This window comes from Nelumbo lutea, chromosome 8, assembly GCF_056320005.1.
Source record: "Nelumbo lutea isolate HS-2025 chromosome 8, American lotus-T2T, whole genome shotgun sequence".
Classification (NCBI taxonomy): Eukaryota; Viridiplantae; Streptophyta; class Magnoliopsida; order Proteales; family Nelumbonaceae; genus Nelumbo; species Nelumbo lutea.
The window spans coordinates 43,931,381-44,003,469 of record NC_142691.1 but is presented as its reverse complement, the minus strand read 5'-3'; the positions used below and the strand labels follow the sequence as shown (position 1 = coordinate 44,003,469).

Below are 72,089 nucleotides of genomic sequence, written 5' to 3'. Positions count from 1 at the left end.
TTGGAGTTTTCCATGTTGTACCTTTTGACAATTTTGTCAATGTAAGCAGCCTGGGATAATCCAATTATATGCTTTGATCTATCTCTATAGAGTCGAACACCTAGTATGTAAGAAGCATCTCAAAGATCTTTCATGGAGAACTGTTGTGACAACCATACCTTGACCGAAGTCAACATTCCTATATCATTCTCAATGAGTATGATATCGTCCACGTACAATACCGAAAAGGTAATCTTATCCCCACTGGAATTCCTGTAAACACAGGGCTCATCTGGATTTTGCTCAAAGTCAAATATTTTGATGGTAGAATCAAAACGGATGTTCCAACTCCTAGAAGCTTGTTTAAGTCCATATATGGATCTATTGAGTTTACATACAATGTGTTCCTAACCAGTAGCAATGAAGCCTTGCGGCTGCTGCATGTAGATATCTTCACTAAGATCTCCATTCAGGAATGTGGTTTTGACATCCATTTGCCAAATCTCATAGTAATGGAATGCTACTACAGCTAGCAGGATCCTAATGGATTTAGGCATGGCCACGGGCAAAAAAGTTTCCTTATAATCGATGCCTTCTTTCTAAGTATACCCTTAAGCAAGTTTTATAGGTCTCAATCCTCCTATCGGGACCCTTCTTCCTCTTGTAAATCCATTTGCAACAAATTGCTTTTACCCTGGAGGGCAGATCTACTAGAGTCTAGACTCCATTGGTCTCCATCGAGTCCATCTCAGCTCTCATGTCCTCCACCCACTTCTGGGAATCTATGTCTAACATAGCTTCTGCGTAAGTCACGGGATCCTCTTCACTAGTCAAGGCTTCCACCAGGTAGCTATCCTGGTCATAACCATATCAGACTGGTGGTCTAGATACCTGGGTGGACCTTCTAGGTTGGTCACTACCTGGACTTGTGGGACATCTCCCACTGCTCCCGAGCTCTCCTCATCAAGAACTATTTCCTGACGGTGAGTGTCCAGGATGTATTCGGATTCTAAGATTTGGGTGTTTCAACTGCAGAACACTTTCTGCTCACTTGGGTCATAGAATAGATAACCCACTGCATCCTTTGGGTAGCCTATAAATAGGCAATGACTGGTTTTGGATTCCAACTTGTACGTACTTGTTCTTTTAATGTGTGCAGGACAACCCCAAATTTTCATGTGTCTTACACTTGGCTTCCTTCCGGTCCATAGTTCATATGGAGTTTTCGGAACTGATTTGGTTGGAACCTGATTCAGCACGTAGATACCAGTCTCTAATGCATATCCCCAAAAGAATGTGGGTAATTCTGAGCATATGAGAAGTGACCGGACCATGTCCAACAAGGTCCTATTCCTCCTCTCTGAAACACCGTTGAGTTGAGGTGTAGCAAGAGAAGCTAGTTGTGACACTATCCCATTGTCCTTTAAGTAGTCTCTGAATTTGTTAAAGAGATACTCGCCACCTCGATCCGATCGAAGGGCCTTAACTTCTCTCCCTAACTATTTCTTGACTTCCTGTCTGAACTCTTTGAACTTTTCAAAGGATTCAGACTTAAGTCTCATTAGGTACACGTAACCGTATCGTGAAAAATCATCTGTAAATGTGATGAAATACACGTGTTGATTCCGTGTCCTAATACTCAAGGGACCACATACATCAGTATGTATTAGGTCAAGTGTGCCTCTAGATCTTTCAGGCTTACCGTCAAATGGCCGCTTAGTCATCTTACCTTGAAGGCAAGGCTCACAAGTGGGAAGATTTTCTACAGTTAGAAAATCCAAAGGACCATCCTTTACCAACCTTGTGATTCGGTCAACACCGATATGGCCAAGTCGGTAATGCCAGAGGCAAGTAGGATTTATTGTATCACGATTCCTTTTCTTGGAATTTTTGACCAACGTAGTTTCAGTTAGGTTAGTTTCCAGAGAAGGATGTAGAACATAGAGACCGTTCTCCAATTCCCCGCATGCAATGAAATTGCTATTCCGTTTAACAGTAATCATATTACTAAAATAAACAGTATATCCATCAGCACATAGTTTAGAAATAGAAATTAAATTTCTTCTCAAGTTCTGTACATAAAGACAATCTTTAAGTACAAGGACTCCTTCTCTAAAAACTAATTCTACGGTTCCTATTGCCGCAACTGCAACGTCATTCCCAAAAATAGTGTCACTTCGCCTTCACTCAATCTTCTGCTAATTTTGAACCCCTGCAGTGAGTTACACGCATGAGTTGAAGCCCTGGAGTCAACACACCAGGACACAGAAGTGACTAACATATTAGTTTATATGACATAAGTTTTGATGTTATCTTTCATAGATTCTAGGTAGGTAGGACAGTTCCTCTTCCAGTGGCTGGTCTGTTTGCAGAAGTGACAGACATACGATGCCTTATTCTTCTTTTGCTTCTTGGGTTTAGCAGCTTTCTTCTGAGGCTTCTTTGCCTTTCTCTTTTTCTTGCCCGATTTGTTAGATTCAGCAAGCATAACCACAGGCTCATCCTTCTTGAGAAGATCCTCGGCCCTCTGCAACATATTGTTGAGTTCCAGGATGCTGACATTCAGCTTATTCATATTGTGGTTCATTGTGAACGCATTGAAGGAAGAGGGCAAAGAATTCAGGATGGCATCCACTTGCGTGCCAAGATCTAGCCCGGATCCAAGAGCTTCGAGTTTGTTAATGTATCCCATCATCCAAAGACAATGGTCATGAACTTTCTGCCCTTTGGTTATCTGTGCGGTCATGAACAATTTCAGGACCTTCTGTCAAGTAGAACGGTTTTTCTCTTCATACGTTATTCTTAGACTATCCAATATGTCCTTGGCTAGTTCGGTCTGATCGAACTGCCTCTGTATTGAGTTGTCTAATGAGGCAATGACAAAGCAGCGGGCTAGGGAGTTCTTATCCTCCCAATCTTGGTAGTTCCTCCTATAGGCCTCAGAAGCCCTATCACCCGGACATTCTGGGGCAGGATTTTTCACCACCTTGTCTAACTTTTCAGAAGTTAGGACCAGCATAAGATTTCTGTACCAGTCGGCATAGTTTGGGCCCTTAAGCTTTTTATCGTCTAGAAGCTTTGCAAATTGACCGTTTGCCATTTTTTGATAAAACAACAAAGACGTTAGTCAATAACCTTAGTTTGATTCATGTTACCTACATAGATATGGTTTTTAATCTATGTTCCATTCCCATTTGTTCATCTCTGAGATTTCCCTACTTTCTTAGTGACAAAGACGACGAAATATCTCTGGAAATGTGGGAAATCACATAGGGTGCGTGAAGCCAACTGTTTCAGCTGCAAAACCCCACCACCTTTCTGTGACGGATCATATCCACTCATCAAATGAGTATCCCTTTGGCCTCTGTTAGACAAGATTCAGAGCCGTTTTCAAGTAAACATTTCTGTCCAGTGAGTGCACACCTATCATATTCAGGTTACGCTAAGGTACCATAAGAGAGTTCCCATTTTCTGGTGAAGCCCCTCCCACATCGGTCTATGACGCCCCTATCATCTTATGAAACACTCTAATAGATCCAACAACAAATGGATAGCCCAATTTTATGGTGTGTTTCCTCATTACTGATGGACCCATCATTGTGCTAATGACAGAAGGCCTTTAGAGATTTCATCATATGGATCTCCCTATCACATGCATTCATATTTGCTAGAGGGAACAAAATTACGCCCTAGTTCTAATTTAGGTCAAACTAAAGTGGCTCCCATTGACTTTCATAAAGTCAGATTTCTGGTGGTCCTTAATCGGCTAGGGGTTCCGTATGCATCCCTTTTCAGGGTTGTGGGGCCCACCAAGCAAAGAGGGGGTCATCCAATGACCATAAGGAACACCATGGAAATGATGTGCATTCAGCCATGGTGTGCGCAAGAGCCACTAACGAGTCAACATGGGCCAAGTGCTTATGGCCCATGGTCGCAGCACATCAAACATCCAAACATCACATGTATAGGAGGAATTGATCCAATCAATTAACTACTGTAAAGCCCATCAAATAGCCCATTTAAAAACCCCAAAGCATTAACAATTAATGTCTACTAGGTGTATGGACTGGATTGCAGTTAGCAGTTCGGCCCATACAGCTTTTCTCACAATAATGGGCTTTTGCAGTTTTAACCCTTTAAAACTGGGCTTTACAGGTGGGCCGAATTAATCCCTGTAATTGAACATCAGATTTGGAACAACAAGTGTGAGAAATATGGACTGAAAAGCAGCCCCTTTCGAACCCCAAATTTGGTCCAAACAGTTTTGGTCCAATCTAGTCCGAAATGGTCCAAAACTGATTTTCAATTCAAGAATTAATTCATGAAAGATCTGAAATTAATAATCTTGATTTTAAACAAACACAAATCAACTATGGACTGTTCGCACCACCTGCAAAACAAAGGTTAATCACAAATGTTACAATTTCATAAACTGTAAATCGCAGGAAGCGATTTCTCCATCTGCAAATCTCTAGTGCCGCCATCTTCTTCCTTCTTCTTTAATCAAGAAAATAAATAACAGAAATCCTATTTCTATTAATTAAATACATTCTTGATCAAATCCTATACATTCAGTCTAGAAAAAAAAAATATTTACAGACCGAATTGAATCAAATAAATGAAAAAGGGTGCGCAGACCATCTACGCCAAAACTACACTGCGATCTCCAGGTTCGAACAGTCCATTAAATCAAAAATAAATAAAGAACAATTCTAAATAAATTTTGGATTTAACAAAAATTAATTTCAGATCAATCGCCCTTAACAAGAAACCATTTCTTGAAAAAAAAAAAGAAAGCAATCTGCGCAGATCTTGGCAGAACATCTTCTGTCCATCTGTGCAGGGTCAAATCTGATTTTCTTTTGGTTCAAGATTTGAACCTGGCGCTCTGATACCACTGAAAGAATGGTAGGATTCACTTCATGGACGCCATGAAGGGTGCGGAATGGGTGGGCGAATTTCAAAAAACAAATCCTACATTCTTCCAACTGGGAATCATATTCCCTAAATTTAGAATACAATATTCAAGGATTCTACTTGAACCATAATCAAACTAGATCTAAACCAAAAGGAAACAGGAAGGATTATACCTAATTCGGAGAAACAATATCTCCCAAAGTTGGTGTTCACGCCCAAAGAAGAAACCAAGGTCCGCTCCTGTTGAAGATGACACAGCTGTGGATGGAACGGAACCAGTAGGATGCGTCCTACACACTGAATTTTTCGCAAGAATCCTCTGGAAACATTGAACACCGAACCTTTTTGGTCTTTCTTGCAAGACTATTGTCAAGAACTGATTTCTTGACTTCCAAATGCTGCAAAGATCCAATTTTGCAACAGGGAATGGCAGCTGCTGGAGGAGGAGAAATCCAGGGACGAAGAGGGCTGAACTGTGTCTCTTCTCTCTGGAGTCTGTGAGAGATCAAAATCTCAATTCGCAGGAGGTATCTCTTGCATACAAACCCTAGTTCGAAATCTGATATTTCTGTTAGGGTTTTCTCCTCTTTCTTCTTGATTAAAAAACCTCCCAATTTTTTGGAAGTTATCCCAATCCAAATCAGTATTTGGATAGGGGATAATCTTAATCCTATCTGCAGATTAAGTTAGATGACTCCTGATCTTATCAAGAGGTTACCAGATTCAAATCTAATTTGAATTTGGTCTCTTAGAGTGGATAAGGTTAAAGACCCAATCCTTTTACTAACATTAATCTCAGATTTGCCCCATGAATAGGTGATCATATCAGCCCAGTTCGAAATGGGCTTTTGGCCCATTAAGTGTTTAGTGTCTAACTAGTTTCCAATTTGTTGCCCAGTTGGGCTTCTTTGTATGGCGTGGGACCTAAGCATTGATCTACACACCAGCCACATGGGTTTAGCCCAGCTTTTATTACAAGGCCCAGCCGAATTCACTGAAAGACTCAGTGACCCCCTTGAGCCCATCACATGGACCCTATGGGCCCAACACTTACATTAAGTGGTCCTTGGGCCAAGCCATCTTATAAAAACCTAGGGACTGTGGGTAGGTGCAAAATTAGCCCATCATGTATTATCCTAAATGGTCTTACACTTAACCTCTCAGCCCTTAATGATCAAGCACTGCCCGACAAGAGAGGACCTCTCCCTCGGCTGTAAGGAGTAGTGCCGCACTCTTTACTCACATGGATCCCGGGAATTAAAACCTTTTGCACATCTTTTGAAACCGTACATATACATATATATATTAATTTTGCAAAAACAAAATTCCAACGATTGAAATCAGCTGCCGGCAGTTTGGTTTCCATCAGAGAGAGTGCATTCCCGATCATTACCATTGTCCGACAAAGGGGCTGATACCGTCACTATGATCACTCACTTAGATGAATTCTCATACTGCCCCAACATGTTCAGGTTTTGACCCCCACTAAGGATCTCACTGATTGACACATGAAAGACAGCCCGATTCGACACCTAGTGATGTGTCATAATCGAGTCTAGGTGTTAGGTGTAACTTTCCAGTTTTGCCCATCCGTCTCCAAGGTCTAGGGCAATACTGGAAATCTGGTCCGGTTTAAGGGTTCAAGCAATCCCATACTGCATGTGCCTTGGGTCTTACCCTGATGGCCGAAACAAGCCATCCCAACACTTGGTGGCACATCAGTATTAGCCTTGGCAGGATAAATCTCCCCAAACTTATCCAATGGCTGTGAACATTTAAAACTAACACAAGTTTCTATAAGTGTCCAGTTTTAGGGTCTTACACAGAATTATACCAAACAACATGAATCAAACATGTACTTTATTTATTTACACTAAATGTCAAAAGTACATCAAAATGGATTGAAGCTAAGGGCATACAAAATTGTCTAACAGCCTGTCCTGAACTAGACTAAACCGATTGACAACCATAATTGGTGATGAAGGGGTAATATTTAATTGATAATTTATTATAAAAATAGACCTATTTACTTCTCCTAATAGGTTTATTTTCCATTCAGTAATCTACTGCTAATGTAGTTAGGTGTTCAACCCGATTAATACTTGTTCGCTTAGACCCCACTATTTGATATTGGATCTACTAGATAGAGGTCCAATTGAACCAAGCCAAGCTGAACTTTCAGCATGGTTTGGCTTAGTTCAACTAAATATTTGATAAGTTCGAGTTTGATTCGAAGCTTGAAATCACAAAGTTTTCAAGCCAAACTTACAAGTATATGTTTGGCATTGATGCTACAGATATGGTGTTGTTGATGTATGGGTTTGAAGAATCATTTTTTAAGAAAATGATGTCTTTTTTTTTTTGTTTGGAAACGTTGCTGCCAGGTAGGAGTTTCCTGAAGCAACAACAATGTTTTCTGTTTGGTACCAATGCTCCAGGAAACGTTTTCAGCACTGGTACCTATTATCCAATGCCACGTCATGTCCTTATTGGCAGTAATGAGTTGCAGCTCTAGGAAACGCCAAATTCAACATTTCTCCAAGCTATGCCTTCTCAATTTCCAAGACGTGGCTTTGAGCACTGGTTTTTATAGAAAAACGGTTCCAAACAAACATACGTTTCCTAAAGTACCATTTTTTTCGATGTGGCGCTGATGTGTCACCGTTTTCTGGAACAACGACATCAATGCCAAATAGATGCTAATTCAATTTTGAATTTGAATAATTAAACCAATTTATTGAGATTTAAAAATGTTTTATACATATATAAAAAAATTTATTTATTTTTTACAATTACTACACTCAAATAAAATAACAAGCCTCAAATAAAATTTGACTTCTTAAACGAGGGTTATTTTTCATGGTTATAAAAGGCTTAGGAGGTAAGGATATTATATTCCAATGTATTGTTCTGCTCCTGGGAACCCTGCCCACGATGCACCATCCCCTATGAATTGGGAACATCTCCCTTGCATATACTATGCAGAGGATGAGATGTTATCCATGTGTGGCTGCAATACACGTGGACAAGGTTCTCCTGGGCAGGAGATCCAGGCAACGCCGTCAATCACTTGTCATTTAAACCAATCACGAGAGAGCACGTAGATAGTCCCAAATATACAAAACATAGACAGGCGTGTTTACTCGTGATTGGTTAGGTAGCACGTTGTACACAGCCTACGTGCAGCAGATTCCGACTCTTATTATTCAGGGTCTGTCGGTCGGGTAGTTCGGACATCCGGTGGACCGTTTGTCATTTTCTCTCAAGCTGGTAAATCGGAAAAATCTGTGGACTGTAAAACCCCGCTAATCTCGGTGCTTTCTCAAACAAACTGCCATACACAGCTCGATTAAGTCAAAAACCAGAAACCCTAATTAAAGCTTGATTAGACAAATATAAAGTTCAGAAGTCTTGTTCTAAAATAGTATTTAGGAAAAACTCGCAGTAATTATTAAATTAGTGCACTTCAGATTTCAGACTTCACAATTACAATTTACAAGTTGCCTTGGCCCCAGTCTCCTTCATTCTCCATCATTGATCACTCGAAAAAAAATAGAGATTGAAGAAAAAAAAAATCAAATGTTTATTTGAAAAAAAAACTTGTTTAATTTTTTAATCTGGATTTAATTATATTACAATTTCGGGCAGTCTATCGTTTTCTCCTTTTAGTGTCGTATATTGCTGAACAAACCGAAGAAAGAGGCGTCGAAAATCTACTATAACCTGTTAATTCGCCATTTAAACTCTCTCAATTCTGGGTTTCTTGTTCTCTACCTGGTGAGCTGTCTAGGTTGTCTTGATATGAACAAAGTTTTTGGTTTTTCTTCAAATCTTGGTTAGTTGGGCTGGATTATTAGAGTGTCGGCAGAGGTTGGAAATGAAGATGTTTAGGGCAGAGATCTGAGAGTGATAGTGGAAGTGACAGTGTTAAGGTTTTTGAGTTTGGTCTCTTTTGGTTTAGATCTGAAAATGGCAGTGGATCCTAAGCAGATTCTTAGTGCTTTCCTTACTCTGACTATGTTTGGCCTGATTGTCAACATGATAAAGAGAGATCATTTTGATCCTGTTGAAGTAAGTAACAACTGATAGTGGAATTTAAGTCGAATTCTTCTTCTACTTGAATTACTGCTTAGATTCCTTTTGTTTTTGGAATAAGTATCTGTTTCTCCTTGAAGATGAATTTCTGTTCATTTCGGTTGATCTGTTGCTATCTCTAATGGGTGATTCTCTGTAACACTAATGGGATAAGGAATCCTCACCAAATTTTACTTATATTGTTGTTCTCCATTTTTCATTGACTATTTAATATCTTATGTCTCCAATTGTTCTTTGTTGAATGCAAGTTCAATTTCATTTAGATAATTGGGTTGATTGGACATGTTTCTGTTAAGATTCGTTGTTGCTGCTGTTGCAATAAGTTGTTTCGGCAATCGATGTTGGCTTTATTAGTGATATTATCATTTTGTTTGCTTATCCATAACGGATCTTAGAAGCTCTCTGTACTCTGCAACTGCATTCTCTCCCTTTCCCTCTAGTTTATTTTAGCAGAATGAATTTGTCTTCTGAAGTTACAGAGTATTATTACCTATATATGCAAGCCCAGATTTCTTCAGTTTGCTTTTCATTTGTGCATACATGTATTTGTGTTCAGATTTAAATCTTTTCTTTTGTATCTATATGTACATCTTTTCCTCTTTCCCCTCTCCTTTAACAACACAAGGGAAGGCTGTGCATTATGAAGCGTTTGTCTTTACACTTGTTCTTTATTTATTAAGTTACGGTTTACTCAGTTCACCTGCAATGAGATAGATGTGTTTATACAAGTCTTAATTAAGAGCATATGAAGCTAATGAATTTACTCTTTTTCTTTTTTGAAGTTTGATGAAGTGAAATCATTGATGAATGTTTACCTATGGTATAAATTTTTTGCAGAAGGTAATCCTTCCTGGGACATCAGGTGACCAGTTTGATAGGGTTGCTGACCAAAGTCATGTATCACTTGCTAAGGTTGGGAATGGGCCTTGGAAGGAGGACAGTCCAGAGCTAAAACCTTGTTGGAGTAAACCAGAACCAAGTAAGTTCTTTTTCATTTGATGTTTAACAAAAGCCGTAGTGTCTTCTTAAACTTATCTATGTTGTGTCTCTGTTTTTGCATTTCTTTATCTTTTCCTTTGTGGGGTGGAGAAGAGGACGAGCGGTCTAAAGGTTTTATCACATTCTCATTGACCAATGGTCCTGAATACCATATATCACAGGTATGCAATGTGCTTCTACTTGATTGTTGTGTTTGAGTCATGATTTCTACTTGAAATTTATGTTTATGAAGTGCAAGAAAAACAACCATAGTCATTTTCTATGCTTAAGCCCACATTCAAGGAAGCAAGGAGGTTAGAACACCATTGCATGGTTTCACTGGATAATAATGTTTCTCAGGGTCAACCTCAGATTATCATAACTATTTAATCCATTTGTTGAAGCTATGGCAAAGAGTCCAAAAATTAAAATTAATGGCTTATAAGGTTGATATTATTGATCGTTCAATTGGATGAGTTTATCCTTTTTTCTCCTGAGAAGCTAAAGTAATGGTTGTATTAAATTTGGTTCAAAAGTAGTTACGTGAGGTCCTTTTTACAATGATAATCTGTAGAAATTAGAAGCAAGGCTTAATACAATTCAGTTGAACCATTTGCGCTGGTACTGTTCTGTAAACTGATAACTTATCATGTACTTTGGATTTATCCCATTAGGCAGTTTATTTAGTTGGACATTAAATCATGTTATTCTTGATAATTCATTCATGCAATGACTTGTTTGATCATGATTAGTTCTGTGTTTTTCTAATTTCATTAGGAGGATGGTGTAGTTTCTGACTTATTAGCTAGTACTTTTGTGCTCTGTAATCTTTTCATCATCTTCCCCTTCACCATGCAATCTAGCTGGTCTAAGTTGAATGTTACAGCATTCAACCATGCAGTCTAACTGCATGGTTGGATTAATACACGGTATGAGAAGTGTAACTTGTATGAGAAGTCTTTGCTCATGAGTTGGATTAATACATGGTATCTATTTACTCAGCATGCCTTCCATATCCATTATGGTTATCAACTTTCCTTCAAAATTTATATGTTTCTCTAACTGCTGTCTTTATTTGATCAGATTGTTGATGCAGTGGTTGTTGCAAGATATCTTGGAGCTACATTAGTGCTCCCAGACATCAGGGGAACTAAGTTGGGTGAGAAGAGGTTTGTATAAGAAATAACTGTAAAATTGCCACATTTGAATCTTCTAAGTTGCAAGTGTTCATTAGATAAAATCTTCTAAATTGCCACATTCAAATCCATTTCTCCATTCTTATGTGCATCTAGATGTGATTGGATCTATTCCAGATTCAACCCAATGCATTTCTTTTATGCTGAACCTTTCTTCATGAATGGAGACGTTGACAAGAAGAACATGCGGCCCCTTATAACCCTGAAAGCATCATGTTACATGGAAGATTCTTGGGCGTATTACCCTGAATTAACCTGACTAGCAAATATGCTTCCTATTTTTTCCCCTCTACTTCCTTGTTAATTTTCCTTCTACAGAATCTTTAATGGCGTACATGGAACAATTAGATGCTAAGTCCTGAAATTGCAATATTTGAATCACTTACAGGAACTTCCAAGAAATATATGATGTGGAGAAGTTTGTAAAAAGCTTGGATGGAGTGATTGAAATATCAAAGGACCAGCCTGCTCAAATATCTAAGGGAAAACTTGCTGTTGTGAAGGTCCCAAATTGGGTAACTGAGGACTTTATAGAGGAACAGATTGAACCAATATTCAGAACAACGGGCACTTTGAGGCTTGTCACTTACTTTCCATCCGTAAACATGAAAAAGACAGAAGAGAAGAAGGATTCAGATTCAATTGCATGCCTGGCAATGTTTCATACTCTGAAATTGCAACCTGAGGTTCATGAAGTAGTGGACTCAATGGTTGGGAGGCTAAGAACCTTGAGTCGGAAGTCAGATGGTCAATTCATTGCAGTGGATTTGAGAGTGGAGATGCTAGAGTCAAAGGGTTGCCAAGGAAGTGGAAAGAAAAGTTGTTATAACGCACAGGAGATTGGCGAGTTTTTGAGAAAAATTGGTTTTAGCAGGGGCACTACAATTTATTTGACTCAGTCTTGGTGGCACAGCAGTTTTGATGCTCTGAAGGAAATCTTTCCAAATGTATATACAAAGGTAAGAAATTCTCTGCATCCTAACCATTAACCTACATTTTCTATTGCAATGGCATTTAAAATCATCTTATAAATACTTTTCCATATAGTATGACAAAAAATGAGTGGTATCCATGTGCAGTAGATGATATAGATATCTGATTAAGAAGCTTATACTTAAAGAATGGAAGAGAGAAAAATCTGAGGCTTCTTTTAACTGGTGTTTTAATCATTTTAATCATGATGGTTGCCCATGCCACATACAATATGTCATGTAGTGCATGTATACAAGGCACTGGTTTCTCCTGCATTATTAAGGCTTTATAGGTTTATGGTAGCCATCTTAACCATAGAATTATATGAAAACCTTTCTTACTGTTAGCCATCTTTTGTATTTAATTTTCTACTACTAGTAGTATTCTATGGAGTATGGAGTACCCTTGTTAGGCTGAAATGACATTACATGTTTCTCTCATTTAAAGTTGCTAGTTATACAATCTTTAACTTAATAGCAACCTGTGGATTTTGAAATTGTTGCAGGAAAATATAATGCCAGCAGAAAAGAAGTACAAGTTCCTTAACTCGGGAAGTTTAGAGAGTGCAATTGACTTCTATATCTGTTCTCAGAGTGATGTCTTTGTGCCTGCCATCTCTGGCCTCTTCTATGCAAATGTTGCTGGAAAGAGAATCACCTCTGGCAAGACTCAAATACTCATTCCAGCTCAAGTATCTAATTCTTCTGCTTCTGCCAGTGATTTCATCTCATCATATGTTTCTAAGAGGAACCATTTTGTGTATTCCTGTTTCTGCTGACATTCCATTAAGAGAATCTGAGAAAAAGTTTCTTATGCAGCCTTTATTTTTTTCTCATGTAGTTCTTGAAAATAAAGATTTGTTAAAGTTTTTAGCTGCTTTTCTGCATCATATCTTCCTTTCATGTCAGGTCTAAGTACCCAGACCCAGTATTTGATATTTATGCGCCAAATGAATGTAAGTTTGTTCTGTATTGCATTAATTATATTAGATACTTCATAGGTTTTAAGTTATATCTGTTTCTTTGTACGGAACTGATTACTTGTATGATTCGACCAAAAATTTATGATCAATAGTTGTTTTTACTTCTTTCCTACTGTTCTTGCCTAAGCTTCTTCTTAGCTCTTATGATTAAATCTGCAGTATTGATTTGTTAGATGCTACCTATGAATATCTTAATCTTAACCCTCTTGCTTCTCGATTGTTAGAACCAGAACAGTCATGGACCACATAAGAAACAAGAGAGGACTTGATCAGGCAGTTTGTTGGTGGGATTGACCTAGGTGGTGTTCAGTTCGTGGTTGTAAAAAATGATGGTATAGTTTCAGAACCATAACAATCTTTGTTTGAAAATGAAAATGCCATTAAAAAAAGTTATTCTGTTCATGGTTCAAAAATATTCTTTTCTTGGTAAAACATGGTTCATAAAATACGCGAGTATTGTTTGTGTGACGAACCAGCAACAGCAGCAGCTACAAAACCATGGTTCCATTGTAGCATGTTCATCAACTAGACAAACCACTAATACAACCATGAGCCCAACAGGCGAACAACCCCTAGTCTAATGTTAAGTGTGCCCATTTGGGAGGGTTTTCATGCAGTGGCTAATGGCATTATATAAGCTGAGAAACCTAGAACACTATGAAACCATCTTTAGTAAAAATCTGAAAAGCTGAATTGTACAAGTCGTAAAATTGGCTTTCCAGTGAAGCTATCTAAGGCTCAAAACATCAATACAGGCCGATACGCCGGTAGGTTTTTTTATGTTGTTTTTTGAAACTGGTTCAAAGGGGCCGGTTTAAGGCCAGTTTACCCCTGAACCACTCACCAACCCGAAACACCCCCTGTAGAAGTTTACTGGAAAGGCTCCGATATGATATATATTGGCGGATATGTGATGAAATTTTTATCCCTGCTTTAAAGCGGCTCAACCAATGCAGAAGCCCTCTCAATCGGGCTCTAAGTCAGATCTGGATGAAAATTTTGGAGAAATTTGCTGAAGTTAGGCCATAGGCTCATCATCACTCAGCCTGGCCTAACTTCCTACTCAAGATAGCTCATCTCATGGCACAATCTGCTCTACAGCTACAAACCAATTGGATTTAATTTGATTTGAGTTTGAATTAGATTTATTTAGGGTTCAACTATGGTACTGGAAAGACATGATACCAGAAAATTTATAGCCAATCAATTGCAATTGATGTCATAAAAGAGGGGACAAATCAAAAGGTATTCATCAAATTCATTGGATGGCTTGATTGATCAAACCTCTTTCAGTACCATGTCTTTCTCATATCATAGATTTTTCCATTTGTTCAAGTCAGGTTTGGACATATGTTTAACTAGAATCGGAAAAGTACAGACAGACCCAATGTAGATTTCTGAATTCCACTGCAAACCTATAAACACTCAAAATGTCAAAAACCTTCACTCTATACACCAATTCCCACTTGTGAATTGGCATCAAGTCCGAGCTGGCACTTTCCCCAACTGTACTTTGGGCCTAAAAATTCTGACCTTGGGCTCAACCGTCATTCTCCCAACTATAATTGGATAACCGGATTGAGTTATAAAATGTGGTCAATTTATTGGTTTAATATTGCACAGAAAATAATGAAAAGTACAAGCATTATATAATATAGACAAGGCACAAAGGATGGGAAACAGAAAGAGTATTGGAAAGAGAATTTAAGAGGCATGTTAAGATACACCTAGATATGTTAGAAAAATGCAAATAAATTCCAAAAAATCAAAAACACTAATCTAGGTTTTAATTGACTATAAATAAGGAATATACATAGAAAATGAATATTTTAAAAGTTTATGTGAAGTATGAACTATTGGGACACACATAGAACTAAGCACCAGTAGCATGTATATCTTATTTCTTGAAAAACCAACATGATTATTGTTAGTACTTATAAATATATATATTCATTTTAATAATCAAATACTTTAAAAAATGCTAATAAGCACAAATTAAGAAGAGGAAATGTAAATTAAAATCTAGAAATCACACAATGATGATGAGTAATTGAAGTATGATTTGGCGGTAGAGTTGTTGCTCCCAACTTACACACTCAGGTTTGAACATCCTTGCTTTGCAGCTTTTTGTAAAAGGCAATTAATGTCAAGTTACAAATTGGTGGTGGCTCAGATGGTATATTTTCTAGCTAGTTGTAGCAAAGACTTGAGACCAAATCTCGTTACCACCAGGGTTGGGGTTATGGATACGGGGGACAGCTAGCCCCCATTGTTTAGTTCCAAGAAGCGAAAAAAAATAAATAGCATGTTAATGAGAAGAGAGAGAGTGTGAAAGAGAATTAAATATGGGATTTAATGAGAGAGAATAGGAGTAATATAAGAGAGAGTGAGTGACATGATTAATGGAAATTAATAGCATGAATAGAAGAGATAGTTAATGGTGTGTTAATGAAAAGAGAGGGTTAAATATGGGAGTTAATGAGAGAGAATGGGAATTAATATGAGAGAGAAAAGGAGAGTTAATGGTGTATTGGTAGAAAATTAATGACATCAATAGGAGGGAGAGTTAATAGCAACAAAAAATCATTCAACCTAAAAGTTTAAGAATTAGGTGAGTTAATGAGAGAGGTATTTATTTTCTAACACACCCCTCATCATGCAAAGCCCATAAGCTGCAAGAAATGACAAGCACAAACCCACCCATACCTTGTGCTAAAATTTAATTAATCATAATGTGGGCAATAAGGATGGAACACCAAACCACTTGGTCAAATAGGCTTTGAAATCATCTCAAAGAATCATTGAACCTAAAAGCTTAAGTTGTTAGGTAAGGACCCTGAATAGGTTTCATTTTATAACTTGCCCTATCGCGTAAAGGCTCATTGAGCTTTAAGCATGTTAGGCCCACCCATACCTAATGTTGAAATTTAATTAATTATAATAGAGATGACGAGAATCGAACACTTGACCACTTGATAAAAAAGGGTCCCAGTATCATCTCAAAGAACAATTCAATTTAAAAGCTTAAGATGTAACGGTGAGTTATCTAATAGCCCATTTGGGAGGGCTTATGTTTGAGGGGCATTGTATTAATTGAACTGCGGTGGTTGAACACTAGTTTGGGTGTTGTTGGCTTTCTTGATTTTTACCAAATACAACTTTTAGCATTATGATGTGGAGCCCAAGTCAAAACGCCAGAAAGCCCTTTCCAAACGGGCATTAAATAGGTATTTAATTATTCTCTAACAATGACTATATCAATTGATATGATTGGCATGAGTGGAACAGAATAGTGCATCAGCCATTCCACCTCTGTTGCTTGCCATAACAAGCTCCAAAATCAATACATATCAACTGATACGAATTAATACTTTAAACATGACATAAGTTTGTGTTGGAAATATGGGGTATATGTCCAAAAAAACCACCATAATAAACATGCCAAAATATATATATAGATAGATATAAATACATATGATTTTCACCCAAATTTCCTATAAAATCAAAATCCGGAAAGAATTCCAATCATTATAATTACTTCTCAAACCAGATGCATCCATTACACAATAGAGGAACGAGTAAGAAAATAAGGATGAACCATGGAGGGGCTATTGCACACGTGCAACCCAACATAGTGTGGGTGTAATTGGCACGTGTGTTTGGTAGCCCAAGACAAATACCAACCCTACATCCTAATATATTAGTTGTGAGAAGGTGAGTTTCCTAAACAACATAGGATTTGAGGTTTTTCTTTTATTCATACAAGAGACACCAGACCAAGTGGGGCAAAGGTGTAAACTTTTCAAAAAAAAAAAACATAACAAAAAGGAGAGAGGAATCTTTCCCATATAACAAAAAGAATAATGATAAATAATGCTTCTTTATACTAAATAAAGAAAAAGTCACAAACGAATTGATTAAATATTTGAATATAATGAAATTAAATAAACCACTTAAATTTCTTAACAACCTCCCCCTAAATTCAAAAAATTAATAAATTCCTTTAAGACAATGAAAAATTAAAGTTCTTTGGTGTTGAACTGTTGAAGTTTTTAGACTTAAACGAACATTTAAAAAACAAAATAATATATACAAAAATCCAATGAAACAAACTTCTTAAAATAGAGTCCTTAGTTGTAAACTAGCTACAAGTGTCCACCATACCCAATTTTTCATTAGAGCTCTAAAATGCCTAGTATAAGCCTTCATAGGAAATGACCCCAACCCCCCACCCCCCCATTCAGCTTAGGTGAATCCATTAATGCTTGTTTCTTTGGAAGCTATTTACCCATGTTGATGAGGGGTAATCCCTTTCCTGTTGGGATCGATGTGCGCCAATTCAACGAATTGGTGCAGTATGTCAGTGGAATGAACTTGAAAATAAGGAGATGCGAAGAGCAATTTGCTGCCCTGATAGGGATGCAGCAACAACAGTAGAACCAGAACACCAACCAGAATTGACTGAATCAGAATTAGCAAACTTCCAACCAGAACCAAGTTCCTAACCTACTTTGCGTGTAGCCGGTGTCCCACACATTGCCACTGGCTATCAAGATCTTCATGGCCCCACAGCCTAAAGACTTTAAGGCCTCTAGTTTGGAATCTTACGACGGAACAACTGACCCTGTCGACCACCTTGACAGTTTTCAGGCCCTAATGTAGCTACACGAGGAAAATGACGCAAGCTTTTGCATGGCTTTTCCAACCACCTTCTAGGGCACAACTTGGATGTGCTACTCTGGATTGGATGTGGGCTCGATAAGAAGTTGGAACTAGTTTTCCGACCTATCCACCACGCACTTTGCGATGAATAAGAGGTGCCCAAAGTCGGCAACTTGTCTACTGAATGTTGTTCGGCAACCAGATGAAAAGCTCTAGGAGAACATCAAAAGATTTAACCTAGAGCGGTTACAAATTCCTAACCTCGACCCAACCATCCAGCTCACCGCAACGATCAATGGCATTCGGCATCCAGACTTACGTTGGGAGGTTGAGTTGAACCCTCTGGCCTCAATGAAGGAGTTCCTTAACCAAGCGGCCAAGTTTACAAGAGCTGAAGAGATGCTAGAATCCCTGTTAGATCTGAATGGCAAGCAGGAAGAGGACAAAAGATGAGTTGGGAAGCAGTAATTAATGCCAGAAAAGCAAGTCACCAAGGCGCAGTGGGTCCCCCTGAAACCGATGCATTAGGTCACCGCAAAGAAGCAGGTCTCCACACAGAAGCGGCCAGTCTTCCAAACGACATTTGCGCGCTCCCCTCGTCTAGAACAGGAACTACACTGCACTAAATGCAAACAGGAGTGAGATATTGATGCAGATCAAAACGGTCAAGTATGTCCGATGGCCACACCGGATGAGTGGAGACCCTTCTAATAGAAATCCAATAAGTATTGTCACTTTCATTGAGACATCGGCCATGATACAAAGAACTACTGCAACTCAAGGGTATCTGAATCAATTTATCAAGAGGGAAAACAGAAGCCAACCTTGAAGGTTAAGAGCTACTTCAAGAAATTAAATAGCTTTGTTGTAGGGCAGAAATTATATGGAAGATCTTCCACTACAAGTACCTCTTTTTCTTTTGTATAATGAAAACGTTTCCACCACAAGTACCTTTTCTTTATACTGTTTAATGGAAACACTTCCACCATAAGAACTTCTAGGAGCATCAATGTAAGTTCAGGCATGCAACCAAAAAGGAATCCTCCATACAATCAAACATATCTTTTACGAACATGGAAATCACTAGCAGGTTAACTTTAACCCACAAATACATTAAATAGTACAGAAACCAAAAGCTGATTGGAAGTATCTAGAAGTTAACTTTGAATTGGCAAGAAAAATGGAAAAGTATAACTTTGAATTGCCAAATAAATCAATGCATATGCATGTATGCACCATCCACTTTTCATTAAAAATGATGGTCTGCCTTTTCTTATGTCGTATTTCTAAATTTTACAGAACCCACTTTCCAAAATGCTACCATGAGCTCCATTCTTCCACCAATTGCCTTTAAGTTGTAAAGTAACTCAAGACTATCTGCTAAGGAGTTTCCAGGTCCCTTCCAAAAACATGCCAAATAAATCTCCTTTCAAACAGCTGCTGTATATAATTCTACCAATATAAGTAGCATCACTGAATTGTCCCCAACAGTGGCAAATTAGTCAATATATTTTATATCTAAGCTGGTCTGGTATTCAAATAACCATGCCGTAAGCCACATAACTTGAAAATTTTCACTTATGTGAGAGCTTTCACCAATATGGAACTAAGTCACCTGCATGAACCTTCTTATTTCAACCATCGTGTATTAGAGCAGTTCAACTGAATTCAACCTCAATCCCAACTATTTGGACAGGCTACATGAATCTTGTCCCATAGTCCCACCACTGTACTCAATTAAGAGTGTATTAGAGCAGTTTGACAGTTTCCATTTCAAAATTATTATATTAAAAATGCCTCTCTGGTAGAGATTTCCAAAGAGGTTCCTACATAAGCTAGGAATTTAAGTCCCTGAGAGTCGTCACTGAAAATAAAACATTATTTTCCTTGCCATTTTCATCAAAGCAGTTTAGAAAAGGTGGAAAACAAAGTTTTTGTTCTAAGGGGTGGAAATAATAGCTGAATTATTTCAATCCAAAAAAAATTGTCCAATTTATGAAAAAAAAAATGTTGCTTTAGCAGGAAAAAATAAAGGAGAATTAGAGGACATAATAACTCTGCCAATGTGAGCTTGTTTTATACTATTGGTCCCATCTTTAATATTTGATTGGTTTATCATATAGTAAGAATGTAATTGAAGAAAAGGGGGATGTGCCATTTATTATTTCAAATTGATTCTGAAATAAACATTCATTTAATTAGGAAATCATTTCAAATATGTCATTGATAAAATTCTCACTACTAAAATAATACAAAGAAGACTAGCTAGAACCCAACTAATCTTTATTAATAAATGTGACAATACTTATCAAGGACCAATTTGATTACAGTACTGATGAGGGGCATTTTGGTCACCCCGCACAACTATCGACATGTGGACGTTGTTGGCAACACAACATTCAACTCAACAAGATAGCTTGACAAACCAACACATGACAACCAACATCAGGTGTGCGGCCGAGATGGGGCGAGATCGGCCCGCCAACAACACAAGCTCGACTAAAATTGTTCCGTGTGCCACACCCTCGTGAGCACCGTTACAATGACCATAGGAATAGCTCGCCGAACCGTACACAACAAGACCCACGGGTGACCTGTAACTACTATGCAAATCTAGCAATTGACAATCCAGCACACCCCAAATTGTGGAAATAGCTCCGCAGAAGACTCAAAGACATTGCATGATGGCACCTGAACCTTAGATAGCTAATAAAAGACTCCAAAACCACTCTAAAAGGTATGTGCATAGAAGCTCTCAGACTCTATCATACATTCTCATAATATCCTCATTCTGACTTAAGCATCCGAGTGTTCTCCTGGGTAAAACCTACCCAGGCACTCTAACCTTTCTCTCTTCACAACCCTTTCCAGCTCAGACATATAGATTCTAGCTCGGTAGCACAACTTGACACTACCAGATCAGATCCAAGTTCGAGTTTAGTCACTTGACACGAGGGAGTGAATAGATCGTGTATCACCAATTGGTGCCATTTGTGGGAAACGCAACAAAAAGCTTGTGTTTCTTTCTTTCATTCTCTCTTGAAATTCTCTTAATGCCATCTTCAAACAATCCTATTGCCAATAACAACATGAATGGTCAGATTCCTACTATTGTGATAGGCCAAATTGATGTCCCTCTACCTCCAACTGAGGTCCAAGGCAACATGAACGTGCCTCCCCTGCCTGTTAACCTAGCAGTTGATGTCCAACAATTCAATGATTTAGTTCGATGTGTACATACCATGACTGAGCAACTCAATTCCTAAGAGAATAGGTTTGCTTTCATTACTGGGAAACAACAACAATAACAGCAATATCAGCAGTAGTGACACCCTCAAGTACCTAATCATCAAGCGCCACAGAATAGCCAACAAATGCCACAGAATGACCAGCAAGTACTATACCATAGTCGATAGTAGCCACCTAACAGCTAGAGAGTGTCGGCCAATGATCAGCAGATAATAATACATAACAACCAGGAAGTACCCAGGAACAGTCAGCAACTGCCTCCTTAAAACAATGGTTTGAACTGTGAAGACCCACCTCGCCCATGAGTACGAAGCCAGATTTAAATCCCAAATAGGGTTGATGACCGAAACCATGCCAATGACATAGCTTGAAATGATCAGATCCCGACAGAGTGCTAAGTTGAGGTTCTTGTTAAGATCGATGTCGCTAGCTCGACCGAATGCACAAAGAAAAAGCACAAAAAGCACACACACCTGTTAGACAGTGTTTGCCCTTAGCTCCAATCAGCATGATATACATTATGTCATTTATTGTAAATGAATAAAGTGCATATTTGATTCATGTTATTGTGGTGTTTTTTTGTGTAATACCCTCAAACTAGACTATCTCTAGAGATAGTCTAGAGATACAAGATCGAAGAGGATAATGAGTGGGTGATCATAGTGACAGGATCAGCCCCTTTGTCAGACAAAGGTAATGATTGGGGATGCACTCTCTCTGATGGAAATCAAAACGGCATCCAATTTCAATCATTGAAATTTGTTTTGCAAAATATATTTATATACGGATGTATATATATATATATTACAGTTTCTAAACATTTGCAAAAAGGTTTTAATTCCTGGGATCCATGTGAGTACAGAGTGCAACATTGTTCCTTGCAGCCGATGGAGAGGTCCTCTCTTGTCGGGCAGTGTTTGATCATTATGAGCTAAGAGGTTAAGTGTAAGGCCATTGAGGGTTATACCTGATGGGCTAATCTTGCATCTACCCACAGTCCCTAGGTTTTTATAAGGTGGCTTGGCCCAAGGACCACTTAGTGTAAGTGTTGGGCCCATTAGGAGCCCATATGATAGGCTTCAAGGGGTTCATTGCCTTTTCAGTGAATTCGGCCAGGCCTTGTAACAGATGATGGGCTGAACCCATGTGGCTGATGTGTAGATCAATGTTTGGGTCCCACGCCATACAAAGAAGCCCAACTGGGCAGCAGTTTGGATGCTTAATGAGAACACAGACTTATTGGGCTTAAGGCCCATTTCGAATTGGTTTAGTTGGACTAGTTAAAGAGAGGGGCGGATCTGGGATTGGATCAGCAGATAGGATAGGGTCTTACCCTATCCACTCATAGAGTCTAGATCTGAATACAGATTTGGATCTAGAAACCTCCTAATGAGATTAGGAGAGAGTTGATCTAATCTGCAGATAATATAAGGTCTTATCCTTATCTTTTAAATAAATCTCCTTTTCCAAATACAAATTTGGATTAGGAAACTCCTAATGAGATTAGGAGCTCTCTTTAAGGCTATAAAAGGAGGAGGGGGCGAACCATTCAGCCCATTCCAGCATCAAGAGATCAGATCTCAGATCACTTAGAGAGAAGACAGCAATAGTGTGACTATGCCATCTTCTCCCTGCGTTCTCCTCCAGTTGCCGCCCTAGCAAGTTCGATCTCCATTGATATAAGAGCAATCAAGAAGTGTTCTTGATATCAGTTTTTGGTGAAAAACTGATAGGGAGTCGTGCTCACCTACCCTCCAGCGAATTCTTGGTGAAGGATTTGGTTCTTTGGAAGAACACTACTGATTTTGCTCCATCCTACACTGTGTCATCTTCAGTGGGAGCAGTCTTTGGATCTTTCCTTGGGCGTGAATACCTCCATTAGAAGATATTATTTCTTCGTATTAGGTATATCCCTCTCCTATTGTTTTAGTTCAGATCTAGTTCGGTTCTTGGTTCAAGATTGATCCTTGAAAAATGCAGTTTTTCTAAAATAGGGAATGTGATTCCCACATGAGAAAGAGAGAAATTTTTGAAAATTTGCCTACCTTCCTGAAGTGTTCGGCCATCCATATGATGGATCTCCCATCCCTTCACCAGGATAGTTACTTGGTGCAAGCCATGACTAGTGAGGAGGATTCTGTGACTTATGCGGAAGCTATGTTGGACATAGATTCCTTGAAGTGGATAAATGCCATGAGAATTGAGATGGACTCAATGGAGACCAATGGAGTCTAGACTCTGGTAGATCCGCCCCCCAGGGTAAAAGCAATTGGTTGCAAATGGATCTATAAGAGGAAGAAGGGCCCCAATGGTAAGGTTGAGACCAACAAATCTCGTCTAGTGGCAAAAGGGTATATTCAGAAAGAGGGCATTGATTATGAGGAAATATTTTCATCCATGGCCATGCTTAAATCTATTCAGATCCTGCTAGCTGTAGCAGCATACCATGACTATGAGATTTGGCAAATGAATGTCAAAACTGCGTTCTTAAATGGAGATCTTACTGGATATCTATATGCAACAACCGCAAGGTTTCGTAGCTGCGGGTCAGGAACACATGGTATGTAAATTAAATAGATCCATATATGGACTTAAGCAAGCTTCTAGGAGTTGGAACATCCGGTTTGACTCTACTATCAAAAAGTTCGACTTTGAATAAAATTCGGATGAGCCCTGTGTTTACAGGAAGTCTAGTGGGGATAATGTTACATTCTTGGTTCTATATGTAGACGATATTCTACTCATTGGGAATGATGTAGGAATGTTGACTATGGTGAAAGTATGGCTTTCACAGCAATTCTCCATGAAAAATCTTGGAGAAGCATCCTATATACTGGGTCTTCTACTCTATAGAGATAGATCGAAGCGGACAATAGGATTATCCCTATCTGCTTACATTGACAAAATTGTCAAGAGATACAGCATGGAGAACTCCAAGAAGGAAAATGTTCCTTTCAGACACGGAGTCACTTTCTCCAAGAAGATGTCTCCCAAGACTTCTGAGGAGATTGAGGGCATGAAAACGTTCCCTATGCCTCAACCGTAGGGAACATCAACTATGCCATGCTGTGCACTCATCTTGACATTTCTCAAGCAGTGAGTGTGGTAAGCAGATTCCAGGCCAACCCAGGGCAGGAGCATTGGATTGTTGTGAAAAATATGCTTAAGTACCTTCGAAGGACAAAAGATTTTTGTCTGGTATTCGATGGTAGCTCACTATAGATCCAAGGGTATACTGATGCTAATTTCCAATTGAATCTAGATGATAGAAAGTATACATCTGGGTATGTTTTCACAATAGGATCATGTGTTGTTTGCTGGAAAAGCAGCAAACAGGGGTCTACGGCAGATTCCACAACCGAAGCCGAATACATTGCCACAAGTGAAACTGTCAAAGAAGCTGTGTGGATGAAAAAGTTCATTCACGAATTGGGAGTAGTTCCATCCAGTACATCACCTATCCCGCTATTGTGTGACAACAATGGAGCTATCACTCAAGCTAAGGAGCCACGAGCCCACTCAAAGTCAAAGCACATCGAGAGGAAGTACCACATACCATGGGAGATTGTTGGTAGAGGGGACGTCCTAATTCAGAAGGTAGCGTCAGCGGAGAATGTAGCAGACACATTGACTAAGCCACTCACACAGAAAGTGTTTGAGAAACACGTGGAAAGACTGGAACTCTGACTTATACCAGATTGGACCTAAGTGCAAGTGGGAGCTGTTAGATAGTGTATTACCTTAGCTCCAATCACATTGATGTACATTATGACATTTATTGTAAATGAATAAAGTACATATTTGAATCGTGTTATAGTGGTGTGTTTCTATGTAATATTCTTAAACTGGACACTTATGAGACTCGTGTTAGTTTAGAATGTTCACAGCCGTTGGATAAGTCTTGAGAGATTTATCCTGCTAAGGCTGACACTGATGTGCCACCAAGTGTTGGGGTGGCCTGTCTCAGCTGTTAGGGTGAGACCCGAGGTACATGCAGTGTAGGTTTACTTGAAACCCTGAACTGGACTAGATTTCCAGTATTGCCATGGACCTTGGTGATTAGTGGGAAAAACTGGAAAGTTACACCTGACCCCTATACTCGATTATGATATTGCACTAGGTATCGGATTGGGCTGTCTTTGATATAACAATCAGTGAGATCCTTAGCGGGGGTCAAAACCTGGGTATGTTGGGACAGTCTGAGAATTCATCTAAGTGGGTGATCATAGTGACAGAATCTGCCCCTTTGTCGGACAAGGGTAATGATCAGGGATGCACTCTCTCTGATGAAAACCAAGACTGTCAGCAGCCGATTTCAATCGTTGAAATTTGTTTTGCAAAATATATTTATATACATATATACACACACACACACACACACACACACACACACACACACACACACACACACACACACACATATATATATATCATTTGAGTGGGTGATCATAGTGATAGGATCAGCCCCTTTGTCGGACAAAGGTAATGATCGGGGATGCACTCTCTCTGATGGAAGCCAAGACTGTCGGCAGCCCCTTTGTCGAACCCACAGGGAAGGAAGAATAAAAATTATTATTTTTTTGTTCCAAACAAATAAAAGGAAAGTGGATCTAGGATTTGCAGAAAATAAGAAAATAAAATTTACTAATGCTGAAATTAAAGGTTTGGAATTAAACAAGACAATAATCAATGTTCAAAAATTAAAGAACACTGAAATCAACAAAAGAAACAAATAAAAGTGATCCAAAATTCGAATCCAATGGCGGTAGCTGTCCGGAAAGATGAAATACAAGCCTTCTCCCTCTGTTCAGCCCTTGAACCCCTCGAGACACCTTAGCCTTGAACTGGACGAATTCAGATCTACAAAACACATAAACGAACAAAAATTATATCTAAAAGATTGCTTGAATAAAAATAACATAAAAGATAATGAAGAAAATGAAAAGGATTGTTGAAGTTAGGCAGCACCCTAGGATTAGAATGCTAAAGAGAGGGCGCCCTAGAATGCAGGGTGGAGATTAAAAGGAATGGAAGGTGAGGATTTAGCAGTTAGGGGCGGCTAGGGTTTGTTAAAGGTGAAAAGAATGAGTGGGGATGCACCCTAGGGTTTGCTAAGGAGAAGGGAGTATGCTAATACAGTAGGAGGGGCGCCATTCTGGGTTTTGCAGATCGGAGGCGCCCTCCTGTGCTTAGTTTTTCATAGAAACACCCCCTCTCTCAGCTGAAATTCACACCAGCTTCCCAAAAACTGTATTTCAGCCCTGAAACTTCTCTAGTTTTCCTAGGATTTGCACAAGGACCCTCAAAGGTCACAATATTGAATTTAACTAGGAAATGGGCACATTTAGTCAATCTAAGGTCTAAAATACCCCTAAAATAATGCCCTTAAGGCATCAAACTACAGAGTTATCAATGCTCCCATCTTCACACCCTCCTTCTCTGGGGACTGAAGAGCAAAGAAGAATGTATGCTCCCATCTTCGTGCCCTCCTTCTCCGGTTCTTGTACAGGTGTCTAAATTTTACTTGTACGAGAATGGGTGTCTACTTTCGTTCTTGACACAAGAACGATGCTCCCGCTTTTGCACCATCTTCTTGCAGTACAACTCATTCTTCGGTTATCTTCCATCGGACGGATAGAGTTCTCAATGTAGCTCAGATCTGGTTTCATCCTCTTTTCTTCAACCTTCGACGATGCAAACCTACACTTGGACCCACTGTTAGGCTCCTTGGGCTCCCACTTAAGTAAAGATAACTAACGTGAGACAATTCCAATTGGCAAAGAACACACAATATGCTCTCACTTTCTGGTCATTTCACCATCGTACTCATCATCGGTGTCGTCGTCACCTCTATTTAATATGTTGATAATTTTCATCTCTTGCTCTTGCTTTCTTCAAAAGATGAATCTCAACCGTTGATGAGACCTCCTGCACTACTCTTCAGACAGGAAAGAATAGAAAACTTGAATGAATTTAAAAGAAAGAAAAAAAAAGAAAAAAAAATCACATTGGGGAAGAATTCAAACTCACAAGAATGATGCCAACACGCCTGTCCTAATATTTTAATATTCACACTCATAAAGGGTAAAGTAGTAAATTAGCAATGCCTATTAATCAAGTTACCGTTATCACATTGACATGGTGAGTTTTTGACATTTTGAAAAGTTATGGTGAGTTTAAGAGAATTCATAAAAAGTGATGGTGAGTTTAGGAGAACTCATAAAAAGTGATGGTGAGTTTTGGATAATTACTCTTTGTTTTTGTATTTTTTTTGGTGGGATTAGATGTATAAATCAGCTATGCTGCTTGCATCCCAGCACAATTTTGAGTTGGCCCAGCCTAGCACGATGATTCACAGGCCATGCTAGGAACGACATGATTGTATGGGTCATGTCGGGCTTGGGGTTTTAGGTCCACGGGCCGAGCTGATGACACGACATTGCTGGCCATGCCGCTTGTAGCTTGTAGGCTAGAACAACCCATAGGCCCTAGCGGGCTGAGCGTGGCTCGCCCAAAGAACTAGCCGTTAGAGACCCCTCCAATGACTAGTTTCAACTTTTTGGGGAGTGTTTTTTACAGAAATACCCCCAAATAGTTATAAACAACTATATAGAGGGTGTTTATGTATTTTGGCTTTAAAGGGAGATAAAATGGCAATAATGTCCCCCCAACAACTATATAACAACTAGTTTAGGGGGTATTTAGGTAAAGTGATTAATGACTTATAATGACCAAAATACTCCTCCCAATAACTAAAATATAGCTACTTTTTAGGGTATTTTGGGGAATTAAATTATTTTCAATTCCTATAAATAGACATATCCTCCACCATTCTCATCACACTAATTCTTATACTCCCTCAAATCATAATCTCTCATTGTTGGATAGTTTTGTATGCCCTTAGCTTCAATCAGAATGATGTACATTATGAGTTTATTGTAAATGAATAAAAGTGCATATTCGATTCATGTTCCTTTGGTATGTTTCTGTGTAATACCCTTAAACTGGACATTTAATGAGACTCGTGTTATTTTAGAATGTTCACAGCCAGTGGGTCGGTCTAGGGAGACCTATCTTGATAAGGTTGGCACTGTTGTGCCACCAAGTCGGTTGGGGTGGCCTGTCTCAGCTGCCAGGGTGAGACCCTAGGCACATACAGTGTAGGATTAATTGAATTTTTGAACTAGACTAGATTTCTAGTATTGCCCTGGACCTTGGAGATTAATAGGCAAAACTGGAAAGTTACACCCAACTCCTAGACTCGATTATGATACTACACTAGGTGTCGGATTGAACTGTTTTTGATGTACCAATCAGTGAAATCCTTAGCGAAGGTCAAAACCTGGGTATGTTTGGACAGTCTGAGAATTCATCTGAGTGGGTGATCATAATGAAGGATCAGCCCCTTTGTCGGACAAAGGTAATGATCGGGGGTGCACTCTCACTGATGGAAACCAAGACTACCGGCAACCGATTTCAAACGTTGTGATTTGTTTTGCAAAATATATTTTATATGAGATATAAAAATATATATATGGTTTCTGAAATGTTTGCAAAAGGTTTTAATTCCCGGGATCCATATAAGTAGAGAGTGCAACACTGTTCCTTGGAGCTGAGGGAGAGGTCATCTCTTGTTGGGTAGTGTTTGATCATTATGGGCTGTGAGGTTAAGTGTAAGACCATTGAGGGTAATACCTGATGGGCTAATCTTGCATCTGCCCATAGTCCCTTGGTGTAACAAGGTGGCTTGGCCCAGGGACCACTTAGGGTAAGTGTTGGGCCCATAGAGCCCATTTGATGAGTTTCAGGGGGTGCACTATCCATAGTAGAGTATTCGGCCAGGCCTTGTGACAAAGGCTGGGTTGAACCCATGTGGCTAATGTGTAGATCAATGCTTGGGTCCCAAGCCATACAAGAATACAGATCCAATCTACAGATAAGATAAGGGTTTATCATTATCACCTAAAGAAATCCAAATAAGATTTGGATCAGCAACTCCTAATTAGATTAGGAGTTGATCCTTTGGGGTTACAAATAAGGAAGGGGGCGACAGCCTTTAGAGAAGATATACTCACATCTTCTTCAGAGCTGAAATCACAAAAGAAAGATTTATGCAATCCCTGCAAAGATCTTTCTTACTGCCTCTATCCTGCAGCCGCCAGACATCCAGTTCAATCTCCAGTGGTGGGAGAAGTCAAGATTCGATCTTGACATCAGTTCTTTGAGAAAGAATTGATAGGAAGTTGTGCTCACATGCCATCCTGTTGTTTCTTGTGAAGGGCAGAATTCTTGGAGAAGAATACTACTGATTCTGCTCCATCCTGCACTGCGCCATCTTCAGTGGGAGCAATCTTTGGATCCTTCATTGGGCGTGAACACCTTCATTGGAGATATTGTTTCTCCGTATTAGGTATAACCATCTCCTACTCCTTTTGGTTCAGATCTGGTTTAGTTTATGGTTCAAGATTGATCCTTGAAAATATGATTTTCTAAATAGGGAATGTGATTCCCAATTGAAGGGAGAGAAAATTTTTTGAAATTTGCCCCTTTATTCCGCAAGATTTGGGCGTCCATAGGATGGATCTCTCACCCCTTCACTCATACATCATACTCTCACATATACTCTCATACTCTTTCTACTCTCCAATTCGGAACTTAATTCAAGTTTCAACAAGAAGAATGCTTGCTTGGGTATCTCATGCTAGCAATTATGGAAACTTAGAGGCTTCAACCATTAAAATCAAGTTGAGATTCCAAACAGACAATCTGGGTAAGTGCAATTAAATTAATTTTTAATTTTTTATAATTAAAAATATAATTGGCTCCTCCTCTCACTCTCGACACCAATTCCTAATGTGGTCAATGTCGATGATGTCAATGTTCAGTCGCAATATGATAGTGTTAGCGCCAATATGGATGCTGCTGATATTACCAACATTCACACCACTAGTATTGCTATTAAAGGTTGGGGAAGTAAAAAGGAGAACATAGTATTGCTACTAGAGGTAGGGGAAAGAAAAACGAGAACACTAGGTTGATTAGCCTAGTTTGGACATTATTTAAAATAGAGGAGGTTGAGGGGAAGGGAAAGAGAATGTTTGTCAAAAATGCAGAAGTGACTTTAGATGCAGTAGTAGTGGTGGTATTGGCCACTTAAGTAGACGTTTGAGACGCCATATGATGAAGGAAGAAGAAGGAAAAGAAACATCACAAGCACAAATAGGAAATAAAATTTTTGGTAATTTCAAATATTCCCAAGAAAGAATGAGGCAAAAGTTAGCAAAATATATTGTGCATGTTGGACATCCATTTTTATTAACTGAAGATACTAAACTTGAAAAGTTATTATTACATAGATCTCTAAATCCACAATTTAAAAAAGTTTCTAGAACTACTATTAGAACAATTGATTTAAAACTTTTAATTCATATAAACAAAATTTAATTTCTATGTTATCAAATCTTAATTCTAAAGTTGCAATTACTTTTGATATTTGGACATCTAGATTTAATATAAGTTATATTTGTGTTACTAGTCATTTTATTGATGGAAAATGATTTTTACATAAAAGAATTTTAAGTTTTACTAGGCTTTAATGGCCACATGCTGGCCCAATTATTGCTGCAAGTATTTTAATTAATACTTTACATATTTATGGAATTGAAAATAAATATTTTTCTTTTAGTTTTGATAATGCTAGTAATAATGATTCAATAATAAATATTTTAAAATCTCAATTAAAACAATGTTTAATAAATTATTATGCATGTCACATCTTAAATTTATGTATTGAAGATGTTTTAAATATTATTTCTCATCATATTTCTAAAAGTAGAAATTGTATAATATATATTAAAAGTTCTAAAGCAAGAAAACAAGAATTTAAATATTTATGTTAAAATTATGGTTTAAAATATAAACATTTCATACTAAACGTTCATGTTAGACAGTTTTGTATGCCCTTAGCTTCAATCCGATTTGATGTACTTTTGACATTTAGTGTAAATAAATAAAGTGCATGTTTGATTCATGTTGTTTGGTATAATTCTGTGTAAGACCCTAAAACTAGACACTTATAGAGACTCGTGTTAGTTTTAAATGTTCACAGCCATTGGATAAGTTTGGCAAGATTTATCCTACCAAAGCTGATACTGGTGTGCCACCAAGTGTTGGGATGGCCTGTCTTGGCCACAAGAGTAAAACCCAAGGCACATGCAGTATGGGATTATTTGAATCCTTGAACCGGACCAGATTTCCAGTATTACCCTGGACCTTGGAGACAGATGAGCAAAACTGAAACTTCACTAGGTGTCAGATCGGACTGTCTTTGATATACCAATCAGTGAGATCCTTAGCGGGGGTCAAAACCTGGGCATATTGGGGCAGTCTGAGAATTCATCTGAGTGGGTGATCATAGTGATAGGATCAATCCCTTTGTCGGACAAAGGTAATTATCGGGAATGCACTCTCTCTAATGAAAACCAAACTACCGGCAGTTGATTTCAATCGTTGGAATTTTGTTTTTCAAATTATATATATATATATATATATATATATATATATATATATATATATATATATATATGTACGGTTTCAAAGTATTTGCAAAAGGTTTTAATTCCCGGGATCCATGTGGGTAGAGAGTGCAACATTGTTCCTTGCAGCCGAGGGAGAAATCCTCTCTTGTCGGGTAGTGCTTGATCCTTAAGGGCTAAGAGGATAAGTGTAAGACCATTTAGGATAGTACCTGATGGGCTAATCTTGTAGTTGCCCATAGTCCCTGGGTTTTTATAAGATGGCTTGGCCCAAGGACCACCTAATGTAAGTGTTGGGCCCATAGGGTCCATGTGATGGGCTCAGGGGTTCACTGAACTCTTTTAGTGAATTCAGCTAGGCCTTGTAATAAAGGCTGGGCCGAACCCATGTGGCTGGTGTGTAGATCAATGCTTGGGTCCCACGCCATACAAAGAAGCCCAACTGGGCAGCAGATTGGAGACTAGTTAAGCATTGAATACTTAATGGGCCAAAAGCCCATTTCGAGCTAGGCTGATATGATCACCCATCTATGGGGCGAATCTAGGATTAAAGTTAGCAAAAGGATTGGGCCTTTAACCTTATCCACTCTAGGAGACCAAATTCAAATCAGATTTGAATCTGGTAACCTCCTAATAAGATCAGGAATAAGCTAGCTTAATCTGCAAATAGGATTAAGATCATCTCCTATCCAAATACTAATTTGGATTAGGATAACTTCTAATTAGGAGGTTTCTTAATCAAGAAGAAAGGAGGAGAAACCCTAAGTGATAGAAAGAGATTTCGAACCTAAGGGTTTTTGGAAGAATACATCCTACGAATTGAGATTGGATCTCATACACACTCCAGAGAGAAGAGAAGCAATTTAGCCATCTTCATCTCAGGAGATCTCCTCCAGCCGCTCCACTCTTTCTGATAAGATTCGATCTTTGAAAAAGAAAGAAATCAAGAAATCAGTTCTTGACATCAGTTTTGCAGAAAAGACTGAAAAAGATTTAGTGCTCAGAGTTTCTAGAGGATTCTTGCGAATGATCCAGTATGTAGGACACACTCTTGGTGACATACAGTTGTGTCATCTTCAGTAGGAGAGGATCTTGGTGTCATCTTTGGGCGTGAACACCAACTTTGGGAGATACTAATTCTCTTGATTAGGTATAATTCCTCCATTTTGTTTTGGTTCAGATCTGGTTCGATTATGGTTCAAGTATGACCCTTGATATTATATTCTACTTTAGGGAATATGATTCCTAGTTGGAAGAAGGTAGGAGAATTTTTGAAATTCGCCCACCCATTCCGCAACCTTTTTGGCATCTATTAGATGGATCCTACCATTCTTTCAGTTCAACAAGATGGAATTCTACCTATTCTATGTTAGAAAGTTGTATTTCTTATAAACGAATTATTAATGATTTTTATAATGCAAAAATGCCAATTATAGTTGAGGAAGACTAGGAATGGCAATTTGTATAAAAGAATTTCTACATTTTTTTATGATGCAATTAATGAATTTTTGGGTGTTTATATATTACTCAACTAGCTATCTTTTAGTTAATCAATTATTTATGACTTTTTAATATTTTGCAAAATATAAAAAAATCCACAATGTTAAAATATTATTAAAATAATGAAAAATAAATTAAAAAAATATTATGTGAATATTTCTCCCTTTTATTGCTTAGCTACATTATTAGATCCTAGGATTAGGAAAGATGGTTTAGAAGTTTTACTTGAATCATATTGTGAAAATATGAATATTGAAATTGGAAATAAAAAATAAGTTAATAGTTTATTATTTGAAATGTATAGTTTATATGAATCTCAAGTGGTAGGGCATAGGAAATCTAGTACAAGTGCAAGTTCCACTTTTGAAATAGCTAATTCCAATAGTGGAAAAGACATAATTTGGTCTCTAATTAGTAAGAGGTAGAAATCTACTACCACTTCATTAACAAGTTCATATATTGAACTTAATTTTTATTTAAAAATAAGTTTTCTACTTTAGTTGATTCCTTCAATTTGGAGGAACGTGATAATTTTGATATTTTAGCCTTATAGAGAGGACATGAAAAAAATATCCAATCCTTGCCTCCATGGAACATGACTACTAACCCCTCTATTGTCTATAGTTCCATCAAAATCTTGTTTTGGTGCAGATACCAGGGTGTTGGACAACTAGAGAAGCAACATTAATGATGAAAGTTTGGAGATGTGCATCTGCCTTAAAGATTGGTTGGATGTTGAGGATAAATTACAAGACAAAAGAGGGCATGGAATTACACTTAATGTTTCACCTGAAGCTGATGATAAAAATCAAGGAGTTGAAGATGTAGAGGGAACTTGAAGGAAAATGAAGTCAATATTTTTTATTCTTTTGTATACTCAATATTTCAATTATTGTAAATTTTTTAATTTTAAAATTATTGTCATTTTTCAAATTAATTTAAATTAGTTGATTTTTTCAACAACATAATTTTTTATTTTTAATTTATAATTATATTATATTTGTTTGTATTTTATTCCATTGTTTATATTTAATTTATTCATTGACCATTGTATTGTTCAAATTCAAGAAATAAAATTCCTATTTTTTCTAATTTGTTGTCCATTTTGTATTTTGTTAAGTACTTAAGTTTTTTTTTTCATTTCTTTGTTCGATTTTTTTTTTCTAATTTGATCCCAAAGCTCAAAGGAAAGTGAAGTATTTTAGTTTTAGTGTTTACTTATATAAAAAAAAAAGTTTGGCCTGGTTTGGCCCATGCCCAAGGCTTGGCCCATAGCCCAGCCTAACATGGGCCAAGCCCACAACATGGCCTGCAGCCCGTCTGGCCTACGCTCGTGGCTCAGGCCAACACGGGCTCAGGTTGTGGGGCGTGTCGTGCCGACCCCCTAAGTATCCTAGCGGAGGGAAGCACGGCCTGACTCAGCCCGTGGGCTGGCACGACACAGGTCGCATGCGGGCCTGTCATGCTGGCCCAACACAACCCGATTTACACCTTTAGGTGGGATGTAGGAAGAGGGCTTTATTGAAAAGGCCATAAGGTTGACAAGGCCCAAATGGTACAACCATAAGGAGGAAAGAGTGCTTCTTAGTTAGTCTCAAAAAGAGGATGCACAACACTTCTTAGGCTTAGGGGTGGAAATTGGGCGGGATGGGTCCGATTTTAGCACAACCCAAGCCCAACCTTAGGAATTGCACTTAAAGTCCAAGCATAGCCTGGGCTTTAGGTCAAGCTTGAGACATCCAACTTAAGCCTAACCTACACTAAAATTTGATGCACTTGGGTTGGGGTTGGGCTTGGGCTTGGGCGGGCTCAAGCTAGTCTATTAGCCCACATTAGAAATTGATATACATACAATATATATATATATATATATATATATACATACATGTATTTAATTAGTCTAAACTCAAATTAGAATAAAGTCGAGTAGGCTCAAATTAGATCCTGGCTACCTAAGGGTTAAGACTCGAATCTAGCCTAAAATATTAAAAAAACCATTTTTTTTGCTACACTGAAAATTAATTGAAGCCTAGTCCATGCAAAATTGTGGGTTGGGTTGGTTGGGACCAAGTTGCACCCCTACTTAGCATCTATGAGAAATCTAGGGATGAATTGAATTACTCAAAAGATATATCCTGGAAACCAGGGCTCATATTATCAATGTCTTGGATGATAAGCATTCAAAGGAGATATCTTGCTTAGCATTCATCTAAAATCTGAATAATCACCTTATCTAACCTTTGAAGGATGGCGACCTTGATTCCCAACAAGAGAAATTGATTTTAGGTCATTTACTAAAACATCCCTATATTTTGTAATCAATTTATTTAATCAACCTACCATTAGATTACAGTGAAAAAATGACAGTTTTGACCGTAAATTCCATTTGAATAAATTGTTGGTGGGTGTCAAATCCAACCAAAGATAAAAGTCCTCATCGAATTAAATATTTTTGTAGATTGTGATGAGCAAGGTCGTCTCCTCAGGGATTGGGTTTGATTTATTTCCAAGAAAATAAAGTAGAGGGTTGTTGTAAAGATAAGGAAAATAAAATGAAATAAAATAAAGATTAAATTGATGGGAGGCAACTTCTGGTTGAAGAGATAAGTTCATCTTTGATTCTTACCATTGATCATCGATGCAAGGGTGAATTCATCTGCTTATGAATAAATTGATTATAGCCATTAACAAGCTCTAACAGTCAATCTCTACTCGAATTTTCGGCAACCAAAACAAGCTCTTTGATTGTTTCTCTTATTAATAGACAGTCCTAAACAAACTCTTAGAATTTAATCTATTAATAGCATTAAGAGGGGAGAGACCCAATTCTGGTCAGCGAACACACAAGCTCGGATCGTTTAAACTAGATCATATATCCTCTTAACATAAATCGAAAACTTGTCCATAATCAATTTATGTTATTTGCCACAATGATTAAACTGAACAATCGTATACGAAATTGATGGTTTAATCGGACATAGATTATTTTCATTGACTGAGCAATGGATCATTCTTGCTTAATCAACAAAATAATCTTCACAGGAAATTGCAGAAAACATATGAATACATATAAACAATGAACTAAAATAAAAATCAATTAGATCTCACAATGTTTATAGAATCAAGCTTCTCTAACCTTCAACCAGAAAACAAAAGCTTACACACACTTCATGGGGAAATCGCAGCTTCCAGATGAGGAGGGCGTATTCTGCTTTCTTCCTCCCTTGCTTGCTAAACTCTTGTCTCCAAGATTGAGTGCCTTGAGTGCTAGTCGAACCCCCTTTATATAGCCTTAGGGGGAGGGGCTGTTTCCAACACCTCTTAGGAGTTCCTTCTCAAAAATAGAAAGTCTTATCTCCTAATGGGATAAGGCTTAACTTAGATCTAATCTTATCTTTCTAATTAGAAATCCTAATTAAGATAGACTTTGACTCTCTTTCTTTTTAGGAGTACAACAAGAAATATAAACTCTTATCAAGAACTCTTGGTGACTCACGCCTCCACCTCATCCGAACCCTACTAGGATTGATGGGACACACTTCTTGCATGCTGAAATCGTACTACTAGGGTTGATGGGGCCCACTTCTTGTATGCTGAATTTGGATTGGTCTTCTTCCACGTGTTGAGGCTATGTTGTAGGCTCCTTTAAGCTCTCTTCCCAAATTGTGATTTTCTAATTAAACACAACAAAATTCATTAATTAACTTACTAATTAAATAAGAAAAAATACAAATAATATGGAAATTATGCACACTATCAATTGTTTAATCAAAAGAAGATAAAAATGAAAATGCCATTTTTTCCCTAATATGACATTTGAAACCAAGGCCCTATTTGGTCAATTTTTCACTCAGCTAGGTGATCATGTTATTTTTTTTAGAGATGCCACAAACACTTGGAAAGGTCGACAATAGGTTACAAACTATAGGGGTATTTTGGTAAAATAAAAACTATAAAGTAGATTTAAGTAAATCCATTAAACTATAGGGGGTATTCTAATAAATAACCCATTGATTTTCTCACCTTTAAGGGTTTAACTAGTCATGATTGGTGCAATGCATGGGCTTTATTTATAAGAAAAATTGAAGATGAAGCTCATGACATTTTCAATTAAATGGTGTCCATCTAAGTTCAATTCAAGTATTATTTTTTGGGGGTTATGTCTAGTTTATCCAATCACAATCTAAGTTGCACTTTAGTGAGAGTGGTCAATTTCCTATCTCTAGATAAATTTGTATTATCTTTGTTGTATCTTAATGCTAATTCTTATTGTTTTTTGAAAAAAAAATAATATTTTATTAGTTTTTATTGGTTTATTATTAATTTTGTCTTATTCTTAGGTAAAATTATGAAAAACACATCCTCTTATAACAATTCTATAAAACACCTTTATGTTTTGACCCTAACAATGACCTCCCCTATAGTTTTGAGAAAAGAAGTGCAATACCTCATTTCCCTTGGCTTTCTAGTAACAAAGATATTAAAGATACCAAAATACCCTTATAATTGTTAAGGCATTATCATACATAATTTAAAGTTTCAACTTTACCATCTACTGATTTATTTTGCTAGACAATTGTCAAAGAACAATTCTCTTTACTCTTGGTCAAAGTAAGGTAAAAAGGCTGAAGTGAAGTAAAATTAATGCATTACATCAACATTTTTTTTGGAATGTTAACTAAAGGGAGGTATTTGTACCATTCCTCAAAACAATAGGGGAGGTTTTTTGTTAAGGTCAAAACACTTGGGAGTTTCATAGGATTGTTAGAAAACCCAAGGAGCTTTTTATAATTTTCTTTATTTTAAATGGAATTTAAACTGATTTTAAAATAACTAAAAGATATTTAAAATTAATGCAAACCAGTCTAATATATAAAATCACTATCTCTATATTAAAATGGAATGTGCCAAGTTGGCACTTTCGTGGTTTCTAGTTTCTTTTCAAAATTTAATTTTTTTTTATTTTTTCTCTCAAAAGCATTTACCTTTTTTCTTTTTTGAATTTTATAACTTTAAAATTGAACAATAACCAATCACCTTTAAGCTTCTTAACACTCCTCATTACTCAACATTAACTCTATCTTTCTCCGTATTAACTCTTTTAATAATCTCTCATCATTAATTATGCCATTAACTCTCTCCTCAATAACTAATACCATTAATTCTCTCTCATCTCCATTACTCCATTAAATTTCACAAAATTCATTAACTTTATCTATATCTATATCTTTTTCAATTTAACTAGAATAATATATATTAGATATATTTACATTAAACTGTAATTATTAGTAAAGATTAATTATATTGAAATTGATATATTCAATGATATATTATTATGCTAAATAATCTACTATCATTTAAAATTATAATCCATGTATATTCCATTTGAAAATAATAAAATTTAATTAACCATAATAAAAATAATTCAGTAAGATACTTAAATAAAATAAAAATAATTATTAATTATTGTTATTGATAAAAATATTTTTATTAATATAATAAAATGATAAATTAAAAATTAATATAAAACTAATACATAAATATCTAACAATTATTAGTTTTGTAATTAACTTTTACTAATTTAAAACCAACTTAAGTTCCGCTAGAAAATAAAAGCTTAATATTATTAATTAAATTTGGTAAGGAATTTAAATTTAATAAAAACTTAATATACTTAATTAAATTTAATTTTTACTAATTTCGAAAATTAATATAAAATATTGATGTTAAATATAGTTTAATCATTTTAAATTAATTTAAATTCCATTTAAAAATAAGGAAATTTATAAAAAAACCTCATTGGGTTTTCTAACAATCCTATGAAACTTCCGATGTCTTGATCTTAACAAAAACCTCCCTTATTATTTTGAAAAAAGTTGAAAATACCTTCCTTTCATCATCATTCCAAATAAAATATGTTGATGTAATGCATTAATTTTACTTCACTTCAGCCTTTTTGACTTGCTTTGTTTAAGAAGAGTAAGGAGAATTATTCTTTGAAAATTGTCTAACAAAATAAATTAGTGAAGAGTAAAGTTGAAACTTTAAATTGTATATGATAATACATTAACAATGATAAGGCTATTTTGGTAATTACAATCTCTTTGTTGCCAAAAAGTCAAGGGAAAGGTGATTTTGGTACTTTTTTTTTTCAAAACTATAGGGGAGGCGATTGTCAAGGTCAAAACACATAGGTGGTTTATAAAATTGTTATTGGATGTTTTTTTATAATTTTACCTAATAATAAAAGTAATAATAAACCAATAAAAACTAATAAAAAATATATTAAAAAAATTAATTAAAAATATCATTAAAATAAAAAATAATAAAAATTTATCTGAAAAATAGGAAATTGGCCACTCCCACAAAAGCACAAATTAGATTATTATTGGTTAAACTAGACATTAACCCAAAAAGTAGTACTAGAATTTAACTTAGATGGGTACTTAATTGGAAATGTCACATCCATCCTTAGTTTTATTTATAAATAAATTGAAATGTATATATAGATAAAGCTAATGTATTTTATGCTATTTAAATGGAGTAAGGGAGATCTAAAGAGATTTGGCATAAGTTATCGAAGGAGAGAGATTATTAAAAGAGTTAATATGAAAGTGAAGAGAATCAGAGAAATGTTGTCAAAAAAACCAGAAGATAGATGCCTTTGAGAAGAAAGGCGGATTAGGTTGGGAAACTGCTAAATTACTCCGGACCCCTTCCTGAAGAAAGTTGCGGTTCACTGGCTCTGAATTCTTCTACTAACCCATTGCACTTCTGCACAATGTGATACGGGCTGGCTTGCGTGTTGCTAAAGGGCATCTCATTTCTGGGTTTCCACAGAAGCCGGTACATGTAGGCTATGAATGTCAAAAAGGATACGGGTTTCTTCGTCTGACAGCTCTCATATGCTTGAACTCGATCTGAGTGCTTCCTATCTTTCAGTTCAAGACTTCTAGTAATAAGAAGAAGCTCGGAATAGTACCAGCAATGGCGATGCTCAAACCCATCTCTTTCACCATCAGTTCCAAGAGAACCGGAAGGAGGAACCCTGACGACCCATCTCAAGGTGGACTTTTCAAACTAGTCTGCAATTCGTATTCTTGCAACAAGTCCAATTTACCTTCTTCTGAAGCTTCAGTTGGAGCTCTAAGACTGGTACATGAATTCAACCCGAAGATTCCCCTAGAAGAAGCTGTTACTCCTCCTAGTTCGTGGTATACGGATCCCTCGTTCCTTGAATTGGAACTCGATCGTGTATTTTATCGAGGTTGGCAGGCTGTAGGTAATTGATATATCTTCTCTGTTTGGATTGATGTGTTTCTCATTGCTTAAAAAATTCCCTCATCGCTTTTCAGTGTTACAATTGCATATATTAAGATAACATTTCATGAATTTAATTCTTGAACTCGAAACTCTCTGTGGAAGCAAACTGGTGTTGATAGTTGAGGATAGTTGCTTGTTAAATGTTGTCCACTATAAGAGTTTAATACCGTTTGACAAATTGGAAGGGATCTTTGTAATGAATGTTGCCAGTGTCAAAGTTTTCATTTAGTTGATGGGTTTTCTGACAGTAAATAATATAACTTTTAATTATATCCAATTGGTGGGGATAAGTGGCTAATGGATTGGATTTGGGTTAAGATTTTATAGTTTCTGATAAGGAGCCTGTGATTTTGATTTTATCTCCACAGTAGTACAGATTTTACCTTTTACAGAGATGGTATGTTTCTTGAAAATTAATGGTGGTACGTTTCCTTGGTATTTTCTATGATTGTCAGGAGTCACTGAACAAATTAAAAATCCACATGACTTTTTTACTGGAAGGTACGTTTATCTTTCCACTTACCTCTGATCTGTTGTACCACTTCCATGCTCAATTACTGGAGACTGTTAATTTTTTAAGTTACCTTTTCATGAATGCTTTGTTACTACTACCACAGCTAAGATAATGACACCTGCAGATTAGGAAGTATTGAATTTGTGATCTGTCGAGATGGTAATGGGAAACTTCATGCTTTTCACAATGTCTGTCGGCATCATGCATCTCTTCTTGTGTCTGGCAGTGGGCAAAGATCATGCTTTGTGTGCCCTTATCATGTGAGTGCCTATGCTCAAACTATTTTGGTGCCATCATTTCATAGCATATATTGCTTTATATCTCTTTGATGTAATAGTTTAGTTCTTGTTATCAACTTAAAAGTTCTGTATTTGGTATTTGGTAATACTGGAAGCATTTTGTTTTTTAATTGGAAATGGCAACTTCATTAATGAAAATTCAGATTACAGCTGTCAACCCCTAGTATAGCGAGTTGAAACAAAAATGCAGCTGAATTACAACACTTCCCAAAACATATTCCGCCCTAACAGTCCGTTGTTTTTCCAAGGTATCCACTAGTCCATTTGCTGATCTTCTTGTCCACTTAAAGCATGCATCAATCTCTCTTGTCAGGCTGATAATTTCCCTTATCAACTGTCTATATGTCCAGGCTCCCAAACTGCCTGACTGCATCCATCCAAATACCAATTTCGAATCCCCTTCTATTTTGATTTGTTGTAGTCCCAATTGCTTGGTGTATCTTACACTTTGAAGTAATGCCATGACCTCTGCTCTCAAAGAATTTCCCACTCCTATTGGGCCTGAGAACAATGCAAGTATTCTGCCTTCTCCATCTCTGAATACACCCCCTATACCTGAGGGTCCTATACCATCAAAGTTCAACTTCACCCTATGTTGTATTGGTGGGGACCAAAGTTCTTGTACCACATGCTTGTGAGAAGTCATATTTGCTACAATACCCCAATTTCTATAAATATCTTCAGCTGGGGTGCCTTTAAACACATCAATTGTTTTCAACTAGTATCACTCCTACAAATTCCTCCTTGGGTCTAACCACACTTAAAAATCCTGCTGTTTCTTTCCTCCCAAACTGACTAAAGCACCACTGCTCTTGTAGCTCTCCACATAATTCTTCCTTGCTTCTTCAATTGCTTGAAAAATGTTGGGTCAAAGAGGCCTACCACATCCGGGGGAGGGGTCCACTTGCAACCAAAGAGAGGAGAGAACCAAGACTAAATGAAGGACACAAAAGGACAGGGGATTAATAAATGTGTAATTGTCTCACTAGATCCCAAGCATAGTTTTCAAGGCGGCAAGGCGAGGCTAGGCGACAGGTGGTGCCTTGTTGCCTGGTCGCCTAGGCGGTGGATTTTTTTTTCACGTAAAAAACATATATCCTAGGGTAGTTCCTTAGGTTCCATAACCATATTTCCTTAATAATTATCCATAATTTTCATAAGAAAAGTATAAACTTCAGGCTTAAGTATAGAAATCAAATATTCATGAGAATAAAAAGAAGAAAGAAAAGAAACTTAAAAAAACATAGGGGTTGAACCCCTATTTTTGTTATAGGAAAAGAAGAAAAGAAGACAAAATTTCAAGTTCTTCCTTCCTTACTGGTTTAGGTCTTGAAGTCTTTGAGGGTTGAATACAACAGTTAACAATGTTTGTGTTGATTAAATCCCAACAAATAAGAAAATAATAAAAAGAAATTAGTATAGAAACAAACAAACTGAATATTTAAGTTTAATAATTCTATTTCTATTTTATAATTGTATAATCTCAAAAAATTATGAATATAAAAGTATTTTATAACACAACACACAAAACTGCTTGGCGATTAGGTGAGGCAAGCCTCCAAGGACGCCTTGTTGCCTAGGCTTCACCTTAACAACTATGATCCCAAGCAAAGACTACAAACATGGGGTGAAAGGCACATGTTTGGCCTTTTTCTTTGTAGCAAATCCTGGGTATTGATTTTTTGGAGTGCCACCTCCCAGTAGAAAGCCCTAATTTTTGAAGGCATGGGGCTATACCGAACCTCCTTTGTTGTTAAATTCCTAGTAAGGTAAGATGATTGAAGGACATTAAAGAAAGATGAATAGGTGAAAAAACCAGAAGGCGAAGGTTTCCAAATTCTGCTGTCCAAGCTAGATGGGTCTAGGTAGTTAGTCCCCAACAGAGCAACAAGTTCATCAACCATCCCCATTTCTGACACCCTTAACCCTCTCCTCAACCCCAAATCCCACGAGTTATTAGTGAAAACCAAAGAGGTCACTTTTCTTTTTTTTTTTTTTGTTCTCTTGAGATGGAGTAAATGGAAGGGAACCTATAGCTAAGGGAACTCTCTCCAACCCAAGTGTCTTCCTAGAGCAACACTTTGTTACCTGCACAGACATCATATTTGATAAAAGGAAGCATAATGGGCAATAGACTATGAGTAACTTTCTAGGGAGAACAAGGAGAAGCCCTAGGGTCGAGACCTGCATTTCAACCATTGTCTGCCGATCCATGGATGGAGACTGCTGTTGGAATAGGACAGACTTCGGTAATATCGGAAGCATCATTGATGCATAACATCATTTCACTTATTTTTAATAAAATTTTTCTTTTTTACTCTTCAAAAAATATTTTAATTTTACTATTTTATTTCACTTTTTAGTCACTAATCTTCATTTCTATCTAATTCATTCCATGAATTATTTTTTAAGAATTAAAAGGGTTTTTTTGATAGCTATTTAATTCATTTTTTTAATTTCTATTTTTTAAGTACAAATATATGAAACAATATTGGATCAAATCCAATATTTACCCTCTAACTTGCAAAGATTCCTTTAGTGGCTAGATTATATAAGAAAATCATTTAATACATACTTATTATTGGCACTACGTATGCGAGTGTCTAACTATATATCCCTAAGATTTGATTCAGCATAAAAGGCTTGAAACAAGGAGGAGTTCAGATTTCCACTCTTCTAGCTAGACTGCATCCAGAATTTGACCAGCATATCAAATTATGGGTTTGAATTAGGTTTTTACATGGTTTGAATTCCCTAAATATCATAACTTTCTCAAAATTTTGAGATTTCTATTTGTTTCATGGTGGGATTCAAACTGGGTGCTCATGGTTGTTGTGAGCGTATCAACTAATTGATCTAGAGTCTCACCTCAAAATTGTAATAGTCTTACTGACTGCGGGGATGCGTTCAGGAAGAAAATGCAGTTACAAGGGAATTATTGCACCAGAGTTTGAATATCTCTCTATTGTGTATGTTCTGATTATTTTTTCCCATGTAAGAGTTGAAATGGTATTTTCTTATCATATGCAGGGATGGACCTATGCTTTAAATGGAGTACTTTTGAAGGCTACAAGAATATCAGGATTAAAGAACTTTGCCATAAATGTATGGTAGTTTGTCTTGGATCTCTTGGTAGCCAATGAATTGCGATTAGCTTTATCCTAAAACATGTTCTGAATGGGGATAGTCTTTGATGCCTTTTCTTTTCCTTTCCTGCGCCATTGAGAGTAGGAGTTTGGGCTTATTCCATTGAAAGTAACAACGTGGGGGCCTTTTGTGCTTATCAATCTGGACAAGGAGATACAACCTCAACAGGAAGATGACAGCAAGATGGTGGAAAATGAATGGTTTGGTAGCTGTTCAGACATATTGAGTACCAATGGAGTTGATTCTTCACTAAGTTATGTCTGTAGGCGTGAATATATCATTGAATGTAACTGGAAGGTGTGGTCCTATAATATATGAATTTCATATGAAATGCATATACAAGTTTCTTTTAATTGGAATATTCAGTCCAACTGTTTCTTTATTATATGGTTCTCTTCATGTGTGTACATTTCTGAACATCATAATGTTCACTCATTTCTTTATGCAGGTATTCTGTGACAACTACTTAGATGGTGGTTATCATGTGCCATATGTGCACAAGGATCTTGCATCTGGTCTTAAGCTCGAGTCCTATTCTACCACAGTATGTTCACTATTTAGATTTCTTTTCTGTTAAAGAAACCTGAACAGTTTCTTACATATCCAAAACCAGAAGTAAAAGTGGTTCACTACACTATTTTTATATGCCTTCAGGTGTAGACAAAGATCTTGCATGGTCATAAACATGATTGTGCTTGTTGTTGTTTAGCTTTATTTTCTATTATAGAAACAAGGACAATTTCTTAGATATCTAGAAATTGTGGATATTCTCTATAGTAGGTTCCTGTTATATGAACTACATCAATCTTTTGTATCTATAACTTTTGAGGTCCCAATATCTGACAAATAGCTTGTGGTAAAATAGATACTTGAGAAGGCTAGCATCCAACAATGTGAAAGTTGTGTAGAAGGAGGAGATGATTTTGACCGGCTTGGATCAAAAGCCCTATATGCTTTCATTTACCCAAATTTCATGATCAACAGGTGATTGTTTCATGTGGTACACTTGGTTTATTTGTTATTTCTGTAAACCAATCATGACAATTTTTGTCCCTAATTTACTTAAGAACTTTTTTATTGTAAGGTATGGCCCTTGGATGGATACAAACCTAGTACTTCCATTGGGATATCGTAAATGTCAAGTGATATTTGATTATTTCCTTGAATCTTCTCTGAAGGTAATTTGCTTCTTTCTGCTTCTAAAAAACATTAGAATTGGAATACATCTAGAAGTCATGTCACTGTTGTTTCAAATTATGTCTCCACTTCATGCAACTATTACAGCAAAAAGTATGTGCATAATTTCATATTAATGTAAATGGAAATACATGTATATTAGTTTTGTAGTTTATTGCAATACATTTTTGTACTTTAAATGACTATACTTGTGGTGCTTTCTGTAATCTGAAAGAGCTTTTATATCATGCATATTTGGTGAAAATGATTCTATTGTTTTCCTATAAGCTGCATTCAGAAATAATCTTGAATCAAAACTTTCAGAGTTTAAGTGTTTGTTAGGTATTGCAACCTGTTTATGGCCTCTCTGGTGCAGTTCAAGACAACGTTTTCAATGTGCTAAGTTGAGGCAAGCAACAGCTGACCTCCTGGTCACTTAGAGCATGCCCAGTCATTGCATAAGCGGCGATTATTTTATTTTTATTTTTATTTTTTTTCACATAAAAATTTGGGTGTCTGTTATATTGAGACAACGCCATCTAGCCTATGAGAAACCAGTGAACCGATCTCTATTCCACTAGTACATATAGTGAGGATGTGTATATGCGTGGGTTACTGTTTTCAATAAAAAGACAGAAGAAAATAAGTATATCAGGGGATGGGGCCCTTGCTATTTTGAAACGTGAGCAAAATGAAAGGGCTAATCCCTTGTTCTGCTAACCATTAGAGTGGACTGATTACAGAGGGTTTAGAAGAAGGGGCAAAGCCTATTTTTTAGGTCTTTAAGTTGAAATTTGGTCATTTATGATGCCCTTCTACACCATTTTATCTCATTATACGATATTAATATTGGTTTAGCTGCACGATACCTAAAACTAGTACACCTTCTATATGGAAACAGCAAGGTCCTGGCAAAACACCTTAGGCATTTCCTTGACAACTATTCTCCTACATATCTTCTAGTGTTTCTAACCTATTGAACCTCATTTTTCCACAAAGTTGTGTGAAAAAGCAGGACTGAGTCTGTAGCTAGGGACTCATCAAATTGTGTGGGTCCCAGTGTTACATTGACATGGACATGGGAATAAGATATCTTTTAGTAAGTTGGACTCCAAAGGTCGAAAATATTCAACACTAGGTGGAGCCATGAAAATCAAATGCAATTTTAAGGTTCTAATTAAAGGAGAAGAGTATGGAGGTTTGCATTATCTTGTTGGGAGTATTGTGATTCCCAATATCTCAATGCTTGGAAATTGGGTGTAAATGGTAATTCCTACTAGGGGAGGGGATCAAAGTCCCTCTATGGAGTTTACTATTTGGATTATATTAGGTCAGCCACGCTTCTGCATGGGCCCGGTTTATAGAATCAAGTATGGTCAAGAGAAGGTGATTTGGTTATCTGTAGCTTGTGGTAGCGTATCAAGGCTACTGGATTGTTTGTGGGTTAATAGACAAGTGGAGATGATTAATGAATGATAAGGAATGACCTTTAAGGTGCCTTGAAAACAAACCAAGGTAGATACTGTTAAAGTTTCTCTTGTTTTGTACAACTTCTGAAAAAAGAAAGCAGCAGTTTTATGGGGTTTAAAAGGTAGTTAATTAGAATGAGAATAGTGTTCTATATAAGGCAGGCCAAAAATGGCAGTGGTGGAGGGTCTTGTATGATGGTTGTGTGAGGGTATTTCCTACAAGGAGGTTATTAGAGTTGGCCAAGTAGGGGTAACTTAGTCTTTTTCATTTTACTTTAAGTGTGACTTGGCAATACTGTTTTAATTTAAATTTCTTGTACCATACTTAAGTAGGAGCATATCTGACTTTGTACCCTTAATGAATATAATAAAATGTTATGTTCGACTAGGGGGGTTTACTCTCGCTAGTTCGACAAATTTCTCCTTTGTCCTCCTCTCTTCTTCTATTCTTCTTCTTCTTCTTCTTCTTCTTCTTCGTCTTCTTCTTCTCTCTATCTCTGAACAGAACTGAAAGAATGGTAGGATCCATCTAATGGACGCCATAAAGGTTGCGGAATGGGTGGGCGAATTTCAAAAATTTCCTACCTTCTCCCAACTGGGAATCATATTCCCTAAATTTAGAATACAATATTCAAGGATCCTACTTGAACCATAATCAAACCAGATCTGTACCAAAAGACAAATGGGAGGAATATACCTGATCCGGAGAATCACTATCTCCCAAAGTTGGTGTTCACGCCCAAAGAATGCTCCAAGATCCGTTCCTGCTGAAGATGACACAGCTGTGGATGGAACAGAACCAGCAGAGTGCGTCCTACACACTGGATCCTTCACAAGAATCCTCTGGAAGTACTAAACACTGAATCTTTTTCAGTCTTTCTTACAAGACTGATGTCAAGAACAGATTTCTTGACTTTCTTTTTCTGCAAAGATCTAATCTTGCAAAAACAGATGGTGGCGGCAGGAGGAGAACTCCAAAAGCGAAAAAGCTGAACTGCTTCTTCTTTCTTTTTCTGGAGTATGAGATCTGATCTCAATTCGCAGGAACCTTTCTTGCGATTTCTCTCTTGATTCGAAATCTGTTGTATTTCTCTCCCTTTTGGTTAGGGTTTCTCCTCCTTTCTTCTTGATTAAGAAACCTCCTAATTAGGAGTTATCCCAATCCAAATCAGTATTTGGATAGGGGATAATCTTAATCCTATCTGCAGATAAAGTTAGCTTACTCCTGATCTTATCAGGAGGTTACCAGATTCAAATATAATTTGAATTTGGTCTCCAAGAGTGGATAAGGCTAAAGGCCCAATCCTTTTACTAACATTAATCTCAGATTCGCCCCAAGGATGGGTGATCATATCAGCCCACCTCGAAATGGGCTTCTGGCCCATTAAGTGTTCAGTGTCTAATTACTTTGCAATCTGCTGCCCAGTTGGGCTTCTTTGTATGGCGTGGGACCCAAGCATTGATCTACACACCAGCCACATGGGTTCGGCCCTGCCTTTAATACAAGGCCCAGCCGAATTCACTGAAAAACTCAATGAACCCCTCGAGTCCATCATATGGACCCAATGGGCCCAACACTTACATTAAGTGGTCCCTGGGCCAAGCCATCTTATAAAAACCCAGGGATTGTGGGCAGGTGCAAGATTAGCCCATCAGGTATTATCCTCAATGGTCTTACACTTAACCTCTCAGCCCTTAATGATCAAGCACTGCCCGACAAGAGAGGACCTCTCCCTCGGCTGCAAGGAACAGTGCCGCACTCTCCTCTCACATGGATCCCGGGAATTAAAACCATTTGCAAACAATTTGAAACCGTACATATATATATATATATATATATATATATATATATATATAAAAATATATTAATTTTGCAAAACAAAATTCCAACGATTGAAATCAACTGCCGGCAGTTTGGTTTCCATCAGAGAGAGTGCATTCCCGATCATTACCCTTTGTCCGACAAAGTGGCTGGTTCTGTCACTATGATCACCCACTCAGATGAATTCTCAAACTGCCCCAACATACCCAGGTTTTGATCCCCGCTAAGGATCTCACTGATTGGCATATCAAAGGCAGCCTGATCCAACACCTAGTGAAGTGTCATAATCGAGTCTAGGGGTTAGGTGTAACTTTCCAGTTTTGCCCATCTATCTCCAAGGTCCAGGGAAATACTGGAAATCTGGCCCGGTTCAAGGATTCAAGTAATCCCACACTACATGTGCCTCGGGTCTTACCCTGGTGGCTGAGACAGGCCATCCCAACACTTTGTGGCACACCAGTATCAGCCTTGGCAGGATAAATCTCCCCAGACTTATCCAACGGCTGTGAACATTTAAAACTAACACGAGTCTCTATAAATGTCCAGTTTTAGGGTTTTACACAGAATTAAACCAAACAACATGAATCAAACATGCACTTTATTCATTTCCACTAAATAACAAAAGTACATCAAATCGGATTGAAGCTAAGGGCATACAAAAACTGTCTAACAAGAACTTGTTTGAACCATCAAAACATGGTATCAGAGCAATAAATACGAAAAAAGGAAGGCTATCTCAAAGTTTCTGGACCTGCGATCTCTCTTATTTTTTTCTCCTTTTTTCTGGGCTACGATCTGGGTTACACCAAGTAGAAGGCTGCGGCAACCTTTTTGGTGATTCTAGGACTGCCATAATCTCCATTACACAGGTGTTGGGAAGGTGCAGCAGCTCTAGGTTGGTGATTCTAAGATTTCTGTCACCGTGAGTGACAGCCCTAGTGTTTGTGTGGTCATGTGTATGGTGGTTCAGACCCTCTACTGAGCAGTTTCAAGAGGGTTTTCTTCCTTTTTTGTTGCAGTTATGGTGGTTGGCTATCAATAATGGTGTGATGAATATATATTTTTTTGAAGATGGCCGAATGGGTCTGAATGTCTGATGGTGGTAGTATTTTTTTAGTGGCTGGCTGAAAGAGTGCCGTAAGGTGATGTGTAGACTGCAGCAGATAATTTTCTTTGGAAATCTCCAAGGTTTGATGATTGGGAACAAGAGGATGCCCAAATCATGACGTGGTTATGGAACAATATGGAATCCAAGATGAGTGCAAACTTTATGTTCTTAGATGCAGCCAAGGAAATATGGGAACATGCAAAGAAACTTTATTTTGGACAGGACAATACTATGAGAGTATATTAGCTTTATCAGGAGTACTATTATTTACAACAAGGAAATCAAACCCTTGAAGAGTACTATACTAGTATGAGGAACCTCAGGAATGAACTTAATGTCTATCACCCCCTCACTTCAGATGTCAAAATTCAACAACGGGAGCAACTTGATGTAACCTGGTTTTTGGTAGGGCTGAAATCAGAATATGAACCAGTTAGAGCACAAATATTGGGAGGTTATGCTCTTCCTACACTTGAGGAAGTATTTGCTTGGGTCCGTAGGATTTCCCTGGGACCCATAGAGTACCACAACTTTTGACAAGTCAATGTTGTAGCTAGAGGAGGTGGATGTGAAAGTAGAGGGGGAGGACATGCATTTCAAGGAGGCCATGGTAGTCCTATTTTTGATCGTGGTGGTGGAAGTGGTGGAGGTCATGACTCAAGGGGAGGCTGTGGTAGAGGAAGAGGGCACACTACTAGGAAGTGTACACATTGTGGTAGGGAAGGGCATTCAATTAATTTCTACTATGATCTACATTGGCCCACCTTCCAAATGGGATAACCATGTAGTAGTTGGTAGTGCTGATGTGAGTGATAATCAATAGACAGATCAAACACATTCTACATCTACACGTGCTTCTGGGAAGGAGATGATGAGTGTACCACGAGATGAGTATGAGAGGTTCCTTCAGGCTGCTTCACAACAGAACACTGCTACCCTTGCTCATTCAGGTATGGCTTATTTGGCATCCAAACCTTCTCATTGGATCATTGATTTTAGAGCCTCTGATCACATGACCGGGACTTCAGGTGTGTTCTCTTCCCTCTTTGAAACTTCCACATCCCAAATAGTTACCCTAGCCAATGGTTCTTCTTCTCCCATTTGTGGTGCTGGTAATGTTGATACTGCATCACTTTCTTTATCCTTTGTTCTATATGTGCCTAAATTTCCATTCAGCCTTATGTCTATTAGTAAATTAACTAAGGTCCTTCATTGTTCTTTTACTTTTTACCCTTCATCTTGTGTTTTTCAGGATCTCAAGATGGGGAAGAAGATTGGTGGAGGGCATGAAGCTAGTGGATTGTATTATCTTGACGGTGGTGGATCTTCAGTTGCGCTTCAGACTTCTCTAACTCCTCTCCAATGGCACTGCTGGTTGGGACATCCATCTCTCAAAGCTCTGAAACTACTAGTTCCTTCTTTGAGTCATTTGTCTTCTTTGTAGTGTGAGTCATGTCAGTATGGGAAACACCACCGTGTTTCCTTTAGTCCTAGGGTTGATAGCCGTATGTTGTCTCCTTTTGCTTTAGTCCATTCAGATGTTTCGGGTCTAATTGGAATTGAGTCCTATAGTGGTTACAAGTATTTTGTCATCTTCATTGGTGATTGTTCAAGGATGACATGGATTTATTTAATGAAACAAAGAAGTGAACTGTTTTCTATTTTTCAAAAATTCGATGCTGAAATACGTATTCAATTTGGTGTTCTAATAAAAATTCTTCATTCAGATAACGACAAAGAATACTTTCTTACTTCCTTTCAACAATATTTGGAACAACATGGCATCATTCATTAGACTTCTTGTGCATCCACTCTTCAACAAAATAGGGTGGCTGAACGAAAGAACCATCATCTTCATGAGACTGCTTAGTCTATCCTTCATCATATGAATGTTCCTAAGCATTTTTGGAGTGATGCAATGCTTTCCTCATTAACCGGATGCCATCATCCATCCATCATGGTCGGTATCCCTTTTCTATTTTGTTCCCCACTTTATCTCCATTTCCATCAACTCCCCAGGTCTTTGGGCGTGTATGCTTTGTTCATAATCTGGGCATTGGTTTAAACAAGTTGGATGAACGTTCTATTAAGTGTATCTTTCTTGGCTATTCTCAAACCCAGAAAGGGTATAAGTGTTACAATACTATCACTCAGAAGTCATTTGTTTGTCTTAATGTCACTTTTTTTTTGAGTCTGTGTCGTTCTTCTCAAGTTCTGATGTCCCAACCTCTTCACCATTGATTCCTCTTCCTCCTCCCATTGGTGATCCCATTCCAGTTGTTCCTTTTATGCCTGAGCCTTCACCTCCTCTAGTGCAAATTCCTACTAAATGACCGCCAATCCGGCATGTGTATACTCATCGACAGACACCGGTACCTCCTCTGGCTTCTACCTCATCTACAGATCCTGTAGTTGCTCCTATCCTAGAGCTGCTTACCTCTTTTGACCTAGATCTTCCCATTGCATTGTAGAAGGGTAAACCTAGTTGTACCTTACATGCCATATCCAATTATGTTTCAGTTTCTCATCTTTCCACTTTACATTGCCAGTTTGTTTCTTTATTGTCCTCTATATCTACACCCAAGGATGTCAAAGGGCTCTTACTTCAACAGGGTGGCGTTAAGCAATGGAGGAGGAACTCTATGCTCTTTAACACAATCACATGTGGGAGCTTGCCACACTTCCTCCAAGTAAGCATGTTGTAGGTTGTAAATGGATGTATACTGTTAAATATTTACCAGATGGTAGTGTGGAACGGTTGAAAGCTTGACTGGTTGCTAAGGGTTGCTCTCAATTGTATGGGGTGGATTATATGGAGACCTTCTCTCCTGTTGCTAAGATTGGTTTAATTCGTGTCTCGATTTCCTTGGCAGTTATGTATGATTGTCATTTGTTTCAACTTGACATTAAAAATGCCTTCCTGCATGGTGATCTTTTGGAGGAGGTAACATTGTCAGGTCGATCACTCAGTCAGTGTTCAACTATGATTTTGAAGCCAAAAAGATTTTATTAGTGGTTTATGTGGATGATATAGTTATAACTGGTAGTGGCAGACTAGGGATTGATAGGCTAAAGGCCTTCTTGCAAGATCATTTCCAAATAAAAGATCTTGAGAAGTTGAAGTGTTTCTTGGGTATAGAAGTTGCTAGGTCGAAACAAGGTATACATTTGTGCCAAAGAAAATATGTTCTCGATCTGTTGGAAGAAACATGGTTGTTAGGTACTAAACTAGCTAAAACGTCCATGGAACCAAATGATAAGTTGAGTTGTGATGAAGGTGAAATGTTTTATGATCTTGTAAGATATAAACAGTTAGTGGGGAAGCTGAACTACCTAACCATTACTACGCCAGACATCTCCTTTTCCATCAATGTGGTGTACCAATTTATGCAAAATCCCCGAGTACCACACTGGGATGCAGTTCTTAGAATTGTATGGTACTTGAAGGGAGCTCCAGGTCGTGGGTTATTGTACAAGCTAGGAGGAAGTCTTGAGATAGTCGGGTATATAGATGCAAATTGGGCAGGCTCGGTATCTGGCAGGAGATCCACTACAGGGTATTGCATGTTTCTTGGAGGAAATTTGGTGACATGGAAAAGTAAGAAGCAAATTGTTGTGGCGAGGAGTAGTGCTAAAGCTGAATACAGGGCCATGGCACGTACTACATGTGAACCAGTATGGTTGAAAAATCTTCAAGTAGTTGGATTCTCAATGAGCAAAGCTGAGATTGTACTATGATATCAGAGCTGCAATCCACATCTCATCTAATCTAGTTTTTCATGAGAGGACAAAACATATAGAGGTTGATTGCCATTTTGTAAGGGAGAAAGTCCTTACTGGAGAGAGAAGCACAGAGCATGTTAGTTCGGGTGATCAATGGCCAGACTTGTTCACAAAAGGTTTGAGTTCGGGGAGAGTGAACTATATATGTAACAAGCTGGGATTATATGACATATATTCTCCAACTTGAGGGGTAGTGTTAGAGTTGGTCGAGTAGGGGTAGTGATTTAAAAGGCCCTACTTAGGCACACAGGCAAGGCACATTTTGGGGTATGCGCCTCGCCCAGGTCCTAGGCGCACCTCTTTCAAAAGGCACGTGCCTGATGCGCCTTGCGCCTCAGCCCAGGCGTGCGCCTTTTTAAAATTTTGCACTTTTTGCCTTTTTTTTTGAGTCTAATGGCTGGGTCGGGGGCTCCGCCCCTAGACCCCCGAACACGCCCCTCGAGGCAAGCCCGAACAAGTCTATGTTAGGGTCTGAAATTCTTATTTCTCACATAAAAAATAATGATTTTACAACTTTCATTGCCTTTTAAGAAAATATTTTATTGCAATGAATGAATGAACAACATAAGCAAATAGGGGGTTCTCGGAGCTCGGGTTCACTTGCTTCGCTTGCTCATTGAAGCTTTGAGAACCCCCTATTTGCTTATGTTGTTCATTCATTCATTGCAATAAAATATCTTCTTAAAAGGTAATGGAAGTTGTAAAATCATTATTTTTTATGTGAGAAATAAGAATTTCAGACCCTAACATAGACTTGTTCGGGCTTGCCTCGAGGGGTGTGCTACAAAGGCGACTCAGAGAATCAAGAATGCAATATGTTTTACATCACATTAACTACTTGAAGCAATGCAATTAAGGAAAAAAAGAGATTGTGGGTTTTACATGCTTGAAAATGCTCTATATGTTTGCTTTTATTTTTAAATTTTCATTTGAATACACTTTACATGTTATGTTTATGTATTTTAATTTTAGATAATAGGTTTTTTAAATCATTTATTTCAAAATTTAAGTTTATATTTTTATTAACATTATGTTTAATATTTTTTAATTTTTTTGCCTTTTTAATTTTTTTGAAATTTTCTGACTTTTTTTTTTTTATTTTTTAGCTTTTTTTTTGTAACTTTGTGCCTTTCTTAAAAAGGTGCGCGCCTCGCCTTGCGCCTTGTGCCTCAGGCACAAATTGGCCCTTGCGCTTTTTTTGCGCCTTGTGCTTTTAAAACACCGAGTAGGGGTAACTTAGTCTTTTTCATTTTACTTTAAGTGATGACTTGGCAATACTGTTTTATTTTAAGTTTCTTGTCCCATACTTAAGTAGGGTTATATTTGACTTTGTACCCTTAATGAATATAATAAAAGGTCAATCTTTAGAAGACCTTTGAATGATAGGTCAAGGGTGCAAGGAGTGGACTGACCATGTTTGCTTGAGGATAAGTTAAGATGGATAGAAAGGAATTTTGAGGAAGAGGAAATTAAACATGTAGTATTCTCAATGGAGAGATCAAAGGCTCTAGGACCAAATGGATTTACTTGGCTTTTTACTAGGATTGTTAGGAGGTGGTTAAAGAAGACTTGTATGAGGTTTTCAAAGAGTTCACAAATAAGCATATAATCAGTCTTGGAGTCAATGCTACCTTTTTGTCCTTAATCCCCAAAAAGTTAGGAGCTAATCAACCTAAGGGTTTCAGACCAATAAGTTTGGTGACTAGTATTTACAAAATCTTGGCTAAGGTTTTTTACCTCGTTAGACAAATAATTGACCAGATCTTAATAGCCAATGAGTGAGTGGATGATTTGAGGAGGTCTAACCATCGAGATTTTGTTTGTAAATTGGACATTGAAAAGGCTTATGATTTGGTGGATTGGAACTTTTTGCTACAAGTGTTGTGGAATTGTGGTTTTGGGGAAAGATGGTGTTAGTGTGTAGGTGGATGTCTTATGTCATGTCATTATTCAGTTTTAGTTAACGGGGGGTGGTCAAGGATTTCTTCCTAGTTTTTAGAGGTTTTAGGCAAGGTGATCCCCTTTCACGTTTCTTGTTCACTCTTGTGGCTGATTTTCTTAGTAGATTGCTTACAAAAGCTTATAGGAATGAAGCAATAAGAGGGTAGAGAGTAGGTAGGATTGGTGTGCCAGTGACCCATTGCCAGTTTTCTGATGATATTATAATTTTTTGTAAAGGGAGTGATTCAAGGAAGGTGAGAAATCTTAAAGAGGTAATAGTGTACTTTGAAAAAATTTCTAACCTAAAGATTGATTTTGAAAAGAGTTGTGTGGCGGGTGTTCATTTGGATGGCCAAGTTATTGACTCCATTGCAGAGTGCTTAGGTTGTTTCACTTCCTCTTGGCCTTTGACTTAGGTCTTCCACTAGGTGCTAGCCCAAGGTTGAGAGCTGTTTTTGGGATCCTGTAGTAGAAAGTTTGGAAAAAGGCTGGCATTGTGGAAGAAGAATTATATTTCCTGGGGGGTAGAGGCACATTGATAAAAGCTACTCTAGCTAACTTCCCAGTATACTTCCTTTTGGTCTTTAGGGTTCCTTCTAGGGAGCCTAAGAAGATAGAAAAGCTGATGCGGGATTTTCTATGAGAATTGGCAGAGGAGGAAATGGACCATTTAATTAGGTGGGATTTAGTGTGTCAGAGTAAGGAAGGTGGTTTGGGCTTAGCGAACTTAGTCCATAGGAATATAGCCATATTAGGGAAGTGGTCATGGATATGGCTGCTAGAGAGAGAAAGGCTTTGGCATGAGGTAGTGGCAAGCATTCGTGGTGTGTTGGAAAATGGTTGGGATGCTGGTTTTTCTTGTTGGGATAATTTGCCCACTCCGGAAAGCAATTCATGGAATCCTTCGTCAATTCCTCAATTTTGTGAAGTATGATGTTTGTTCCGCTTTTTTTTTTTTTTTCGCACTTGGGTGTGTAAGCGGCCTCTTAAGGATCTTTCTCCCTCTCTTTATTCCATTTCTTTGTTTAAAAAACAGGTTTCCTTTTCTCCCTTTGTCATTGGATTGTGATTTTGGCTTCTGAAGGGATTTCAGGGATGATGAGGCTGTTAGTGTTTTTGAGCTCTTACTTTCTCTTGGCAATGTTTGTTTGGACCCTTTTGAACCAGACAAAAGGATTGGTCACCAGTTCCAAAGGGCTCCTTTTTTGTGCCTCTTTTTTTAAATCCCTCTGTTCTCATCCTACTCTTAGGGTTTTCCCTGTTAATGAAGTCTGGGTTAGGTGAACTCCCCCAAAAATTGTTTTTTTTTTTTGCTGGGAAGACTTTTATGGGAAGATTACACTTTGGACAACCTGCAAAAGAGGTACCTTTCTTGTGTTTGTCCCCTAATTAGTGCTTTCTTTGCAAAGCAAACAGTGAGGGCTGCTACCCCTTATTAATTTCCTGCTTGGTTGCTGTAGCTATTTGGAATTAGATTTTTGCTTTGTTTGGGTGTAGGAGGAACTTGCCAACAAAGTTAATCTGTTGTTTGATTTGGCACCTTTGTTTGGTCCACAAAAAGGGGAAGAATCATGTGGAAGTGTATTAGAGCAGTTTTTTTATGGACAATTTGGGAAGAGAGGAACACTAGAATTTTTCAAGAGAAGGAAAGAAGTTTATTGGAACTAAAGGAATGCATTCTAACAAGGGTAATTCATTGGCTGAAAACCCTAAACTCCTTTTAACTTTTTACATTTGATGACCTTTGGAGGAATTGCTTGTAGTGGCCAATAGCTCTACTGGAAGAAATAGGTCCCTTGTAGATTGATCTCCACCATTGAATTTTGATGGGAGTAGTTAGGGTAATCCCGGCTTGTTAGGAGTACGTGGGCTCCTGAGAAATGAAGGCGGCTTTATCATATCCTTTTTTCCAGGGCCTATGGGTACAGTAGATTCTACTAGGGCTGAGTTGCTAGCTGTTGTACAAGACGTTCAGATTGCAAATCAACTTGGTATGAATAGTCTAGTCATAGAGGGAAACTCTAAGGTGGTGGTGGAGCGGTTGCCGGATTTGGATTCTGTTACTTGGAGGTATAGGGATCATAGTTGTCAAGGTGATGCCTAGGCAACAAGGTGCCTTTGAGGCTTGCCTTGCCTAATTGCCAAGCAGTTTTGTACTTTCTATTATAAAATACTTTTTTATTCTTTATTTTTGGCATTATAATTATAAAATAGACATTATTGAACTAAAATATTCATTGTGTATTTATATACTAATTTCCTTTAATTATTTTCTTATTTGTTAGGGTTTAATCAACACAAACATTGCTAAATGCTGTATTGAACCCTCAAAAACATCAAAACTTGAACCAATAAGGAAGAACTTAAAATTTTGTCTAATCAACACATTTTCTTCTTCTTCTTCTTCTTCTTCTTCTTCTTCTTCTTCTTCTTCTTCTACTACTACTACTACTACTACTACTACTTTTTTCTTTTCTTCTTTTCCTATAACAAAAATAAGGGTTCAGCCCCTATATTTTTAAATTTTCTTTTCATGAATATGTTGATTTTCTATACTTTAACATGAGCTCCATACTTTTCTTATGAAAATTATGAATAATTATTTAGGAAATATGGTTATGGTATCCGGGTAACTACCCTAGGATCTATGTTTTCTACATAAAAAAATCCATTACCTAGGTGACTAGGTGACAAGGCACCCCCTGTTGCCTAGTCTCGCCTTGGTGCCCTCAAAACTCTGATAAGGATCTACTAAAGAAAGTGAAATCGACAACAGGGCATGTGACAACTAGGATACAATGGGTGAGCAGTTTGGCTAATGCAATGGCAGACCTTTAGCCAAACAAGGGGCTGCTAGGGATTTTCTTTTTTGGGCTGTGTTGTAATTGTCAATTTTCAGACTTAATTATATAAGGGTGTGGCTGCATCTCGTGCCCCCCTTGGGATGCATGTATCGGTTTATATCTTTTGATAATAAATGTATAATTCAATTATTAAGAAAAAATACCATATGCATTATTCAACACCACAACTTCCAATTATCAGGCCCTCAAGATAATCAACCCTATTCCTGGAAAATAACTCATAAAAGCTCAAATTGAACCGAAATAGATCACCCAAAACTTATGAAATTACTATTGGTTTACAAATCTAGAGAAACTTGACAAACTTGATTTCTTTTTCCATGGTTTCTTTCATTTGTTCCATACCTACATCACTCTCAGATCTGCTTTTATGTGAAATAGGTAGGGGTGGCAAATTTTCACCCAACCCACCCAAAATCTAACCTGCCCAACCCACTCATTTACTTGGCGGGTTATGTGATCAACCCGTCACCCAACCCGCCCATTTAAATGGGTTGGGTTGTGGATAACCATTGGGTTAACCATTACAGACATTAGTATTAATTCCTTAGCCTTTTTTTTTATTTTCTTCATTTGAATTAAATAATTTATAATTAATGCATTAATTTTCTATTAATTATTGATTAAATTTAGTTTTGTCTTGAATCAACACACTTCACCCAACATAAATCCAAATCAATTTGACCCAAGTCCGAACCATTTCAACGCAGTCTGACCCAATCCAACATATACCGATCCGGGTTGACCTGAATTCAAAATAGACCTCGGACGGGATGGTTTGGCACCGCTTGCTTTGCCCGGTTTGGGTCGTTTGGTCCAACCATTATTCACACAGCCTGGCTCGACCCGGTACAAGTTGGTCCGGCTCAACCCGAATCCGAAATGGGTTAGACCAGGTGGGGTCTGAACCCTAAATCGCCCCGCTTGCTTTGCTCGGTTTGGATCGTCCAATTTGGTTCATATCCACACAACCCGATCCGAATCCGGCCCGGTCCAATTTACTTCTTTGACCCGCTTTAGGCCAATCAGTTCGGCCCCAAACCCGTGCACAAACCTGATATGAGCCGACCCAAGTCAATCCACCATCTAGATGAATTGGTCCAATCCGGTCCGATCGGATCGAACCAGCCCAATCGGGGTCTGGTTCGATTGGACTGAACCGGTCTGATCGGACTGAACCGGTTTGAGCGGGGTCTAGTATGACTGGACTGACTCGGATCTAAACGGTTGAACCACTCTTGAACTTGATGTGATTACCTCGAAGACAATCCAATTAGATAGTTCAAATTGGTCTGATTGGTATGAACCTATGTGGTTCGTCAAATCCGAAACCCGAACGTAGTTAAATGGCTTTGGTGCTTGTATAAAAATAACATGCATGTAATGTGATTTGAACCTTCACCACTTGTGTAAATAGCAATTGCTATTATCACTAGCTATGACTAACTTATATGTTAAAAAAGAAGTTAATTTTTTGTTTTAAGTACATAAATATAAGATTAAGGGGTTTGGGCAGATTGGATTGGGTTAAAGCGGGTTTGGGTTGAACCCAACCCATTTAATTTTATATAATTGAGTCATTAACAGGTTGGCGGGTTAAATGGATTGGGTTGAAACTCAACCCAAACCAAACCCAACCCAATCCGCCCAATTGCCATCACTAGAAATAGGTATTATTTTGGATAGCTTTCCGTTTCACCTTATCATTTTCCTAGTCAATGTTATTATAGAGTGAATTTCACAGTTTGAAGTCTTCATTTTTTCCATTATGTTCCTTAGATATTTATCATTTCAATTCTTCTAGCTAAAAATCTTCTAATTCCTTAGGACGATGAAGCTTTCATTGAGAGAAGTCTTGAAGAAAGTGAAAGAGTGCAGGTATGAAAGTAAAACTTCTACCTTTTAATGCATATATATAATTAGAAAGTTTGAATCAGATGCAAGTATCGGATACTGTAGATGGAAGATATTGCTTTGTGTGAAGGTGTTCAGAAGGGCCTTGAATCACCAGCATATTACAGAGGCAGGTATGCTCCTACCGTTGAGAAGGCTATGCACCATTTTCATCGTCTGTTGTATGAGAACCTTACTAAATGAGCGATTTCTATATATTAATTATAATCATTTAGCTAGACCAGTTGTCTATGGACTCCATATGTTTTTCCTGTTTGATTCTTTTTTTTTTCCTTTTTTGTTGAAATGAAAAAGTATAGATAGTATTGTATTGCTTAAAAGGAGGGAGAGCTTCCCTCAAAAGATACAAGATCTGATCGTGTATGGGACTATACAGCTTATACAAATTACAAAAGGTATACAAAATGTGTAGTGTGATCATTGTTCACTTGTTTTTGATAAGTAAAGTAATTCATTATATTAATTTATAGAACGAAAATGATACAAGAATTCTTAGTAAGGCACGAGTTGCATACTCTCCAAGGCAACAACAATCAGCCATAGCATTGTCTCACCTCCCAACCCACTGTACTTTTACAATCTTCCCCTTGTTAACCACTTGAATCTCTTGGTTTCATTTTTATAACAAAATCTACAAAAAGTATCCTCTCCTAGTGATATAAAAATTGCTTCTTATTCATGTCTTTGAACTCCTTCAAAACAGAAGCCCATTCAACCAAATTTCTCTCAATCTTCCAATCTACCTATTAGGGCCAGCCGGTCAAACTTTGCTTGAAAAAAAAAAACTCTATTGTTATGCTCCAACGATATGGTTTAAGACAAGGCAGGAACTAACTGCCAAAGTTTCCTTCCCCCTGCTACTGAGTGACTTTGATGGCCAGTCTGTGACTAGAGAAGCAAAGTGATGCGTAAAGTTGTAAGTCGGGCCATGCTGCCCGTGGCCCGACATGACTTTGGGCTGGCCTGGTATGATGGAACGTGGGGCATGCATATATAATAATTATATAATAAATAATTGTATGCATCAAAATTCATATAAAATAAAAATTTAACTTTTAAATTGTCTATTTTGTTAATTTATTTTTATTTTTTTAAATATACCACTCATGGCTTGCTTTGGGTCATGGCTCGGCTTGGCCCAAGGCTCGGCCCATGGGCCAACCTAAGCCTATGGCATGACATGACATGACATGGGCCCATGTGGGCTTAGGCCATGGGTTGTGCCATGCCAACCCCCTGAAGTATCCCAAGGGAGGGAAGCATGACCTGTCTCAACCCGTTGGTCGATACAAAATGACACAACCCACCAAAAGCATGGGTCATGTCGTATTGGCTCATAATGGCTCGATTTACACCTTTAGTGATGTGGATAGAAAACAAATTACCTGCAACACTTAAAGTGTACAATAATAATAAGAAATGCCAAATTGAGAACAATAAAACTAGTTGAACTCTTGGAATAGTTCCACTACAATAACAATAGCATCAAGCTGACCTCCCATGTGGATTCATAGCGATAAAGGGATTGGAAGGTGCCAAAATGGGTTGATTTCTCAAAATCCAAGTTCCCAATACTTGAAAATCCTAACTGCGACTAAGCTATAACTCAAACAAGAGAGAAAAAACACAAAAGACCCTCACAAAAACAGATATGCGTTTCATTTATAAGACTCAATTTCTTCCTGCAGAAGTCATTTAAAATATTTACACACAAACCCCTAGAATGTTTCCCTTTCATAAACAATTCCTTAAGAACAAAACTAATTTTAAAAAATCCCGAAAGGATAATTTTTGTTACAAAAAGACCTAAGAGACCAAAACCCAATAGATGTGCATCCAATTTCCTCTAACTAGAATTTGAATTATAAATTGATAAAAGTACCCCTAGGCCCAAACTGTCCACAAAGCCACTCAAAAACAATTTGGAATCCTACATTCCTACTACAAAAACATACGAATATAGAATACATTCACATTTTTCTATTTTTTTTTCTATTTTTTTTTGCCTCGTCATTCTAGTTAGCTTCATAATATAGAAAACAATTTGGACCCGAACTAGTTTTTTATTTATTTTTTATTTTTTTGCCTCATCATTCCCATTGACCCCATGCGAGAAATAATTTATACAACCTTGCACATGTCTCCATCTAGCTTCATAAATTCTTCTTTGTTAATCCAAGAGTTTTCAATTGTTGGTTTCCTTTTCCACTTGACCAAGAACCTAAAATAATCCCCATTTCGAGTGTTGATGACTCGAACATCTTCTACACATACTTATTCAAATTCATTAGAACTGTTGGCCCTTTGTGCTTATCTTTGCTCAACCTTTGTTATGGGTTCTAGATCTCTATGGTAATATATGAGGCTTGCTACATTAAAAATGGGTGAAATGGATAAATCAGTTGATAGTTTAATTTCATATGCATTGTCCCCAAACCGTCTCAGCACTTGACATGGCATAGTCTTTTCTTATTTCAACTTGTGGCAAGTCCCAACAAGAGACCTCTCAAGCCACAAATAAATGGGTGAAATGGATAAATCAGTTGATAGCTCAATTTCATATGCATTGTCCTCAAACTGTCTCAGCGCTTGACATGGGCTAGTCTTTTCTTATTTCAACTTGTGGCAAGTCCCAACAAGAGACCTCTCAAGTCGCAAATAAACCATAACTAGATAGCCTTCATGTTACTCTTTCATCTGAAAATGCTTATCCTTAGCTTCTTTATACATTTGGTTGTTTTCTTTTAACATATATCATACATTTTCTTGAATCTCTCGAATGATTTAACTAAAGCCTCGACATCATCACTCATTCATCGCAACCCTATTATAGGAATTAGATAAACAACACCTTTAGGTGACTGATCATACACAATCTCAAAAGGAGTCTTCCTTGTAAATCTATTAATTGAATCATTGTAGTCCAACTCAACTTGTGGTATGATCTCACAACTTAAGTAATCTCCAACTGAACTCCTCAACAATTTGACCAAGTTTCAGTTAACAACTTCAGTTTACCCATCTATTTGTGGGTGAAATGTATTATTATATTGTAGGGTAGTACTATACGGTTCCATAAAGTTCTTCAAAAGTGGTTAAGGAATATTGTGTCACAATCTGATGTGATAGATCTTGGCAATCCATGCAACCAAATAACTTATTTAAAAAATAAGTTAGCTTAAGGTTTAAAATGTCAATGTTGATGGGAATGTCACTTACCCAAATATAGGACATATGTCGGTAATGTTGGAAATGTCGGATGAAAATATTGTAAAAATTATAAGCATTGTAGAAATATTATGAAATATGTGAAAATATGCAATGATATTATGTAAAATGATAAAAGAAACATTAGTGCACCTTTCTAGATTATTATCTTTCATGATGCATATCTGTTTGTTTTAATAAATAATTATAATTAAATTATATAAACAATACAAACCATTTAATATTTTTATTATTAAGAAAATTATTTTATTTTATTCTAATAAAGTAACTAGTTTAAGTAATAATTTTATTATAATATAAAATATCTCACTATTTTTGGTTTTTATAAATATATATCTCAAATATAAACTTTCTTATTGTTATTTCATTATTTTACTTTTATAATGAGGGTATAAAATATCACTATATAAACTATTTATTAAATCATATAAATTACACAAACCATTTAATATTTTATTATTAGAAAAACATTTTATTTTATTTTAATAAGTAGTTAGTTTAATCATTTATTTTTATGAATATTTTATATTTTATCTTAAATATTAATTTTCTTATTATTTATTCATTTTTGTTGGATTTTATAATGAGGGTCTACAAAATTACTATAAACCTTCATATACTTGTAATAAGACTAAGAATATATTAAAGATTTTTTTTATAAGTTTTCTGTTAGGAGTTTTATAGTATTACAATAGACCTTACTGCACTGTAACATACTTGTAATTATGTGATGGTTTATAGACTTAAATAGACCATCATTATTCTAGCATGTCTTTTATAATATAAATTTAAGTGTTTAGGCACAATGGTTCATTAGTATTGAGTATCATATCAGACAATTTGGATATGGATATGCTAGAAATACATGGATACAGTTGAAAAAAAAATGAAATTGCTTAGATACGTTGGGGAAGTACATATAAATTAATATATTAAATATATTAAAAACAATAAATTTAAAACAAATAGTCACAAATAATGTATAAATACATAAGAAATCTACGTTTTAATGGTATTCATGATAAAATGTTACAATTAATATAGCATGATGTATAAATATCACACAATTTTATTGATAATGCATCAATCAAGAGTCGAAGACATAAAATGTGCACATATTATATTTTAATTGTTATATCAATTATTTTCTACTTGACTATTTTTAGTTTTTTACATTAACAAAAAAGTCAACCAAATATTAAAATTTTAATTGTAAATTAAAATATCAATTAATAAATATATATATATATATATATAGTTATTACATTATTGATAGTTTTGTTTCTATAGTTTTTTCTAAAATTAAAAGCCATTCTTGGTATAAATGTTGATTAGTAGAGTTTATAGATTCTATTTAATATTGTATTCTTAAATATTTTCTAAACATTTTTTATTTTTAGTAAATATTTGATACATTGTTATTTAATGTATTGTAAATTAAAATATTAATTAATAATTTAAATATATGTTAATTTAAGTATTAAAATAAATATTTTACTATTAATATTTTATTTGCATAAATTTCTTGAGATTAAAATCATCTTTTGATTTTAATGTTGAAATGATAGATTATTTATTTTGTTGGTTTATAAAATATTAATTTTGAATATTGTTCTTATATATTTTAGTTAAAATTGTTGAACATAAATATATTATTTATTTGGAGTACATGTAATATGTAGATTCTATATGTAAGAAAACTTATTTTATTTCAATTATTTATACAAGAACTAAGTTGGCTTAATGGTTTACGTGTTGTGCTAAGATAAAAGCGTGTGGCATATTGGGAGACCTAGGTTCGAGTTGCCCTAGCATTTATCTTTAATTTTTAATGAACAAGCTCGCATATATCGATTCATACCGCATGATATCGGATTGATACAAGGCAATATGTGCTCGTATCGACCCAATACGCTTCGATACCTATGACTGGTAGGATACACCTCCAATGTAGTTTAGTGTACGTCAAGTAGGGTTGATACTGATACGGTATGCCTCGTATCAGGCATATCGTGTCAATGTTTAAATCATTGATTTAAACCCTCAACCTAAAATTTCGAAGACTTTACAAAGATGCAAAGACGTAGTGCGACTATTTAAGGATTTTAAGAATCTATAGATGAAGACGAAGAAATAGAAGAGGAAGATGAAGACAAGCATTCTCCTCAACTCTTCATCTTCTATTTTTTTTTTTGTTTTTTCCCCTTATTTTTCATGGTTATTCATTGTGAGAGGGAAATAGGGATAGTATTGCATACGTGGATCAATATGAGACTTGAGAGTGAGATGAAAGCAAATTCTTTTGGAGTTTTAGATGTCCAGTGTCATGAGTCTTGTTCCAATAAGGTATTTCACCGCAAGACTAAAGGTAGAAGCCTCTCTTGTGCCTATTCAAGCTTGAAGTTGAAGTTCTTCCAGCTTCAGGTAACTAAACCAAACTTATTTTTTCCTGTTTAATGTCTTTTTTTTCTTTTTGTTTATGATGAAATTTGATTGTCTTCACTTTGAATATATGCTGATTTGTTGACATTTGGATGAAATATTTCAAAATATTGTATTTTTTTTTGTTTTATTAAACATCATGGTAGTATTTATTGAAATGGTCAAAATATCAACCGACATTTTTATATATATATATATATATATATATATATATATTTAAATTCAAGTGAGAATTCATGTTGGTATGTTTCAACACCAGCATATGTCGAGTGACATTAGGGAAATGTTGTAACATTTTAAACCATGAGTTAGCTACATGAGAAACAATCAACCATAACAAAAGTAGAGTCATTAACCCTACTTGTTCTTGGCAACTCCAACACAAAATCCATAGTAGTATCAGTCCATGGTGCTTTTGGTATGGGTAAAGGAAAATACAAACCTGTATTTTGATGTTGTCTCTTAAATATTTGGCACTTGCGACACTTATCAACATAGTAGAATACAACTTTTTGTATCTACAACCAAAAGTATCTTTTGGAGATTATTTCAAGTGTCTTTTTGTGACCAAAATGTCCCTTACGATGCAAATTAGCAATGAGTAACACCCACAAAGATTTTGATGGAGTACATGACCTATTTCCCATGAATAAGTAATCATCATTCCACACAAACTTGGCTCAAATATCTTTATCACTTGCTGTATGGCTTCTAGAAATATGGCTAAAATAAGGGTAATCTTGGTATTAGTTTTTGATGGAGTTGAATCGCATAACATTAGTAAACATTTTGATCACCAAGTAAACTCTCCTACTAAGTGCATCGGCTATCTAGTTTTGTTGTCCAATCTTATACTTCAAAACAAAATTATATTCTTGTAGAAAATCAACCCATTTCGCATGTCTTCCCTTTATCTTCTATTAAGAGTTTAGGAGTTAAGGTGCTTCAGTGCTTCATGGTCTAAATACAATACAAACTCCTATTGGATAAGGTAATGCCTCAAAAAACTCCAAGGCTTGTACAATGGCATAAAACTTAACATCATATATGGAATACTTCCTCCTAGCATCATTGAGTTTCTTACTAAAGTAAGCAACTAGATGGTCTTCTTAACAAAGAATAGGTCCAATTCTGACATGTGATGCATCACATTCAACTTCAAAGAGCTTGTTAAAATCAGGTAAGGTCAGTACTAAAGCCTTGGTCATCATTATCTTTAACCCTTGGACGCTTTTCTTAGTTGTGGGAATCCAAGTAAACTCACTTCCTTTCAAGTATTTAGTAATGGGTGCCACAATAGTGTTGAAATTCTTTATAAATTGACGATAAAATGTTGCTAGCCCATGGAAACTCTGAATTTCAATTAAGGTTTATGGTGTTTTTTACTCTTGAATAGCATGGACCTTTTCTTGGTCCACTTCAATCCCCTTCGATGAAACAACATACCCCCAAAACACCAACCGGTCTATCATAAAATTACACTTTTTCAAATTTATATATAGCTGGTTTTATCTCAAGACTTGTAAGATTGCTTTTAGGTGTTCTAAGTGGTTGTTATGATCTTTGTTGTGGATGATTATGTCATCAAAATAAAGTACCATGAACTTCCCCATAAACGGTTTTAGGACCTAGCTCATAAACCTCATAATGGTACTAGGAGCATTAGACAGTCCAAATGGCATAACCAACCATTCATAAAGGCCCTCCTTAGTCTTGAATGTAGTCCCACTCATCCCTCTCTCGGATACGAATTTGATGGTAGCCACTATCAACTTTTCAAATTTATCTTGGAAAATACTTGTGAACCAGCTAAATTGTCTAATAGGTCATCAATGTGAGGTATGAGAAACCTAAATTTAACTGTACTCTTATTGATAGCATGATTGTCAACACAGATTTGCCAACTACCATCTTTCTTTAGCATGAGCAAAGTTGGTACAACACATGATCTTGAGCTTAAATAGATCACTCCCTTCTTTAACAATTCTATTACTTGTCTTTAGGGCTCCTCATGCTCTTTAGGACTCATTCTATAGTGGGGTAAGTTGGCAATACTTCTCCCAACATTAAATCTATATGATGTTTGTACACCTCTTACAAGAGGAATGTCATTAGATAATTCTTTAGGCATCACATCAACATACTCATGAAGTAGCTTCTTCACCATCTTTAGAATATATGTTTCTTTGTTAATTTCTTTTGTCACCAACACATAAACAACATCCAAATTCCCATATTCTTGAGCCAATTTATTTGAAGTGAAGAGGGTAGTGCTTGGTTTAGTTCTTTGGAAATGAATCAAGTTGCATCGGTTTAAGAGTTATCTTTTTATTATTTTTTATAAAGTTGTATTTGTTTTTCTCCCCATAATGAATGGTCTTATGGTCATATTATCATCGGCATCCTAAATGCATCCATTGGGACATCATCACACCACATCGATTCTTTAAATGTATTTACCAATAGAGGAGCTAACAAAACATTTAGAAAAAAGTCTTACCTCATTTCCTTTATTAAACAAAAAAAATGCGATATGGTTGGGAGTGTTGAATAGTTTTGAGTTGCAATTTATCCACCATTTCTTAAGAAACAAGATTCTCACTACTCCTATTGTTAATCAAGTTACACAACTTCCCACCAGTTGTACAATGTGTTTTAAAGATACTCTTTCTCAATCAGTCTCCTGGTAGTGGTTTTTGAGGTGCAACCATGGAGTGCCATATTTGTAGAGCTTCACCCTCGATGTCCCCATCCAAGTTTTCTTCCTCTAAAGCATTAACTTCAGTACTTTCAGCCACTTGTCCATCTTCAACATGGCTTATATCATCTTGTTGTTCATCAATGGCTTCATCAACCAGATGTATTTACTCATCAATCCTTATCTTAGGACATTCATTGGAACGATGTCCCAACTCCATACACTTGAAACATTTAATAGTAAGTTATCCTTGATTATTCTTTATTGCATTTGACGTCCCTTGGATTGTATTTCGTGTTTAATTGATTACATGTTCTCTACCATCCCCAACACTTTGACTTACTAATGAAGATGTACCTTGGACAACATTTATTTTCCACTCTGAGCTCCAACTCAATTGAGCTTCAACCTTTAAAGCTAACTGACATGCATCATTTACCTTTTAGGGCAATGCACGTTGACTTGATCTTGTATTGACAACCTCAAATCATCAACCTCAAGCCACCGATATATCTACTAATTTTTTGTTGTTCAGTTTTTGTCATATTACTCTGAATTAATCTATTAAACTCTTTTGTGTACTCTTTTACACTCTTTTTTCGTTGCCTTAAATTCTGTACCTTTTGGTAAAGATTTTTCTCATAATCTAGTGGTAAGAATTGTGATTTTAACTTCTCTTTCATTCTTCCCCAAGATTTAACCTTTCTTTTCCCCTTCATTTCTTTCTTCCTTTGGTAATTTTTCCACCAATCAAAGACTGTCCCACACATCTTTGCTATTACAAGCTTCACTTTTCTTTATTCATTTCTTTCCAGTCAAAATAATTTTCAATTTTGTTTAGCCAATCTAGAAACTCTTTAGGTTCCAACTCACCATCAAACTCGTTAATATGAAGTTGAACACCATGACCTTGATTGAATTGTAAAGCTTGCACTATTTGGTCTTCCTATCGCTAGTTGTTATTCCTTTAATCACCTTCACATTGCTCAATGTTTTCATTTGATTCTTCACTAATAATGCCAGTGGGTTATTCATCAATTCTAGGAGTGTGCTGATGTGTGTGCATGTTACACATTGTTTTTATTGTCTCATACATGGTTTTTATGACAAATCTTAATGGTTCTTGCCCTAATTGAGTTGAATTTCAGGAAAATAGGAGTTTGGAACAGTTTGGGGTTAATATAGCATGAAGACATGGTGATATTGCTGCAAAGGAGCAATTTGGCCAATGAGAATAGAGGCACAACCGCAGCTTGTTGGGAGGCTTTAGGAGGCGGCTGACTTTAGTAGAGTTCGAAGGGAAGTAGGACTCTCACCCTAAAACTGCAAGAAAGAGTATAAAAGGAAAATAAAAAGAAATTCTAGGGTTTGACCCCTTGACACAAGAACCAAAGGAGAAGTGTTGGGAGAAGGATCACAAGACTGTCAAAGGAGAATTGGAGAGGAGATCGAAAATTCATGCAGAGGTTTTATGTTGTCTTCTTCTTTTTTTCAAAAAATTCGGTAAACCAAGTTCAACTAGGGTTTTCTTTTTTCGAATATTTCATTCTTTCTACCATGCGAACCATGATTGATGTTATTTCAGATCTGTGATTAATCTTTTAAGCTAATCCAATTGATAGTGATTCAGTATTGGGATTTCTTGATTAGGGTTTTCAATAGTAAGAGTAGATTCAACCGATTTGTTCTTATTTCTTGGATTACTTATATTGCTTGAAAAAGGGTTTAGGTAATCGGACCAACTGATCAAAAAAACAAATTGAATGTATCTTAGAGATAATTTGCATGATTCACTTGGCATTCATTTAGAAAGAATTGATTTCCTTCGATTTTTTTTGTCTTTAATGCATCTACAGTAATTAAATTCTTGATAGAGATATAAGGGTTGTTACTCGTAGATAGATTGGCATGTGCTCGAAAGAAGCTGTTCGTAACAATTAGGAAATCGCCAACCCACAACTGAAATCAACTTCAGTTGGATAGCTTACTGATATAAAATGCTGAACAAGTTCTGAAAGCCCTTCATGAAGCACTTTCTCTAATTGATTAAGGTGGTTTAATTCGAGAATACTTAGGATAGTTTGTTAATTAAGAAGTAAGTCTTCAATTTTTGGATTGTTAGATAATATAAGGCAGATTTAGTACTAATAGTTGTTGAATTAATCCTCGTGGGAACGATACTCTACTCATCAGTATATTACTTGGTCGGCTAGTGCATTTGCTAGTGTAGTCTTAACACATCATGTGCCTTCTTCCTCTTAGCCCCAAATCACTTATTATGCCACCATCCCTAGCAACATTTTGAGCTACAAGTAGAACAAGATGCTCAATCTCTTCTTGCAACCCTCTTATAGCCTCTTGAAAAACCTTTATAGTGACATGTTATGGTCTTCTATCACCACTACCATGTCTACCACTCTACCCCTTACAACCATAATAATATAACAATACACAATAAGGAAATGAACTTTGAAGCAAACCCAAGGAAAGAACTTGCTTTGATACCACTTGGTGTGGATAGAAAAACAAATTACAGGCAACACTTAAAGTGTATAGTAATAATTACAAGAAATACCAAGCAAAAAACTATAAAAGAAGTTGGATTTTTAGGGATTTTAGACCTAAAGCTGAGGTAGAACTCCTCCTAGAATAGTTCTACTATAGAAACAATGGCATCAAGTTGACCTCCCGCAGTGATAGAGGGATTGAAAAGTGCCAAAATTGGTTGATTCCTCAAAATCCAAGCTCCCAATACTTGAAAACCCTAGTTGCAGCTGATATACAATTCAAACAAGAGAGAAAAAGCAAGAAAAGACCCCCACGGAAACAAACCCCATTTTCTTTTATAAGATTTAATGACTTGTTGGAGAAGCCACTTAAAATATTTACACATAAACCCCTAGAATGCTTTTCTTTCACAAACTACTCGTTAAGAACAAAACTAACTTCAAACAAATCCCTAAAAGATATATTTTGTTACAAAAGACCCAAGAGACCAAAATCCAACAAATTTGCACCCAACTACCCTTGACCAGAATCTGAATTATAAAATGATGAAAATACCCCTGGACCCAAACTGTCAGTAAGGTTATTCAAAAACAACAAGTTATATGGCATCCATGCAATAGAACCCAAAAACTTAACCATTTACTTTGCTCCTTCACTGCTTGGTTGGTTATGTTCACTTATCTCAACCTTAATACGTTGCCCTTTTGGCATGTTCCAAACATCTAATGCCATGGTTGGACCTCTTAGCTTACGCGTGTTAGTATAAGATGACTCTCCAATAGGCTGGC

At 36.9% G+C, this 72,089-nt stretch overlaps 2 protein-coding genes across 4 annotated transcripts; both read left to right on the top strand.

Annotated features, from left to right (window-relative positions):
- The first annotated feature begins 8,127 nt into the window (after positions 1–8,127).
- On the top strand, positions 8,128–13,231 carry LOC148843945 (protein MANNAN SYNTHESIS-RELATED 1-like). Its single transcript, XM_088956666.1, has 6 exons — positions 8,128–8,967; positions 9,829–9,970; positions 10,084–10,151; positions 11,053–11,138; positions 11,554–12,124; positions 12,643–13,231. The coding sequence occupies exons 1-6, from the start codon at positions 8,866–8,868 to the stop codon at positions 12,913–12,915; spliced, it is 1,242 nt and encodes a 413-aa protein (XP_088812792.1). The 5' UTR covers positions 8,128–8,865; the 3' UTR covers positions 12,916–13,231.
- Positions 13,232–39,582: 26,351 nt separating this feature from the next.
- On the top strand, positions 39,583–70,425 carry LOC148843944 (choline monooxygenase, putative (CMO-like)). 3 transcript variants are annotated; one of them, XM_088958618.1, is made up of 11 exons: positions 39,583–40,347; positions 40,844–40,889; positions 41,027–41,162; positions 44,232–44,306; positions 44,433–44,645; positions 44,797–44,892; positions 45,214–45,332; positions 45,433–45,526; positions 60,339–60,389; positions 60,471–60,538; positions 69,950–70,425. In XM_088958618.1, exons 1-11 carry the CDS (start codon positions 40,053–40,055, stop codon positions 69,981–69,983), a joined length of 1,227 nt encoding a protein of 408 aa, XP_088814744.1. In that variant the 5' UTR covers positions 39,583–40,052; the 3' UTR covers positions 69,984–70,425. The 3 variants fall into 3 exon arrangements, with proteins under 3 accessions (XP_088814744.1, XP_088814743.1, XP_088814742.1); XM_088958617.1 differs by having other exon boundaries at positions 69,942–70,425; XM_088958616.1 differs by lacking the exon at positions 69,950–70,425 and having other exon boundaries at positions 60,471–60,830.
- The last annotated feature ends 1,664 nt before the right edge of the window (positions 70,426–72,089 follow it).

Bases quoted from the DNA above. Each gene is read 5' to 3' on its own strand.
- LOC148843944 (XM_088958616.1), top strand. From the start codon at position 40,053: ATGGCGATGCTCAAACCCATCTCTTTCACCATCAGTTCCAAGAGAACC. The intron at 44,893-45,213 runs GTATGTTCACTA...GTGGTAAAATAG, and splicing joins TCGAGTCCTATTCTACCACA to ATACTTGAGAAGGCTAGCAT. The intron at 45,527-60,338 runs GTAATTTGCTTC...CTAATTCCTTAG, and splicing joins TCCTTGAATCTTCTCTGAAG to GACGATGAAGCTTTCATTGA.
- LOC148843945 (XM_088956666.1), top strand. From the start codon at position 8,866: ATGGCAGTGGATCCTAAGCAGATTCTTAGTGCTTTCCTTACTCTGACT. The intron at 10,152-11,052 runs GTATGCAATGTG...TTATTTGATCAG, and splicing joins CTGAATACCATATATCACAG to ATTGTTGATGCAGTGGTTGT. The intron at 12,125-12,642 runs GTAAGAAATTCT...AAATTGTTGCAG, and splicing joins TTCCAAATGTATATACAAAG to GAAAATATAATGCCAGCAGA.